This window comes from Bos indicus, chromosome 8 (assembly GCF_029378745.1).
Source record: "Bos indicus isolate NIAB-ARS_2022 breed Sahiwal x Tharparkar chromosome 8, NIAB-ARS_B.indTharparkar_mat_pri_1.0, whole genome shotgun sequence".
Taxonomy (NCBI): domain Eukaryota; kingdom Metazoa; phylum Chordata; class Mammalia; order Artiodactyla; family Bovidae; genus Bos; species Bos indicus.
The window spans coordinates 82,351,402-82,423,490 of record NC_091767.1 but is presented as its reverse complement, the minus strand read 5'-3'; the positions used below and the strand labels follow the sequence as shown (position 1 = coordinate 82,423,490).

Genomic DNA, 72,089 nt, shown 5'->3' with positions numbered 1-72,089 from the left:
CGTCTGTGGCTCCAGTGGATTTTCTTCATTGAAACTGGCTCAAGGAAGAATCAAGAACCTAGCAAACTTGTGAACCTGTTGTACATGCTCTTCAAAGATTAGAATCATGAAATATTCTCATGAAATATCAATACACTTACTGATAAATTATTATTTCAAAATGGGACAAATTGATTCTACTTTGGAACATCATCTTTCTAAAACTTATTTCAGAATGCTGATATTTATTTTTTGCCAAAAGGAAAAATTAACAAAAGAGCTAAAAGAAAAAGCTAACATTTATTGAACATTTCCATATGCCAGGAGCTATACTAAGCAGCTTTATATAAATTATCTCATCATATCCTCATAGCAATCTCATGAGTTAGATACCATTATCACCCTCAGTTTGCAGATGAGAAGTGATAATATTAGAGGAATAATAAACCAGTGCATTTATAGCTCCAAAAGCAGGGGCCACACCTGGTGGGCTGAGAGTATACAGTCTCTTCCACAGTGTAGGGAAGACCACTTTGCATTGCCCTAGGGAAGTAAAGCAATGGCACCCCACTCCAGTACTCTTGCCTGGAAAATCCCATGGAAGGAGGAGCCTGGTAGGCTGCAGTCCATGGGGTTGCTGAGGGTCGGACAAGACTGAGCGACTTCCCTTTCACTTTTCACTTTCCTGCGTTGGAGAAGGAAATGGCAACCCACTCCAGTGTTCTTGCCTGGAGAATCCCAGGGGCGGGGGAGCCTGGTGGGCTGACGTCTACGGGGTCGCACAGAGTCGGACACGACTGAAGTGACTTAGCGGTAGCAGGGAAGTAAAGCCACAGGAAGAGCCCACCAGAATGAAAGCCTGGAACTTACCATCTTTGCATGGGAAGAGGTTATGGTTGTCTCTGGCCATTAGTGAGAAAGTGAGCCATACCGACTGCCACTGAGAGCCATGTGACAGGGTCTGAGGGTGTGGAACAGCTTCTAGATGAGGAGCAGAGAAAGGGAAAATAACCGTTACTTTGTGAGTACCATGTACCAGAAGTCCAGTCCACCTTTCCTCTCATGATGTAAGATTATGCATTTTCTTATTGCTCCAAGCAGTATGAATTACAGTTCTGTGTTGTTACTTGAAGCTCTATAATCCTAACTGATGCAGTAACACTGCCTCAGAGACTGCAAGCCAGGCATCCTAGCCAGGGGCCAGATGGAAGACGAGGCTGAAGTTCAGAAGAGTCTGGATCACCAGCGAAAGTCGAGAAGAGACCCAGTCAAGGTGGCCCATGGGGTTTCAACCCAGGCAGGAGAACAAGCTATAGGTTAGCCCACAGAACTCCAGGATGGCAGCCTGAGGAGCTCGAGGGCCAGACGACACAGCCTGATGCAGGTGGCAGCACCAGAATCGCAGGGCAGCTCCCGACCTGACACTCCTCCCCTCAGCCACAAGGTCGCAGCCACTGCTACCTCCATCCTCACACACCCAGTACCTCCTGTGGAAGAGCAAGGTGGGAAGAGGAAATATGAAAGACTAAATTACCCACTCACCTCGGAAGAGACTGTTCACATGAGAAGCCCCAAGTCTGGCCTGGGTGCTGCCTCTCTCTGCTATGGGGACCCATGGTAGGCATCACTGACTGACCATCCCACTTCCTCCTCCTGAGCCCAGACAAGGCCTCAGAAGCCTTCTCAACACAGTGCTCCATAAAACCACTACCAATTGATCTGGGATGGAAAATGAACGGGCGACTATTTACGAACAGAAATTTGATGAGCATCAGCAATCAAGGGTCTTACATCCGTTTCTTATCAGAAGGTTTCTTCTGGAGGAAAGATTGCAAAAGTCCTTCCGAAGGACACCGGTGCTTCTCCAATGCAGAGAGAAAAGTCTCTGGACTAAAAGCTTTGGTTAAAGAACCTGGGATTTCATACTGACTCTTTGTATTCCAGCCATGAGCAGACCTTTTCTTTCACCTTCCTCTGGCCTTATCCCTAGTCATCTGAAAGCACACAGGGTAAGCTCTTCTTCAGGGCTTTTCAACTGGTTCCAGAACCATACGTAACACTGCTGTTTTTAAAACACCTCACTGCAGCCAAAAGTTTAGCCTCTGGTGTGGGCTTTCCTTGACTTTCAGTGTGGTTGAACATCTGACAACCATTTGGGGGAATAAGTGAAGGGATTAGAACAAGAAACACAACCTTTAGTTGATTTTTCTGCTGATCCATTGGAAATTCATTTAGGCCCACACAAGCTTGCCGATTCTTCCTTTAATATTAAAAATACAATTTCTGCAGAAGCCAGTTCCCATCTGAGATGTCAGAGATGGCTGTCAACACAGGATTCCGAAAGGGGAGTCCTCTCTCACCCTTGCCTCCTCCTGGCCATCTTTTAAAATTATCCCAGCGTTCCTGAGAATGTGCCAAAGGGATGGCCTCAGCCGATGATGTCATTTGTTCACCAGGCGCTGTGGCACAGCATGGAAAGCCACCTTGCAGCTGTAATCCGCCTCCAGGTAGTCCAAGGATGGCAGACTGGGCCAGCCCAGGGGCCCCAACTGTCTACACTGTGGGCATTCCAAGACAGTTGGTCTCTTCCACCCCACTCCCTCCCCTTACCTCCTCTGATGAAAGCTGCAGAACTTCAGCAAACCAAACTGTGGAGCAGCTGAGCAAATTAAACATGAACATCTTTATAAACCTCTTGGTCCCATAACTCTGAAAGCTGCACACGAACCTAGTACAAGCTCTGGGGGATTTTCCCTACCAAAGAGGCCTGTCCTCGAAGAGAGGCAATGCCAGACGAGTTTAGAGCAGCTACCACAAACAGGCAGGCCTGAGGCAGAAGCCCAGCTCTGTCGCTTCTCACCTGTGTCCTCGGACAGGCTTCTCAATCTTATGGATTCTCAGTTTCCACATCTCTAAGAAGCAGGGCAGTAAAACCCTAAAATCCTCGGGTTTTTAGGATAACAGAAAAAATGAGGGGAACGAATCTCTTTTCACGGTGCTTTGCGTCCCTCTTCTCCCCGCTCTGCATGTAAAGACGGCAGAGAACGCCGGATCATTTCGCTGTTGCTGCTTTCTGGATCGGAAGCAGGGGTTGCCGTGGGGTGAAGAGACTGTGTTTGTAGGAAAACGGGCAACAGAACTTCAACCTCTGGAGCCGGCTGAAGGCACAGCTGATACACCACGCCGGCTTCCTAAGCCCGCAGCCTCAGCCAGCAGTGACTGTCAGCTTTCCCCGGAGCCGCCCTGGAGGAGAGGCACCCCCACCTCACCCGCCCCCGGGAGCCCAGCCTGGCAGCTGAGCCCGCTTGGCCGTGAGGCAGCCAGGGAAACCTAAAACCGGGTGTGCTATCGAGTTCTGCTGTGGGATTTTCACACAGGCCGGGTAACTACCGACATGGGAGCGGGCTGAACCGGAGACCCCCGCAGCTCTAAGGCTCGGGTCACATTACGCCTCCCCAGCCCTACACGAAGCCCCAGCGTGGTGAGCCCAGCACCGTTCCAAAGGCCCTGGCCAAGGGCCCCTGGCTCTCACCGAAGGGCAATGGGGAGGACAAGGGAAGGAACACTTGAAAATATAAAGTAAAAGAATCAGTTGATCCCTAAGTGGATTTTCAGTGCTGCTGTCATCTTATGTAAGGCACACACAGTTACAACCTTGGGAATGAATGGCAAGGTAGGTGGGTGGCAACTGCCCTGCCTCCAGTGTGTGGTGTGATGCCCGGGGCCTGAGCTCAGGCATGCTAAGTGCTCAGAGCTGCAGGCGGAGGGGAGAGGTGATGGAGACCAGATGGTATAGCTGATACACAAAGGGCTGAATTAGTAGGGGAGTGGGGTCTGGGACCCGCTGTCTGCTTCTCTCTCCTGCTCCCTTCCTGCACGCATTTCCTGGAGTGTGCTCCATGGAGTATAAACTGCTGGTGAGCGGTGGAAAGAGCTGTTCTACAAACCAGACCCTGTGGTCAAATGGCTGCACAGTTATTCTTCCTCTTGGGATAAACAGAGCACCTTCACGGAAAAAAAGAGGAAGGGCTATTTAGAAGCTACTAGTGATCAATGCAAAGAAATAGAGGAAAACAACAGAATGGGAAAGACTAGAGATCTCTTCAAGAAAATTAGAGATACCAAGGGAACATTTCATGCAAAGATGGGCTCGATAAAGGACAGAAATGGTATAGACCTAACAGAAGCAGAAGAGATTAAGAAGAGGTGGCAAGAATACACAGAAGAACTGTACAAAAAAGATCTTTATAACCCAGATAATCACGATGGTGTGATCACTGACCTAGAGCCAGACATCCTGGAATGTGAAATCCAGTGGGCCTTAGAAAGCATCACTACGAACAAAACTAGTGGAGGTGATGGAATTCCAGTTGAGCTATTCCAAATCCTGAAAGATGATGCTGTGAAAGTGCTGCACTCAATATGCCAGCAAATTTGGAAAACTCAGCAGTGGCCACAGGACTGGAAAAGGTCAGTTTTTATTCCAATCCCAAAGAACGGCAATGCCAAAGAATGCTCAAACTACTGAACAATTGCACTCATCTCAGTCGGACACAACTGAGCGACTTCACTTTCACTTTTCACTTTGATGCACTGGAGAAGGAAATGGCAACCCACTCCAGTGTTCTTGCCTGGAGAATACCAGGGACGGGGGAGCCTGGTGGGCTACCAGATGTCTATGGGGTTGCACGGAGTCGGACACGACTGAAGCGACTTAGCAGCAGCAGCACATGCTAGTAAAGTAATGCTCAAAATTCTCCAAGCAGGCTTCAGCAATACGTGAACCGTGAACTTCCTGATGTTCAAGCTGGTTTTAGAAAAGGCAGAGGAACCAGAGATCAAATTGCCAACATCCACTGGATCATGGAAAAAGCAAGAGAGTTCCAGGAAAACATCTATTTCTGCTTTATTGACTATGCCAAAGCCTTTGACTGTGTGGATCACAATAAACTGTGGAAAATTCTTCAAGAGATGGGAATACCAGACCGCCTGACCTGCCTCTTGAGAAACCTATATGCAGGTCAGGAAGCAACAGTTAGAACCGGACATGGAACAACAGACTAGTTCCAAATAGGAAAAGGAGTACGTCAAAGCTGTATATTGTCACCCTGTTTATTTAACTTATATGCAGAGTACATCATGAGAAATGCTGGACTGGAAGAAACAAGCTGGAATCAAGATTGCTGGGAGAAATATCAATAACCTCAGGTATGCAGATGACACCACCCTTGTGGCAGAAAGTGAAGAGGAACTAAAAAGCCTCTCGATGAAAATGAAAGTGGAGAGTGAAAAAGTTGGCTTAAAGTTCAACATTCAGAAAACGAAGATCATGGCATCTGGTCCCATCACTTCATGGCAAATAGATGGGGAAACAGTGGAAACAGTGTCAGACTTTATTTTGGGGGGCTCTAAAATCACTGCAGATAGTGACTGCAGCCATGAAATTAAAAGATGCTTACTCCTTGGAAAGAAAGTTATGACCAACCTAGATAGCATATTGAAAAGCAGAAACATTACTTTGCCAACAAAGGTCCGTCTAGTCAAGGCTATGGTTTTTCCTGTGGTCATGTATGGATGTGAGAGTTGGACTGTGAAGAAGGCTGAGCGCCAAATAATTGATGCTTTTGAACTGTGCTGCTGGAGAAGACTCTTGCGAGTCCCTTGGACTGCAAGGAGATCCAACCAGTCCATTCTGAAGGAGATCAGCCCTGGGATTTCTTTGGAGGGAATGATGCTGAAGCTGAAACTCCAGTACTTTGGCCACCTCATGCGAAGAGCTGACTCATTTGAAAAGACTCTGATGCTGGGAGGGATTGAGGGCAGGAGGAGAAGGGGACGCCAGAGGATGAGATGGCTGGATGGCATCACTGACTCGATGGACTTCAGTCTGAGTGAACTCCGGGAATTTGTGATGGACAGGGAGGCCTGGCATGCTGCGATTCATGGGGTCGCAAAGAGTAGGACACGACTGAGCGACTGAACTGAACTGAACTGAATGAAGTCTGCCACACACTGGGAAATGCTGGAGTAAACAAAAGGAAAAGGTGGCTTCTGTAAGCTGCATTCCATTCCCAACCAGGAGAGGCTCAAACCATGAGGACAGTTGTTGACACTAGCAAGTATGTTGGTGGGCAGCTCTGGGTTAAGCTTGGTTGCTCTTCAGTAACAGGCACTAGATTGGCATCTCCTGTCTGTATTCTCAGGGCCCTCCTCTCATGGTCCCAAGATGGCGGTCATGGCTCCAGGAGTCATATTCTGGCACACGACTTCACGCACAAGCAGAAAGCAAGGAAATGTCAAAAAAGAAAGCACATTCTCCCTGTGTTTCTTTTTATTTCCAGAGTCACCAAACGAAGTTTCATTGATCAGAAGAACTGAGTCACATGTGCATACCTGGCAAAAAGATCACAGGTCCTGTAGTTGTCATATAAATATGATGATTCATTCCCTGGGGTTGGGCCATTATCTTTTGAACAAAATCACAGTTCTAATGACAAAAAAAGAAAAAAAGGAGGATTAGCTAATTGGACGCTACTTATGGGGTCCACCATAAGAGATTTCCTTACTCTAGGACTTCTGAAAGCTTTTATATGTAAATATGCAAAGTTTATCTCCTGAGGCAGAGTAAATATGCAGCTTTCCAAACTTATCTGACCACAAAACTTCTTTGTCACCAATCATCTCAAGAGACTTGGGTTCTATGGAACACACTTTGGGAAACACTGTCCAGTGTATCCCCTCAGCATTTCCTTTCTTAATTTGCATGACATCACTTTTAGACTAGACAGAAACCTTGTCCTCAGCCTTGAGTAAATACAATTTTCATAAATTTCTGTCTTCCTGATGTTTTTTTTAAGTCGCTCCCTGTCCAAGTCAAACCTGGATTCACAATGACAATTTTTCTGTCTCTGCCAAAAGCCTTGCATGTAGACATTTATCCTGAAATGTTTTCAGTCCCCACAAAACTCTTCAAAGTTAAAAAGAAAAAAAGTAAGGTGAAGCCCTGAAACCTAAATTCCAGCAGCTGTTTTAAAATGTTCTAACAGTTCCATCCACCTGTGATTACCATGTATGTTCCACGTGTCTCTCTTTTCTCTCTAATTAGCTGTTTAAGTTTCCTTTCCTCAAGAAGCCTGATCATGGTGTACATTCAAGAGTAGTGGCTAAAAGCTCTATATCAGGCTTAGAGGAAATTTTCAGCTGTATTGAATTTGCAAAATTTTCTCACCTTTTGCACAATGGTTGTGAACTATTACAGCTTCCTTCCACCTACCAAGTAGTGCCCAGAAACAGTGTTAAGCATTTCTCCTGCATTAGTTCCATTCTTACACTGAGCTGTGAGCCAGGTATTACTATCAGCCTTGATTTTACAGGTGAGAACACCGAATTGGGGGAGCTAATGCCAAAGTCTGCCTGACTCCAGAGCCTATACTAATCTTAAAGTCTACTGGCTTCCTATAAAGATGATCTGCCAGTTGTTGGGAGAAATTCAGGCTGAAACCTTTTCTATTCAAAAGTGAACCCGTGCTTGCCAGCTTCCTTCATGAAGTTGTAACCACATGACTGCTAAAATTTGTGCATTGCTATATAGAACATCTTCTTTTTTTTTTTAATGGTTGGACTTAGTACAAATTGAAAAAAGTATAACCAAGCTCTCCTTGGAGAGATTTGATGTCTGTGTATACATGTGTGCGGGGGCTTCCCTAGTGGCTCAGCGGTAAAGAATATGCCTGCAATGCAAGAGTTGCAGGAGATGCGGGTTCAATCCCTGGGTCAGGAAGATCCCCTGGAGGATTGTGGCAACCCACTCCAGTATTCTTGCCTGGAGAATCCCATGGACAGAGGAACCTGGCAGTCTGCATTCCATAGGCTCCCAAAGAGTCGGACACAACTGGAGTGACTTAGTACACATGCACGTGTGTTAAGGGAGTAAGGTATAATCACATTTTTCCCTTATTAGGTAAAATCAGCTTAAACTTACGTTAAAGGTAATTGTTAAAACTTCTCTCAAAGGGAAGTTTGTGTGATATTTGCAAAGCAGCAGAGCACCAATTCTACCTAGTAATAAAATATTAAAAATATATAAAATCAACATTTCCTTGCATCTCCTATATGGGAGACACAGTGCTATGTGCTTTACATATTTTTTTTCAAGTTCTTATAATCATCTTGAGAAGTGTGCCTTATTGCTCCAGTTTAATAATTTAAAAACCAGGGTTTCAGGAGATTAGTTAACAAGGTAAAGTCACAAAGCTAGATTTGGTGGCAACTGTGGAGTTGAGAAGGGCTTCCCAGGTGACTTAGTGGGTAAAGAATCCACTTGCAATGCAGGAAACACAGGAGACGTGGGTTCAATTCCAGGGGCAGGAAGCTCCCCTGGAGGAGAGCATGACAACCCACTCAGTATTCTTTCCTGGAGAATCCTATGGACAGAGGAGCCTGGCGGGCTACACTCCACAGGTTCACAAAGAGTTGGCTATGACTGAAGTGACTGAGCATGCATGCATGCATATGGAGTTGAGAAATAGAGGATGATTAGGGGCAACGGAGTCTAACCCTAACCTGCTCCTGCCAGGAGTGGTGGCCTCCATGGGGCACTGGCCAGCAGCTAGACAGTGATGCTGTGGCCCCCTCAGCTTGTGTGAAGACTGAGCAAGATCAGCCTGGCCTTTAACACTCCTACACATTCAGGACAAAGTGCTTGAGTGCATCACTTGGGTTCTTGGTTCCCCACCTGCACAGAAGGGCAGTCATTGCTGCTTGTTTGGTCAGCTGAACAAGGTGCTTGCCTCTGAATTAACAGCACATAAATCACCGTGAGCTCCTTGAAGAAAGGTGCTTTTCCACCCAAAGCATTGTTTGACTACTACTCTTCTTGCTTTTATTATATAGCCTGTATTACACAAATATTGTCTGAAATGTCTGTTTGAATTGGATTATCCCTTTCAGTGGGTCATTGGAAGTGCCCATTGTCTTGGTTTCTGGAGGAGCTCCATCTGTGCCACAGAATCTCTTTAAAAAAAAAAAAAGCCCAAAAGTAAATTCAACTCGACTTGGTGAAATAAAAGAGAAAGAACGGCTCTTTCATATGATCATGCTTAGACCTGGCTGCTTTTACAATGTTTTAAGGGATTTTCTTTCTTTCTTCTTTTTTTCCTCCTCCGAGACTACCTTCTTTGTTTAGGGATCCCTATTTGTCCTCCTGCCTTTTCTACAGTGTCACTTATTGCTTTGCGAGAGACTTACTGAATGTGAGGACACAAAAGGACAATGAGCTTGTTACCCGAGGCAAGAAGCCACCTGCATGCATTTAAAGGGGCTCCTTCTCATATATCTCACTGGTTGGTACCAAAGGCATTAACAGAAGGGCCACAACCCAGCTCTCTTACTCTGGGTGGATGAGGGAGGGGTTATCTCCTTGGGGCTCCCAAACAGATGAGTTCTCAAGGAACCGGGGGAAAATTAACTGGAATTATTATCGTGTGTGTTAGTCACTCAGTTGGGTCTGACTCTTTGACACCCCGTGGACTGTAGCCTCAGACTCCTCGTCCATGGAGCTCTCCAGGCAAGAATATTGGAGTGGGTAGCCATTCCCTTTTCCAGGGATCTTCCTGACCCAGGGATCGAACCTGGGTCTCCTGCATTGTAGGCAGATTCTTTATTGTCTTAGCCAGAAAGGAAACTCACAATTATGATGATGATGATGATGATTAATTCTGTCTTTTTTTTTTTTTTTTTACTTCAAAGAGACAGCAGGGGAATGGATCCATCCTGATTCACATTAAGTTTTCCTGATTATAAAATTTTTAGGCAGAAAGAGGACTTTGCCACTTAGGCTGGACAGAGGGCAGAAATGTGGAGTAAGCTTGCCGGAGGGCACTCACCACTTTTACCCACTATAATCCAGAAAGTCAAAACAACATGAACAAGTTAAGATGTTTTGTTCCCAATGGGTTGAATTAGCTAAGGAGATTGCAGGACGTTTTGTTTTGCAGCTGAACAATTGGCTTTGTTTGACCCTTTCATTCCTTATTATCTATCTTCTTCACTCCTTGCCAAATTCTACAGAAATGAAGAAGTAGGCAGAGAACATTGCACAAAGGCCTCACACTAAATATATTCATAACTGATGCATTCAAAGGCCGAATATAAAGGAAACATTAGCAGGGCAAGTGAGTCTCAACAGAATGAAAAGCCCATCTGGGCAGTGACATGTTATCCGCATCATATAACAGAGAGTAGGAAGAAGCAATAGACGATTGTTGACATGGAATAAATAAATGAGCTATTTATGCGTCCATCTGAGAAGAAAGACACACTGAGAGAAAGTCTGTGCAGTTTACTTACTTGCTTCAGATTTTGCCAAGCATGAAACACACCTGCAAGGTCAAATCGTGTGGGGCTTGTGCGGTGGGTCGGGGCAGGTGGTAATGGTAAGCCTCTCAGTGTAAATCACACAGGGGAGAGGGCTTCCAGCACAGGCCCTCCTGGCCCCCGTCCAAGGTGCCTCGTTACTGAATTACCAAAATGGCTCCTGATCAGGCAGCCTCTTCTAAAAGGTCAGCTGTGGTGCAACCTCAAGGATGGTGTAACAGCAAGGCCCTATTACTGCTTTCGTTTGGAAGCTAAGTTGCTTCCCAAATGACTGGTGTTTAGGATGAATCACTGACCAGAGCCATATGGTATCTGGCTCACAGTAGGCCTTTAATATTTATTGAATGAATGAATGAGTGACCACAACCTCAACTGTGACCTACATGAGATTTAATCTCATGTTCTCACTTATGCTGATTGTTCTAGAAAGTATATATCTTAGAAATTAAACTGTCTTCTTTCATCATTCTCTAAGATATAATATAACTGCTATATGCAAATTGGCACAAAATAAAAAAAGAAGAAAAAGTGGGAGACAGACTTAGGGGGAGGATATTTTTTCAAGTCGTTGAACAAAATACTGGGTTCAATTCCCCAGGGTAGGGAGGTGCTTGGGGAGCCCACCCCAGTAGTAAGTCTAGTGAGCTGGTCCATGAGGGACCAGGGCTATCTCTTATTTATAATCAGATCAGACCAGAGCCTATGGCAAGAGGCCCAAGCAGGCAATTCAAACCCGAGACACCAGAAGCCATATATTAAGACAAAGCCACAGACCTAGAGAAAAACAGAAAGTAAGGAAATGACAGATGGGGGAAGAAAGGGGTTGGGGGTAAGGGGCAATAAATTACAATATAAAGAATTAGAGGAGTTCTGTATAAAACTTGTGGAATTGAGTGGAGGGATGGGAGAAATGAAATTCTCAAGTCAGACATACTTTGAATTTCAAAAATAGTTTAAAAAAAAAATGGTCTTTTTTATTGCCTAACCCTACTTTCCCCAACATTTTGTTATAAAAGATTTCAAATATAGAGAGAAATTGAAATGTATATGGTGAACACACCTACTACCTAGATTTTACAATGATCATTCTGCTGTATTCGCTTTATCACACATCAATCTATCTACCCATTCCTCTCTCCTTTCATCAATCCATTCTATTTTTATTTTTATTTCCAGAATTTTAAAATGGAAATATAGCTTTTTTGGTTAAATGCTCATGATTTTTGTTGTTACTTATATCAAGGTAAGCGTAGATGTGCCAGCTAAATGTCCCATAGTGTATTAACATATTCCCTTTTCTCATTGTAATAGAAATTTAAAATATGTATATGAAAATTTAACACAAAGATTATGTTTCCTAATTTCCTTTGCAGCTAGGAGCAACTATGTGGCTAAGTTCTGATCAATAAAATATAAAACAAACTGTCATGTGACAGTTTCCAGGACCTCTAAGAGGTAGTCTCTGCACCCATTGTGCCCTCTCTTTCGTCGTTACTTACATTTCACTGCCTGGACCATGAGTCTAAGGACTACATCTGGGGATGGCATTATGGAGCCATGAGCTGGATGAAGTCTATGGTCCTGAAGACTCCATGGAGCAGAACCACATTAGCATAAACCTTGTTGTCATTTACACTCTGTCACTTGAAAGTAAACCTAATTCTAATAAACATGACAAAACTTAAAAATCAAACAAGACAGAAAGGCTTATAATGAAAAGCAAGTGATACATCCTAACGCTTCCTCAGCCCCAGCTGAGCTCCCCAGAAGTACACTTTTAAGTGGTAACTTCTAGAATTATGAATAATCTTTCTATTTTTCTTTCTCTATTTATCCATTTAGACTCCGTCTATTGACTTCAGCTCACTTGAGGCCCTCTTCCACTTCTTCCTTCTTCCAGTCAACAAAGGTACATTGTTATTTCGGGTTTTTTTATTATTTGTATTTTTAAATACAATTATTTCTTTTTTCCGTCAATTAAAGATGAAATCTCTTGTCTCCCTGCTTTGTAAGATGAAGTCATCAGCCCACCTACCTCCAAGTCTTTCCACTTCTTTCTTGTCCCTCTATCATCTCAATCTCTATTATTTGTTATGTTTCCATTGTCAACATCAATTTCAAGTGCCATGTACATGCTTTGATAGACAGGTTCACTTTTGAGTGAGAGGAGCCTGCCTTTTTTCTTTTGTATCCTGAAATGTCAGAATGTAGACAGCTTTGCTCTTGGGCACCAAATCCTACCTTTGGTGCCCTAATTTGATTAGAGCCCTATAGACTTCAATCTACAATTCACACAGCATATCGTACTTATGTGTTTACAGGTCTATCATATCCAGCCCTTTATCCTCACCAACAGACAAGGTCTGGCAAGGGTCTGGCACTTGGAGCTACAGTAAACTACCAGAGTTTTCAGAGTGACAAGACCAGAATCCAGGTGATTTCACATCCATTGCTCCTGGCGATTTTTTGAAAAGTCAGTGCCTGTGGATCAATATGACAGGCCCACATTCTCCTAGAATACCAGAAGCTATACTGCTTCTTGGCAGATACAAGTGAAGTTTGCAGAGACGCATTTAGCATGTTTCTCTTTCTCCAAGTCTCAGAGGCTCTAGCAACCCTCTGGGTACCCTGGGCACACCATCCATGTCTGAGTTGAGGGACCACGTTTCTAAGCTGAGAGCACAGAATACCCACCACGGATGCCTGTTTGGTGGCTTGTAGACAGAAGCTTTTAAAGTCATGCGATGATGCTCTGAATGTGCTATTTGGTTCAGTACATGACTTCTCCACAGAGAAACAGATGAAAATGTAAGAACATGTGTTCACATGCATTTAGCTTGAAAGAATGGCAGCACTGTCATAGGTTATCTTTGGCACAAAAATCCAAGCCACAAGAAGTATATGTTTATAAGGATCACTTTTAGCTTGGTGCTATTGTGCTGTGAAAAATGAGGATGGAGACAAGGACTTTAAAATTAAAATCATATACACTGATATGCCTTTCCTACATTGTTCAATACAAGTTCAAATCTGTCTGACTTCTTAGACTGAGTTTTCAGCAGCTCAATTGAACCTCTCAGGATCATAAATTTGGAGAAGATCATGAAAGGGATCACATCCATCCTTCTCATCCCAGGTAAGAGAGCATCTGAACCACTTCAAAAAGTCCTTAGTCTAATCCTACCTCTTTCCTTGTTGATGCCATTATATGCAACCACTACCATAGGCAGCAGTGATTAGTGGATAGAGCTCATATAAGAAAGTAGAAACTTGAGTGAAAAGTCTTGAAGTGACTCCATAATGAACAAGCAAATAACTCAAGTAGCAGAGAAAAATCCCAAACAGAATCAGGCTGTCCCAGAAAAGCCATTTAAGTGATGATGGGCAAGTCTCAAATCATCCTTTCTTCTGGAATTCCACGTGGTCAGTGTGCCCATCATATGGCAGCTGCCTGCACTAAAGCTCCACCTTCTCCCACGCTGCCTTCTTTACAACCACACAGTCCACAGGGTCCTCAGTGGTCAGTGGTTCAGTTGCCCACCGCCCCCACCCTCCCTGCCAGCAGCCACTGCTTCTGCCTTCTTATGACCTACTCTCCCTTATTTGGCAAAAATATTCATCTGCTTTGTGGTTTACTATATTGTTATCCTCTCCTTCTTGTAGTAATAGAACCCTCACATATTAGCTGGTCACATGGCGACCTAGCATTAGGACTACATTTTCCAGTCTCCCTTGCTATTTGTGATCACATGACTAAGTTACGCTAGGGATATGTGTAATTTCCAGGTCATATTCTTAAAGGCAGTGGCTTTGCCTTCCCTTTTCTTTCTCCTGCTAGCTGGAATGCAAAGCCATCATCATGTCAGGGAGCCAAATGGACCAGATTAACACCCTAGGCGAAGGCAGAGTAACAAGAGGGAGGGAGCCTGGCTCCCTGAAGCCATCAGGTCACCCCTGCAGTTCTGGATTGCCTACCCAGTCCTTGAGTAAGAGAGAAATAAGCTTCTGTCTTGGTTTAGGCTCTATATTTGCATCTATTTGCTATTGCTATCTATCCTTATCCGAATGCAGCACTGTTCCCGGTCATTTGTACCATGTTTGCAACCTACCCCAAATGCCAAAACTCTGCTCCCAAGAGGCCCTCCTCCAGGACCCTCCACCAAATCTTAGCGTCCCCTTTTGCGCACTGTATTTGAAGTTCTCAGTGCTAGAGTACTGGTAGTGTTTGGTCAGGCTGGTAGCTCTTCATTAAACTGAACCAAAAGTTATGCTTGGTCTCATAGAAAGTTTTCAGCAAATGTTTGTCGAATGAGTGCATGACCAATAGAAAGTTCTACCACTCAAAGCAAAAGAACCAGTTAATGGAAGCTTTCTCCTTCAGATTCTTTAAAATAATCACCATCATCATCACACATTCATTTAATCAATGTGCTATATAATGTACTAGTTGGCAATTTGATGCACTTTTAATCTCACAAGAACTCTGTAAGCCATGTATTATAATAATAATAGCATTATTATTGTTGTTATTGTTATTCCCATTTTACATGAGGAAACTGGGCTCAGAGAAGCTAAATAACTTGCTTTAGACAAGTTAAGTGGCAGAGCCAAACTCAAAGAAGCTACCTCAGTCCTGCCCAAATGCCACAGGCATCCTTAACCATTGAGCTAAAGATGATGGTTTAAGACAAAGAAACATGTAAGTGTAGAAGGAGTTCCTGGAGCTTTTATTGTTCATATCTGCAGCAAGCAGAAGTCCCCCCAAAACCTGAGCCCTTGAGAAAGCTACAGGGGCACGTGGCACAGATCATGGAGCAGACCACCATTTGCCATCAGAGAATGACCCATGATTCTGGATATCTTGGCTTCCAGAAACTCTTAATACTTCTTTCAAGTTATTTATTTTTTAAAAAATACTTATTATTTATTTGGTTGTGTCAGGTCTTAGTGTGGCAGGCAGGATCTTCATTGTGTCATGTGGGATCTTTCGTTGCAGCAGATGGACTCTCTAGCTGTGCATGTGGTCTCCAGAGTGTGCGGGCTTCAGTAGTTGTAGTAATGGGGTTAGCTGCTCTATGGCATGTGGGATCTAAGTTCCCTGACCAGGGATCAAACCTGCGACCCTTGCATTGTAAGGAGAATTCTTAACCACTGGACCACCAGGGGAGTCCCTTTCAAGTTATTTTTTCAAGCACAATAGCTCACATTTGTGTAGCACTTTATGGTGAATAAATGCTTTTATAAGCATTAGCTCAGATGATTCATAAAATCATTTTGTAAGTTGAAAAAGTGAAAATGTTAGTTGCTTGGTCATATCTGACTCTTTGTGACCCATGGTTTGGAACCCACCAGGCTCCTCTGTCCATGGAATTCTCCAGGCAAGAATACTAGAGTAAGTAGCCATTCCATTCTCCAGGGGATCTTCCTGACCCAGGGATTGAAGCCGGGTCTCCTGAACTGCAGGCAGGTTCTTTATCATCTGGGCCATCATATCATTCATCAAATCATTTTTTAAGGTAACTGAAACTATTCTTCTTCCTATTCTCCAGAAGAGGAAACTGAGACCCAGAAAGATTGTGACTGTGCTGGTAAGTGGCTGAATACATCTGAACACAGGATTTTTGCTTCCTTCATGTCTCATGCTCTTCCTAATTGCCATGTCACATCCCTTCCATTCATCGGCCACCCCTCTCCTGAAGCACACCACGCAGAAATGACGATAGACTAGCCTTTACAGAGGGAAAAACAAATAATGCTCGGTTTTAAAATATTATTTTGAAATGTTATTTTTTCAGAGGCATCCATCCAGTCCTGTTAAACTAGGAAAGGTTGTAGAAAACACAAGCGTTTAGTGGTTTGAATTCACTGAGGTTGGGGTAAATGCCATCAATGGCTTTTCCTTAGGTGGCCCACCTGTGTACACTTTTTAGGTAGTTTCAGGAGTTGGCCCAAGTCATCTGAAAAACCATCTTGAGCTCTGAGCAATCTACAGCTCGCCCTTCTCCTCAGACAACAAGGTAGGTGACTGAGATCAAGGTAAGGAAAACCAGCGGAGTAGGCGGGCTGCGTGTGGTGACGCCAGTGGGGGCATGAGCTGGGCGCCACAGGGTGCTGCCTTCCGCGAGTGCCAAACGCACATAAAACACCCTCTTTTATTTCTCAGTATTTGGAAGGTCGGATCCAGAACCCATTCACCTGGGTGCTGAACTTTTTAGTGGAAAATTTACCAGATGCAAACAGGGTGTTTTTGTACTGGGTGTTTTCCCTGGACCACGGGCTGGTGGGAATGTGGGGAGGATGACAAATCTGTAAACAAAAGGCTTTGTGGCCTGGGCCTGCTGGAGAAGTCAAGCGGGGCCAATGCTCAGGATGACTGAGATGCTTGTGGTGACAAGCAAGTCTGCTGGGAACAGAGAGAGCCCAGCAGCTCACAGGGACCTGGGGGAAGGGGAGTGAGCGGAGGCTTAGCCCCATGGGGAGACAGCGGTGGTGAGAGGTGTGGGGCTGTTCTCAGAGCAGCGGCTCAGCATGGCTGACCTGCTGTCTGCACCCACTGGGAAACATGGAAACGTGACAGCCTAAGCCTGCCAAACAGCCCTCGTAAAATCAGAGTCCTGTTACAGAGAAAGGAAAGGGGCAAGACAGAACAGGAAGACCAGGGTGGACAGTGCTTCGCTTCTCCCCTCGCCTTCCTTGTGACTGAGGGGGTCTGTCGCCGCCTTTCGGCCATTGCAAAGCACCACCCCCACCCGGCTCCCCTCTCAACCCCCCACTGCCTTCCAGGCCGCAGATGCCCCAGGATTGCTCAGCCCGTCGACCCTCCATGCAAGCAGCAGCAGCCACCTCTTCTGTTCGCCTAGGGCTGTTGGAGAAGCAGAGGATGCGGCAGACACCTTCCAAAACTATGTTTCCGAAAGGAAACAGGTTTAAAAGAGGCCTTTAAGAAGGGGTGGGGGGGGGGGGGTCCCTCACCTGCCTTCCTTGAGCAGGAACAGACTGAGAAATCCAGGCTGCTCACTGCTCTTTCTCTCTTCAGAGGTGTTTTCCCCTGGCTGTCTGCACAGAGGGAGGTTTGGAAAGCCTTCAGGATAAGCAACAGTGGGAACACTGCGCTTTCACCCAGAGGAGGCCACACACGGAGACTGCACAGAGAAACACACATACACACGCACCACACACACACACAAATGGGCGCAGACAAAAAGAAATCTCCATTCCGTTCATCTTTCAACATGAAGCAAGCGCATGGCAAACATTGCAAAATCTGGGCTTGGCAGGCGGGGGCCTGGGGTTTTTAGGTGGATATTAGAGCAGTGGGTAGACATTAACCCTTCATGTGCCACTCATTCTATTCTTCACCCTAGAATGAAGAAACTGGGTTTTAAGAAAGCCTCAAAAACAAGTAGAAGTGATGGTGGACAGCGTAGGCAATTAAAGGAGAAAATCAGGACACAAACTGAACCTCTGAATAATATTAAAATAAATTCAAAATAACCTTTTAAAAGCTGGCAATTGCAATACTGGTAATCTAATATTTACCCCAACTTTAATAAATGTTTAGAACTACAAGGAAATACATTCAAATATTGTTCCGGGATTAGCAAGCTCTGGGCTTCTCAAACTTGAATAAGCACAGAACCCACTGGGGGAGGGGAATCTGGTAAGAATGCCGATTCTGACTCAGGAGGTCTGGAGTAGGGCATTGCTGACAAGAACCCAGGTGATGATACAGCGGCTAGCAAGGATATACACGGAGTTTTTTTTTTTTTTTCTTCTTTATACCTGCTGGTGTTTCTTAATCTGTAATAAACATATTACTGACTTAGATAATCATGAAAATATTTTCTTTTTGAAGATAAAGCATTTGTAGATTAAGTTCATTCAGTGCTTAATCTGACGAGATCCTGGGAGATGAGACTTCTTACCAGGAAAGCAATTCAGAGCTTTGATTCTCAGCCTCAAGTGGGGGTGGGGGGTGGTGGGGTCGTAGGGGATTCCCCAGGAAGCTTTACAAAGCATGTGCCCCCTGGGGACTTGTCGGAATGGGAGTGGGGCTGGGTAATTGGAGAGCTTCTGGACCACACACCACGCAGCTCCCCAGGGCAGAGAACCGCCAATGCAGCCTTCTGCGGCGACTTTGCACTTTACTGTCATTCACAGAGGCCTGCATGGGGCTTTGGCTGCCATGGCCTGCTGGGGCAGAGTAGAAAGGTACTGTATTTTATGCTAGCAATGCTTATCGAGAGTAAACAGACTTTTTCACTGCTCATACTTTGTGCTAAAGCAACCACCTCATCCCTCACTTTTATATATCTGACTGAGAAACAAAGAATTGGTGATGACCTTGTCACTATCTTAAAGACACTGGGCAGACTGAGGCAAACAGGACCCTTGGACTTTGGGTTTTAGAGGTTACAAAGTGGTGCAGTTGCAAACACAACTGGCATTTTGGTGAGTCCTCTCAGTGGGATAAAAGGAACATCACTGCCCAAAGTGTACCTCTTCTGTGGAATCACAGAGAATTTATTATTCAAACTCCTGCCGTAGATGCAATATGAATTTCAGTTCAGTCACTCAGTCATGTCCAACTCTTTGCTACTCCATGGACTGCACCATGGCAGGCTTCCCTGTCCATCACCAACTTCTGGAGCTTACTCAAACTCATGTCCATTGAGCCAGTGATGCCATCCAACCATCTCATCCTCTGATCCCCTTCTTCTCCTGCCCTCAATCTTTCCCAGCATCAAGGTCTTTTCCAGTGAGTCAGCTCTTCGCATCAGGTGGCCAAAGTACTGGAGTTTCAGCTTCAGCATCAGTCCTTCCAATGAATATTCAGGACTGATCTCCTTTAGGATCAACTGGTTGGACCTCCTTGCAGTCCAAGGGACTCTCAAGAGTCTTCTCCAACACCACAGTTCAAAAGCATCGATTCTTTGGTGCTCAGCTTTCTTTATAGTCCAACTCTCACATCCATACAAGACTACTGGAAAAACCATAGCTTTGACTAGATGGACCTTTGTTGGCAAAGGAATGTCTCTGCTTTTTAACATGCTGTCTAGGTTGGTCAGAGCTCTTCTTCCAAGGAGCAAACATCTTTTAATTTCATGGCTGCAGTCACAGTCTGTGGTGATTTTGGAGCCCAAGAAAATAAAGTGTGTCAGTGTTTCCATTGTTTCCCCATCTATTTGCCATGAAATGATGGGAGCGGATGCCATGATCTTACTTTTTGAATGTTGAGTTTTAAGCCAGCTTTTTCCCTCTCCTTTTCCACCTTAATCAAGAGGCTCTTTAGTTCCTCTTTGCTTTCAGCCGTAAGGCTGATATCATCTGCATATCTGAGGTTATTAATATTTCTCCTGGCAAACTTGATTCCAGCTTGTGCTTCATCCAGCCTAGCACTTCGCATGATGTACTCTGCATAGAAGTTAAATGAGCAGGGTGACAATATATAGCCTTGACATACTCTTTTTCCGATTTTGAACCAGTCCGTTGTTCCATGTTCTCACTTATTCATCCGTTTTCAACTCCATTTCGAACCTCCTGACCCCAGGCAGACCCAATACCCACCAAACCCACTGAGACTTGGGGAGGGGATGTTTCCACACAGGGGATATGGAATAGGAAGTATATGTCAAACTGAGAAGTAAGGCCCTGGAGTGGGCCAGTGTTTACTGCTCTGGAGCGTTTGCTGAGAGGACAGCTTCTTACAAGCTTTCAGATAAATGGTGATAATGGAGATTCTAAATAAAGAATATTCAAACAGCCCTGCTCCAGCCTTGTCTATGCAAATTAAACTACATTGCAAAGAAGATACAACTGTGTTTTCCTTCTGAGATCCGAATAAGGCAATTCCACAGTTGACAGGTCTGGCGTCCATTCATAATGGGACATACAGAGACAGTGCATGGTGTCATGTCTGTGGTCTACAAACTAACGCGATTCCGAATGCATCCAGGTGAAAAGTAAGATGGGCTAATATACACCTCCTTCGCCCCTCCTCCTTTGTGTATTTGACATATTTTATTATGTATTCTCTTTAAAACTCTCCTTTTCAGTTTTGGCATTCAACCATCCTGGCCATTTTGAAACTCTGTTAAACACTTGCCTCCCTCCCTCCTCCCTGCTTCTCTCCTTCCCTCCCTTTCTCCCTCCCTCCATCCCTCTCTCCCTCCCTCCCTCCTCCCTCTCTCCCTCCTTCCCTCCTCCCTCCCCCCTCCCTCCCTCCTTTCCTTTTTCCTCCCTTCCTCTCTCCTTTACTTCCTTTTTCCACTATGATGCCAGCAATGCTTTTTGCAAAGCAGTGTTACAAAACTCATCAGAGGGAGGCAGGTGGCGGGCATGATGCATTCCCCACAGCCTGTGTGATTCTCACCAAACTGAATCCCTTGAAGGCTGGGTGTCCGAAGACTGTGTGGCCTCCACCACAAGATGAAGGCTTCTGGCCTTTTTGGGCAGAACGCTGCTGACACCTCCTACTTCGATCCTTCTTGAGGTACCCATGTTTCTCTAAAATTATTTCCCCTCTTTTCCTTATAGCTGATTTTTGAAAAAATCTTTTATTTCTACTTGGAATCTCAAACATGTTGATAATGTCTCCTTCAGCTATTCTTTTTAAAGAAACTTTTACTGTTTTTTTCTTTAATTATGTGTTTGTGTACACATTTTTCTCTCTTTGGAGCACAGTCACTGCGTTAATTTACCAGGGCTGCCATAGCAGAGTACCACAGACTGGGTGGCTTAAGCAACAGGAATTTGTTTCGCACGGGTCTGGAGGCTAGAAGTCTGAGATCAAGGTGTCAGCAGGACTGGGTTCTTCTAAGGCCGCCTTCCTTGCCTTGGGGGTGACTGTCTCATCCTGTGTCCTCTCAAGGTCTTCCCTCTACATGAATGTCTGTGTCCAAAATTCCTCTTCTTATAAGGACAGCAGTCATACTGGATTGGGGCCCACCCTATGACCTCATTTTAACTTAATCACCTCTCAAAAGGCCTCATCTCCAAATATAGGCACATTCTGTGGTCCTGGGGTTTGGACGCCAACATGTGAATTTGAGGGGAGGGGACACATGTCAACCCGTAACAGTCTTAAAACACAGATAAGCAAAAAGAAGATTAAAAAGGCTCATGTAATCTCATAATTTTCAGTCTTCCAGTGGCTTCTGGCTGTGTCTAGTGTAAATTCCAACCTCCTTACTTCAGCTGGACTTGCTACCTGCTCTGCCCTCATCTTCTCACCACCTCATTCCCCCCACATTGGCTTTGTTGTACAGCCTGGGCCTGTCCTTCTCAGGGCCTTTACATGTGCCATTCCCAGGGGTGTGCATGGCCAGTGCCTTCTGATCATGGACTTAGCTCAAAGACAGACCACAGAGGCCTTCAGTGATCCCTGCCTGACATCATGCTCTGCTCAGGCCCTCTAGAGCAAAGCTTCTCAGTCTCAGCTCTGTTGACCTCCCCGGGGGTTAATTCTCTGTTGAGTATTAGCTATTATTATTTTCTCTCATCATCCTGATGTTTTCCTATGTATGTGTTTGTTAATTAGTCTGTGAATATCACAAGGCAGGTGCCTAGAAGCCTCAGTAACCGCACGAGATGGTTGGATGGCATCATCGATTCAACGGACAGAAGTTTGAGCAAACTCCAGGAGATGGTGAAGGACAGAGAAGCCTGGCATGATGCACTTTGTGAGGCTGCAAAGAGTAGGACATGACAGTGGCTGAACAACAACAATAACCATATGTTGACTGAAGAGGTGGCCCCACTAGAATAGAAGGCTGCTGCCTCTTGTGTTCAAGGAGGTACACTTCCAGTGCAGGTGGCACACAGCACCTGGCACATAGTAGGTGTTCAGTAAATATGTGTTGACTTGTTGAATGTGTTGAATGAATGAAGAGAATATTTACTGCAAACTGGCCCATGAGGTATGCGTTGCCTCAACCTACTTTTCCTTATTGATTGCCCTTCCTGCCATTCTTTTCTTTTTTTCCCATAAACTTTTGAGGAAATCAGAGAACAGACCTGATCATCTTTCCTTCTCTGATGTGACTTCTGCATCCAGGTGGTCTTTAAGATCTCTGACCCCTCGAGGTCCCAAGTCTGCCCTGACCTCCCCTCTCTCCAGCCCCACCCCTTTTCTCCTCCCATCTCAGTCCACACCCAGAGGCAGTGACCATCTTACCAGCTTCCTGAAATGAGCCATGGCCTTCTGCTTCCATGGCTCATAGGTGAGCGTGTGGTCACACAACCCTACTGACAGTGGACTCGCAACCACCCAGAGAAGTGCAGAGGATATTCCGGCCCCACATGTCATGACTGTTGTTTCATGGAACATACCAAATACCTGTTTTGTGAGCATCTCAGCCAACCACACAGCAAAGGAAGGTTCACAATATCCCTAAGTGATATCCTGGTCTAGATCTGTCATCACACCCCTCTCTGTGCCAGGAGGGGTGAGCAGGCTGTGTTTAGTGGGTAAGAGACCGAACACACTGGTGCTTGCTGGGCACCAGGCTCAGATCCCAATGCTGATTGCCTCCTGGACTCTTCCAACCCCACTCCCCAGGGTAGGCTGCTAGGCTAGCACCCCACTTCTCAGATGAGGAAACTGAAACATAGAGAAGTGAAGTAACTTGCTCCAGGTGTAGGAGGGCTATCTTGTCCCAGTTTGCTTGGGACCTGCCTGGTTTCAGCACCGACTGTGCCATTATCCCAGTGAACCTCTTGGTCGCCGGCAAACCAGCACAGTCGGTTTACCCAATCCAGATCATCCCACTAATAAGCAGCAGAATTGGGATTCGATCCTGGTCAATGGACTCCAAAGTCCACACTCTCAACTGCTATGTAAAGCAATGAACAGAAACCAAGGACAACTCAACTCATCAGTTAATCACATTCTGGGAGATACTCTGAAATGAATCTTCTTTTCATAATGACGAAAACAGAATGGGTTGACACCAAAACCATAGGGATCGTAGGGAAAATAAAGCTATTTCCTCTTTATCTAAAGTTACCCAGTTTATGCCTCAACCCCTTCCCGCTCTTGTCATTGGCCATAGATCTAGTCACTCATTTTATTACCTTGATCCAGAAGATGTCTCCATTTCCAAAAGGATGAATCAACTATCTCACATGTTAATACCAGGTGAACATAAAATGTACTTTACATTCAGTTTCCGCACCACACTGTATACTTGGCAAAGGCTGACGAAAACTGCTTCTTAAGTATTTCCTCCAACCAACAGGATTATTTCCTGTAGCTCATGATATGGCTTAGAATAATAAAATAGGAACTTGGAGGTCAGCTTTTGGGTTGAGCTTCAATGTCTTTAAAGGGAGGGGAAAAAAAGCACTACAGCTTAGCTTGATTATTGTTATTTGCCTTTTGCTCAGCACGTATTAAGCTCTTCACAAATACGCAGCCACATTCCCTGGCTTACTGGCTTTTTCTTTAAGAGTGGCATTCTTGGCCTCTCTCTGACCCCAAAAAAAGTCTTGGCTAAAATCTGCTCAGGGGTCTTCAGCTGCTTGGCATTCTCTCTTTGGCCAACTGGTCTCCATAAATCTGATTCTCAAACAGCCCATGAAAATGGGAGAGGCATGTGTCCCCCTCAGTTTTGAATGTTACAGGGTTTGGTCCTTGCCTTGAACCATCAGGGGACATCGATGATGTTTGACACAATAAGAAACCTAGGCGGTTAACAAAGAACCATCCTCCTTGAGATTTAACCAAGCTGTAGAACAAGTTTTCATAGTTTATAATGCGTAAGCATCATCTGGGGGCTCTATTATGATTTTCCTCTCCCACCTGAAGATTCTGATGCAGGGGAGCCAATATGGACCCAGGCAGCTTCGGTTTTCACAAGCTCCTTGGATGATCCTGACGGGCTTTGCAATCATACTGTGAAAAGCTCTGCTCTGAGATATCAGTTCAGGTTCCTCTCATGTGTGCTTCCATGAAATTTCCCATTCAAGAAAAAATGAAAATCTAAAATGTAAAGTATTTGCCCTGTTTTCTTGTTGTCATATGTTTTGTTTAATCCCCCAGTCCTGGGTGTTTGAGCAGGCATGTCATCACACCACATTCATCTGCTTCTGTGTGGCCCACTCATTTTCATGGCCGTTTAGTATTCCAGAATAGGACCATACTACAGTTATTAATAACATCCAGGTTGGTTCCAGCTTTGGGTGACTATGAACAATGCTGCTATGGACATTGTTATACACATGAGCTTCCTTTGAAAGGTCTAAAAAGCAGAAGCCCATCTTTGCAAAGGCCATCTTGAGTGAAGGCAAGTGTCAAAAATGGACTGGTTAGAGACTCTGCTGGGGCAAAGAGACCAGCAGTACAGAGTAGAGGGCTCTCTACAAGGAGATGAACATGTCTAAGTTATTACTTTTCAAATTTAAATGAATTCAAATAAAATACAAATAATTTACATAAGACTAGATTTAAGATCAAGAAATATCTGAGCTGGAAAATTCTAGGTAATCAATGCTCTAATTTCAGAGATGAGGTCCTTTGAAATGACTTGCCCTTGGGCAAGAAGAACTCTGAAAGAAAAAAAATGGACTAAGTTATTTCATCAGGAAGTATTATTTCTAAGAGGTTGGCAACACTGTGAATAGGCTATGGAGGTCCAAACTGTTGCTAACAGTTGTTATGTGTTTTCCACTTTTGCAATTTAGCATCCCTGGATTTGAAATGAGAAGCAAAAATTGGGGTTTTCGCTTTCCCAAATATTGTGTCTGAGCCCTGATGGCTCAGTCACATCAGCTGTATCAGTGATGGAAAGAGTTGTCAGCTACATAGCCAGACCAGAGGCTGAAGCTGAATCTAAAGTGGGCCCCAAGATGCAGGTGACCACATGCCATGTCCCCACTAATCAGGTGCACTCACTTAAGCTCAGTTCTATGGGCACATGATACATAGAGCCTAAGAACCACACAATCCCCTTATAGGGGGGAGGTGGGGACAATCATTCAGCGACATTCTAGTTTACTGAGGCATCCCTTTCTTCACACATCTGACATGCATCCAACAGGCACTGGGTTCTATTAAGCAGGTGTACAAGATGCAGATGACAGGGTCCTGTCCCCAAGTAGCTATTAGGCCACTGGGGAGGTGAGCAGGAGATGACTGAAAACCCGACGTGTGATAAAGGTGAGGTGCATATAAAAGGATAAAACTATGTGCAATGCTCTCCTTCGAGGCAGTCAAGCCTCAGCTGTCCACAAGGCTCCCAGCTGCCTGACCCCTAGTATCAATGCAAAGATGCCAAGAGGTGGGTTACCACCAGAGGGCAGTGTGGGGATGTTGGCCTGCACATGCTCAGTTTTTTGGTTTTGCTACCATTCCTGGATTGAGGATTGCAAAGCAGATTTCAGCATCAAAATCAATTATTAATTTTTCTTTGTCTAAGGAAAAGTGAATATTGCTTCTGCAATGGGCTCCTGTAGCTTAATATTAATGTATAGGCTGAAAAATAAAATGAAGCCCTGCAACTATCTCCCTGGGTTGCAAAATTTGTATTATCCAAACCAACATTTTTTCTTGTTTTTTTCTTGTCCTTTTTTTCTTCCTGGCCCACAAAGGCATAAAGCCTTGTCTGTAACAATCATATTAAAAGTATAATGATTTTGATTTAAAAATTAAATAAAAAATGAAATAAAAAAGTAATGTCTTTCCGTATCTCTACAGTTTAACTTAATTTGCTTTAGATCTCTGTGGACATACTGATTTTTATGACTGGGTTCATGGAATTATACGATCCTTAATACAGAAACAATGTTTTCACCAAGCCACCCATGGGCCACTTTTCCTAGGGTTTCTCCCTAATGTGCAGAAATCCCTTGGGTAAAATAGCAATGCTACTTGACAGAAAATGGTAATTCTCCAGGAAATTAATGAAGACTATCCATTTCCTGCCTGCCAGTGGGTTATGGAAGAAGTAACTTGTAGTCAGCAGCAAAGATATATTGTAGCATACTCTCATACACTGTTTACTCTGATTTAAATTAAAGAAGGCAGAAAGAGTTGGGGCAAACTGATTGTGCAGTAGAGGATCCCAGCTAAATACTCCAGGTGAAAGTTGAAAAAAAAAAAAAAAAATGCATGGTCTCTGCCAAAACACCCTGGAGAGAAATTCCTTTAAGAACTCAAATTTGGCAAAAACTTCAACGCAGTAAAAATCACCATAGCTAGGTTTCTGATTTCATTTTCCCCTGAAACTATATGGGAGGTAGCCTGACTCTGGCATGACTTTAAGAGTAGAAGTGGTAAATACTAATCTTAAATTTTTACTTCTAATTACTGTGAGACCTTGCACAATCTATGTACTTTCCTTCCCTAAATATAAAATGATATTTTAGCATGGATATGGATGAATTTGGCCTGAGAGCTAGCTACATGGAAGAGATGCATGTAAGTTTTACTTTTAGAAAATTATAAAATTTTGTCAAAGAATTCTATTAACAACATCTTCTAGATAAATGCTCTGTAATAAAGATAAGGAATACACTTATATTGTTTCCTTTGCCTTTCAGAAATTTCCATCACTTTGCCAAAAAGGAAATATAATTTCTAACTCAGCAAATAACTATAATTGATTTGCTGTCTCTAAACTGGATGCTTTTAACAGAAAGAGGACAGGATTATTTGTTCTTGTTTTTGTTTTATTTTTTCAAAATAGCAGACTAATAAAAATTTGATATTTATTTGTAAGGAATGTGGTAACAGAAAGAAGGATAAATATTTAATACATATAAAAAAACTAACCCTTGCGCTCACGGTATTGCATTAGTTGTAGAGAAACAGAAGTTTCACCTGAAAGAATTCCTACATTAAGAAGTCAAGGGAGTCATGAGTGAGAATGGGGGAGAGTGTGGCCATTACCATCAGCCAGACCTGAGTCTGAATCCCAGTCCAGCCACTTGCAAGCTATGTGATCTTGGATAAATATCTTAACTTCTCTGAACTTAGTTTCTGACTATAGCAATAGTTATAATCCCACTTTGGTAGGGCTGTGAGCTGACGAGAGCATGTCTTCAGCTAATAATTTAGTACATAGTTGTTGCACAATATAACGTCTACTGTCCTGGGATGGCACTGCTGACCTTGGAGTGATGAAAAAAATCAAGTTAGGATCTAAAGAAGCCAAGGCACCCTTTCCAACCCCAGTCCTGTATTTCCAACTACCCGTGGGGTGTTTCTGCTTGGATGCTTTGCCTCCAGATTCAAAATGTAGGAAACAAAGCTCTCTTTCAGTCTTCAGGACATGCCAGTTTCTGTGGAAGGTATTTCACCCTCTTCATGACTCAGGCAGGGACTCACCCCCAGCAGGGTCTTGCTGATTCTCCCCTTGAGTCTCGTGGGCTCTTTCCCCGGGCCCTTTCTATTCTGGTGGCCTGATGCTGGGCTGGCGCTCTCTCCCTCTCAGCGTTTCACCTTTTCACCCGACCCACACACCTCATATCGCTGCTTTCCAGCCCTTCCTGTGCCAGTGTTCCCAGGAAAACTCACCTCTGCCTTCACAACGTGGCCCTGACCTGCTTCTCTAATGCCAACCTGCGAGGCTCCTTTCTGTTCCTTTGGGGCCGATTGAAGGATAGTGCAGTGCCTGCCGCTGACCCTGGCATTCCCTCCCTGGGTCCTCGCCCAAACCCAACCGCCATGGAGGCTAGTGGATGGCCAGACCTCCTCCTTAGATTCTCCCTGCTCTCCTTTTCCCTCGGACACTGCTGCCAGTTCTCTACGGTCTCGGACTGTTGACGATCTCATTGGTGAGAGGTCTTCTCTCCAACCCAATTATGGATTCCATGATGATAGAATTATGGATTCCAGATGATAGTTTTGAGTCAGACTTCTGTAGCTTCCAGCAGCACCTTCAGCCATACGCATTCTTTGTGGCAGATTAAGACAGGGATGTGGAGAAGGTGAGGTCCCCAGCCCCCCAAGAGCTGAGGGGTCTGGAACCTAGCTCTTCAGGCACCCACCTGGCACCCTTCATGAAATACGCACAGCATGAGTCATCCACAGGCCCTGCACAAGTGGCTCAGAGCCTCTGGAAGCTGCTCATATGCACACTCTGGTCTGTGCACGACTTTGGCTTCCCTGGGAAGACAAAAGCAGAAACTGGGCTTGGGCAGCAAGCTCTGCCCACTCTCCCATTCCTCGGGTGAAAAAACAGGGTGTCATTTTTTTATTTAAATGTCCAGGGCCCTTCTTCCCTGTTCCTCATGCCATTTTCATATCCAGAACTCCCCCTTCAGTCTTTAATCCGAGAGCCACCAAGGCATCAACCCAAAGCACGGCTCAGCTGTGATTGAATTGCATCAGCGAAACACTTCTTTTGTGCTTAGCCCAACCTACGCAATCCAGGAGCTATAATTGCCTCAGACAGTCAGATGTCCATTTATATGTAGCATTCCCATCCTCAGGTTCTTTTAGTAGAAACAAAATAAAACCTAACCCAAACTAATGAAGCGTATAAAAGCTCAGTTCTTAAACAACTCTGTCCACCCTTTTCAACCCCAAACTGAGATTTGAGATTTCAAAGCACATGAGATACTTTAGGGAGTTCTAGCTTTGGGATTTCCTTTTCACCCCCAAACAGGATTAAGGAAAAAGATCTGGTGCCTAGGAAGGCTGAAAATATCCAGAGCTGTTGTCATTAACTGCAGCCTGGAATGAGACCACAGACACTGCTCGGCAACAGGCACCCTCCGTGCAAACAGCCATTTGGACATCCTGTAACTTGAAACATGTCCTTTCAAGAAGTTGAGAGGGGTGCAAATGACAGTCAGCTATACAAATAATTTGCCCCCCAAATGTTTATCAACTCCCTGCCATGGCCACTTCCATTTATAGCTTATAAAGGGTTATTAGCTGGCTCCTTCACATCTGATAACACAGCCCAGAACAGGTGGCGAGAACGGTGGGTGATTAGAGGGCCTCCCTGGGAGGTGCTGTGTGCTTGCCTGTGGGTGGTCTTCCTGCCGGAGTCCAGTGCCCACACGAGAAGACATTGTAGAAAGCCTCCAATTTAGGAGATAACAGTCTGTGTTGTCTGTTTGTGTAAAGTGCTGTCCAAATACAGCTGGCTTTGCTTTTTGGCCAGCAAACATTGCTAAGGAGGGTTGAAAGTTCAGCATCATCAGCCCCCCAAACACAATCCCTTCCCTCTTTTAGTCTTGGGCAAACAGTCCAGAGTGCTCATGTTCTGTGAATTCCTTAGGAGGTTTGATTTGCTCTGAAAACGTGGCTCAGCTGAGGCGATGCTCACACCGTGCCCAGGGCATAGAAACCAAGAGGGACACCCAGCCAGCAGGAGGACATGCTCTTAGTGCCTTGCTTAAAAAAAAAAAAAAAAAAAAAAAGCTTTGCAAGTCCACACAATTTTTCTCAAAGACAGTGCCTCGTGCAATGGACTACGGAGTCCTGTGCCCCTGGTTCTCTTGGTATTTCTCAAGCACAGAAGGCAGGAAAGATAGATGTCACACCTGGTTTCTCAGCCTCAGCACAATTGACATCTGCAGCTGGATATTTCTGTTGTGGGGGGCTATCCTGTGTCTTTTAGGATATTTAACAGCATCCCTGACCTCTACCCATGAGATGCCAGTAACAATTTCAACTTCAGTGGTAACAAACAGAACTGCCACCTGATGTGGCTTGGGAGCAAAACCATTCCCAGTGAAGACCCACCGTGTTCAAGTTCATAATAAATGTAAAAAGACTGAAGAGCCAAGCATGAACTACCATAATAGCACAGGAGAGCTTTAGCAATACTAATGCAGTGTCAAATAGACCCTCAGAAATATTTATTAATAAAGCTACCAAGTTTTGATTAGATTTTCTCATCAAGAAAAATGGTAATCAGTGAGTAAGCCAGAAACCAGGCAATTCTTGATAATACATTTGAAAAACAAAACAAAACTAACTTCACACTCCAAAATTCAAAAAGGAGCTATGATAATGATGTGATTAGTTAAAATAGTGAAGATAATCACTAACATTTTTGAGGATTTTTCTTTGGGACAGAAAAACTGTGTTAAAATATTTTATCATGCCAGTTTTCACAAATGGAGGATCTCAGCCTGAACAAGAAAGACTGTTTCCCAAAGAACTTTCCAGAATGTTCTCCGACTACAAATCCTTTCTCATTCCCTGATTCCAAAAATGAGTTGAAGAGTTGGAAAGTATTTGGATAATGGGATTTTTAGAATAGGCTTTTGGAAGTCCTAAACTCAAAACAGCAATAATGAAAATAGTAACAGCTACCATTTAGTGATCCCACTCCAGTGTTCTTGCCTGGAGAATCCCAGGGACCGGGGAGCCTGGTAGGCTGCCATCTACAGGGTCACACAGAGTCGGACACGACTGAAGCGACTCAGCAGTAGGAGGCAGGTGCTGTGTTAAGCATGTTGCACGCATTCCCTCTTGATTGTCCTGAAGGAGGCAGAACACTTTCCATGCACAAGGAAACTGAGAGGTTAAAGGACTTGCTGGGGGTTCCACAGTAGAGCCAGTTTTCAACCCAGCCTTTTTGATGTGGCTGCTTCTGCTCCTATTGCCAAGTGCCAAAATGCTGCTGCAGCCTTCTGCAGCTGACAGGCTGGTGAGGCTGTGATCATCTCAGCCCAAGGCGACCTGTGGTCTCTCTGACTCCACACCCCTCCCCCCACAGTTCCCATGGCTGTCTCCTGCCTTGTCCTCATTGTCCAACATTCCCCGCCTCGTTTTTCTTTTTCATGACTTGCGTCACCAGGTAGGCCAATAAGGAGTCCCCCACCTTGTCATCCATGTCATTGGCCTGATATTCATTGGGCCCCCATACTGTTTGCCTGGAATTCTCCTTAGGGACAGCTGACTTAGCCCACGTGTGAGCAGCACGTGGCTTGTGGCCCGACCTTGGTAGTGGCCTGGCCCATCTCTGTGTAAGGTCTGGGCTGTCCATCCCAAGGCAGGCTGACAGATTCTCTGCATACCCTCTTTGGGGAGATCCTGACCAAGCCGGATTCCGGGCCTCTGCTTGGAACCTCCCACTCAGGATCTTGCAACCATCCTTGGCCACCCAGGTCACTCGTGGGCAGCTCTGCTTGTCAGGACATTCTTTCCTTAGGTTTGTCTGTAGATCTGCTTCCCTGAAGCTCCACCCTGGTTCAAGTTTTGCCATTCAGAATGCTCCCACTTTCTTCTTCCCAAGACGGCCTTTCCCACAGGTGTGAGGGAGCAGGCAAGGAGGGAAGCACAGGGGTTTTGCAAACTTACCTAAACTGAATACAGTTCTCACCCACCCACATCGTGAACTGGGGTGAGCTCTTAAACCCCATGAGAGTTCTTATCTGTAGAATCATTGTCAGAGTTACAAATTGTGTGTGTGAAATACCCAGCATGATCATTCTCAACCTGTCTTTATTTGCAGCACATCTGGGAAGACCGTAATATTTTTGGCACATCCAAAAGGAGTAACAGGTTGGCAGCATTTTTAAAAAGGACATAATTTGGAAAGCTGGAAAAATAACTTTTCATAATTAATATATTCTTCCCTTGACCACCCACCCTATCGTGTTGGCATCTGAGTAGAGCTGCTCACTAGCCTGATAGCATTGTCTTATACACTCATCCTCTCAATGGGTGTCAGTAAACACGGTGCTTTCCTTGGCACAGCTTCACCCTGCACCTCATCCTGTAACGCACATGGTCAGTGTCCCCCATGCTCCCCTTAACTGACCAACCCTTTTAGCTTAGCATCCTGACCTCTGGACATTATGATAGCTGTACACACAAAATCTCAGTTGTAGATAGAACACGTTTGTACACGTTGATCAGAATTTGGCAAGGTTTTCCACAGTGTGGTAAGAGAAACTGCCTGTCTGTGGGAGGTACTCAAAAATGGCAATTATTACTATTATGGTTATCTTTAGAGGCTATTTTCAGGTTTTTCTTCTTTAAAAGGTCTTTAAACTTCTTTTTGTTGACATGATCTTGGAGTCATTCCATCACGATCACCAACCCCACTAGGGTTCAGTGTGGACTGGTTAGCACTGGATATTGAGGTTTTCCTAACATTTCATTCCTCCGTGAAACAAACACGTACCCAGTGCCCCAGAAAGACAAAGATGAATCAAACCTAGCTGCTCACTGCAAAAATCTGCAATTTCCTCAGATGCACTGTAGATTTTGCAACTGTAGCTCTGAGTTCCTTAAAAGTAATATTTTTAATCCTCATTGCGTAAATAAGTGGCCTTGAATTCAACATAATTATGATAAGCAAATATAGGCCTTACAAGCCCTTGAGGGTTTAAGACCAAGCTTTGTGATTTACTAGATTGTGTAACCTTGGGCTTGTCATTTAACTTCTGGGGTCCCAAATGTCCCTCTTCCAAGTAGGCAATAATGCTTATGCTGCCCACTTGAAAGGTTTCATTGAGAAACAAAATAGCTGATTACCTAAATACATTTCTTTTATTATAAAATGAGAGGTTTTAAGTAGACTCTCGCAGTCCTTTTCAGTTCTAACTTACTAAATGAATCGGTTCTGCAGTTTGAAGCTGAGGCATGAAGGAACAAGCTGTGTGCATTTGGCAGCTGTTTGTGACTACCAAGGATTAGAGATTTTTTTTCCAAATGGGGAGAAATGATAAGTGGTAGCATATCACGGGTGGGATGGTGGGAGTGGTCCAGTCCAGCACACAATGGGATAGATTGTTTGAGAGAAGTTAAAAACAACCAGGAAACCCACCACAGATCTGGTCCGCTTTTTATTTTCACCATGTGCTAGCATTCCAAACATCACCAGTGATAAAATACTCCTCCTGGGATAGTGGGGAGAGGGAGGAACTTGAAGGTCTTTCTAAGCAATTGCTGTGAATTCCATTGAACTTTAATAATATAGATGAAAGCTTCAAATCAGCACATTTTTAGCACTTATCCTTTGATAACATTATATTGTACATGAGGTCGCTTTGGAGCACTCCCAGTTACACAGCAGACCTCCAACACATGTGGGCTCAGCCTTCAGCTTTCCTTCATGTTCCTTTGGGCAGGATCCTGTCCAGAGGACCCCACGTTTGTGGCCCCCACATTATTCCATATTCCTGCATATAAGCAGCAGATCTGGAGCAAACAGTGGTAGCCCCGTGATTATAAAGATGAAGAGCCAGACTTGTACTTTAACTACATTACTCCAGGGGATCCCTTGGAGTTTTTGTGTTTCAAAGTTAAAATTCCTTGTGCAAACTGTGAGGAGTAATGTCTTCATTAACTGTAGATTTTACTTCATACAGGAAATAGTTTACTGAATATGAATCGTACCTTGAAACTGAAATCGATTTTTTAAAAAATAATTGTTTTAGAACAAAAGGATAAATTAAGAAAACCTGGATTATGAATGATTATGACTGTAGAAAATGATATTAGTGTGCAGAGGAGATTATTCAATAACTGGGCCTGCTCCTAGAGTCAAAGACACCACTGATGGTGAGACGATGTTTATTTCTCTTGATTGCCATGACTAAGTTCACACCTGGAAGAACAGATCACGGGAAATGGCCAGTGTGCTCCTTCAGGTCTCGGATGATTCTGAACCCCAGTGGAGTTAACTGGCCGAATTGAACATTTCCATGCTGTTCCTACTGAGACATTCAACAGTGCATGTACTCATTTCCAATCAAAGGATAACAGAAGATGGGGATCAGTTCATTCATTCATTCACTTGTTCACTCATTCATTCACTTGTTCACTCATTTAACATATGAAGTGTCTCCATATCAGATACTTTTCTGAAGTTGGGGGGGGCATAAAATCTCTAGCCTCATAGAACTTCCATTCTAGTTTTGGGGGGAGTGGTGCAGGAAATCAGACAATTAAGAAACAGGAAAAATACCCAGTAGGTCAAGAGGTGACAAGTGCCATGGGGACAAGCATAACAAGAAAGGGGACAAGGATGCCACCTGGAATAGGAGTTGGTGTGCTTGTTTAATGGGCTTTCCTGATGGCTCAGTGGGTAAAGAATCTTCTTGCAAAGCAGGAGACACCAGAAACACAGGTTTGATCCCTAGGTCGGGAAGATCCTCTGGAGGAAGGCATGGCAACCCACTCTGGTATTCTTACCTGGAGAGTCCCGTGGACAGAGGAGCCTTGTGCGTTACAGTCCATGGGGTTGCAAAGAGTTGGTCACGACTGAAGCGAGTTAGCATGCATGTGCTTGTTTAAATACAGTGGCTGGGACAGGGGCAGGGGTGACACCTGGGCAGAGGCTCAAGGGAGTGGAGGTGGGGATGCATGAGATCTTTGGGAAAGGGAATTCAGAGGCCAACCTGAAAGTGCTCAACTCTGAGGTCGGAGCATTCTCAGGGTGCCTGAGAAATGAGAGGGTGTCCGCATGGGTGGAGAGAAGTGACAGGTGGGGAAGAGGCAAGGAAGGGTGCTGGGGAAGGAGTAGGGTCTGATGGCCTTGTGCCAGTGACAGGCTTCTCTTTTTGAGCTTAGGGAGGTGAGAAGGACAAAGAAGGCTGGTTACTGAGGAAGGACGTAGTTACATGATTAGATTATAGCAGGTCAACCAACCTGTGGGCCAAATCTGGTCCTGTAATTGTGATTGGAACTGTATGACTGGTAAATCCTAAAATATCTGTTATCTGGCTTTTTACGGAATAAAGTTTGCCAATGCCTGGCTTAGACCACAGAGGGCTGAGGGGGCAAGTAGGGAGGCCAGCAGGAGGCTCTTGCAATGATCCAGGTAGAGATGATGGTGACTTCAACCAGAGTTCAGCAGAGACAGTGATGAGAAGTGGTTGGACTGCTGATGTATTTTGATGGTGGAGGCTGCAGGACTCATTGATAAATCCCACAGAGTGTGTGAAGGAAAGAAAGAGTCTTGGGAGATGACTAAGCTTGTGCTATGAGCATTGAATAAATTGCTCTTTACTGAGATGGGGAAGCTCGGGGAGGGGAGGTAGGGAGCAGAGATTTTTGTAGGGGAAGAGGCAAGAGTTCAGGAGGTCATGTCAGAGTCCTGCCTTGGTGGTGACAATGGGTGTTTCCTTCATGTTTACCTAATTCAGCTCTGTTAGTTGCAAGGATCTAAAACTAGCTATAATTATGAAATCTTCCTGCACACTCACATGGAACTGAAAGTCACCTGTATGTTTGATAGACCAAGAAATTTAGGTTAACCTAAGAGACATCACTGGAGAAGGCAATGGCACCCCACTCCAGTACTCTTGCCTGGAAAATCCCATGGACGGAGGAGCCTGGTAGGCTGCAGTCCATGGGGTCGCTTAGAGTCGGACACGACTGAGTGACTTCACTTTCTCTTTTCACTTTCATGCATCGGAGAAGGAACTGGCAACCCACTCCAGTGTTCTTGCCTGGAGAATCCCAGGGACAGCGGAGTCTGATGGGCTGCCGTCTATGGGGTCGCACAGAGTCGGACACGACTGAAGCGACTTAGCAGCAGCAGCTAAGAGACATCACATGGGTTGCAGTACACAAAGAGCACTTTCTTGCAGCTGAGAAAGCTCACAGGCAGAGCCACAGGTGCCCTGGGTGCAGTGGAGAAACAGTGTGAAGGGAATGTGAGTTACCAGTGAGACACCAAGAGCATCAGGTCACCTAAAAGCCTGAAATGAGCACCTCTTGGGGTACCTCTAGCCTTTGGGAAGGTTTGGTTCATCCAAGGGCCAGTTCCAACCTACAGCCAAGGAGATTTTTGAGAAAAACCAGAAGGAATTTTCAAAGAAAAAAACCCAAAGGAATTGTTGCCATATTTGGCCTTTATAGACTCAATTCAAGATCATTTTGTAACTAGAGCTAAAACGGTTTTATCCTAAATTGCTACAAGCATTTTCAATTTATATAGCTTCAACATCTGTTTCATTAGAAACAACATGTATTTTATTTTCATGGCTAATGAAAGGGGACGCATCACTTCTTTTGCTGTGGACAATGGCAAAAACCTTCTAGGATATGGACCCAAAGGTAGAATGACTACTATTTGTGCTAATAGCAATATAAGGATTAAAAGGCAGCCTAGTGGATAGAGCTGAATGACTATAAGAGGATTTAGCTGGCAAAAAATACCTGTTGATGTAAAAGCAACTTTCATGGGTAGCAAGTCTGACATTTGACTTTAATTTGTAGATGTCTGAAACACTGAACAAATTCCATGAATTCACACTTCCTTATCATTCTAGATACTGCTCAAATTCATCTATAGTTAGCTATAAGGGAAAAAAACAGTCTACATAGAAGGTTTGAACAAATAAATGTGAACTTCAGCATCATATTAGTTGTTAGGAAACACACACACACAAACTCGCGCACACACACACACAGAAGTTCATTCACAGAACTGTGATACTGTGATTTATACTAAGAAATATATATTTGATCTTTGTCCCATTCCTGGCTCACAGTTCCTAAAACTCTTAGAATTTCCTAAGAGATCGAGCAGTTGGAGCATCTTTTGCTTCAATATTTGAACTTCTGTCCTCAGTTCCTGAAGTTGCTTCAAACTAGTAATGGTGAAAGGGGTGTCCAGTTACTCATAGACACCTCTCAACCACATCCAAGTTTGTTGATGAGGTGACTTCTGCAAAGGGCCTGGGTAACCTAAGGATGGGGTCTGGCTGCCAGGGGAGGCAACAATCATTAGAGGATTTCTACCTCCAGGGTGGTGAGAGGGGCTAGAGGTTAAATTCAGCCACCAGTAACCAATGCTTTAATCAATCATACCTCCATTAAAAAAAAACCCAAATTCAAAGAACTTCTGGGTTGGTGAACACATAGAAATTCTGGAGAGTGGTACCCGAGAGAGGGCAAGGAAGTTTTGTATCCTTTCCCACATCTTTATGCACCTCTTGCATCTGACTGTTCCTGAGTTATAGCTGCCTATCAGATCAGATCAGATCAGATCAGTCACTCAGTCGTGTCTGATTCTTTGCGACCCCATGAATCGCAGCACGCCAGGCCTCCCTGTCCATCACCATCTCCCGGAGTTCACTCAGACTCATGTCCATCGAGTCAGTGATGCCATCTAGCCATCTCATCCTCTGCCGTCCCCTTCTCCTCCTGCCCCCAATCCCTCCCAGCATCAGAGTCTTTTCCAATGAGTCAACTCTTTGCATGAGGTGGCCAAAGTACTGGAGTTTCAGCTTTAGCATCATTCCTTCCAAAGAAATCCCAGGGCTGATCTCCTTCAGAGTAGACTGGTTGGATCTCCTTGCAGTCCAAGGGACTCTCAAGAGTCTTCTCCAATACCACAGTTCAAAAGCATCAATTCTTCAGTGCTCAGCCTTCTTCACAGTCCAACTCTCACATCCATACATGACCACAGGAAAAACTGTAGCCTTGACTAGACGAACCTTTGTTGGCAAAGTAATGTCTCTGCTTTTGAATATGCTATCTAGGTTGGTCATAACTTTCCTTCCAAGGAGTAAGCGTCTTTTAATTTCATGGCTGCAGTCACCATCTGCAGTGATTTTGGAGTCCAGAAAAATAAAGTCTGACACTGTTTCCACTGTTTCCCCATCTATTTCCCATGAAGTGATGGGACTGGATGCCATGATCTTAGTTTTCTGAATGTTGAGCTTTAAGCCAACTTTTTCACTCTCCACTTTCACCTTCATCAAGAGGCTTTTTAGTTCCTCTTCACTAGCTGCCTATAATATACCAATAATCTAGTTAATATTTTCCTGAGTTCTGTGAGCTGCTCTAGCAAATTAATGAAACCCAAGAAGAGGGTCATGGGAACCTCTGACCTTTATAGCCAGTCAGTCAGAAGCACAGATGACTGCCTAGCCTTGGGATTAGTATCTGAAGGGGATGGGGTCTGGCTGGTGGGACTGAGCCCTTAACCTGTGTAATCTGATGTTCTCTCCAGGTAGAGTGTGTCAGAATGGAATTAAATTGTAGGACACCCAGCTAATATTGAAGAATTGCTTGGTGTAGGGTAAAACCACACACATTTGGAATATAGAAGTCTTCAGAGTATTATGTATAGTATAAAGGAAAACAGTAGAGCTTTTCCTTTACAAGAACCAAATGGCTCTGAATGCCACATATGATGCCAATTTCAGTTCCTTATTAATTGAGACGAGATAATGTGGGGGAAATCTCTGGAGTGTTTGAGGTTCAACTAATGTCACCCACTCACCTTGAAAGCTGGAGCATCCTGGGAGTGGCTGGAGATCCAAGACCAGCACCATTCTCCAGGTCCCCTCACTTTACATGTAGGAGGTTGTGTGGGAAAAGGCGGAGTGCAGGGAAGGGCACTGGATGGGCACAGCTGGCCCACAAGGCATGTCCAGGGAGCTAATACTGGTCAGAGCCCTGACGGGTATCCCACTGCCTTGTTTCTATCAAGAGTGGTGATTTTTGTGGGGAGGAGGGGTGGACTGCTGCTACTCAGGCACAATTAAAGGGGCTCCAGCAGAACCGAGAGGCTGCAAAGGTGGGCAGCTGCTGGCTGTAGGGCAGGCCAGGAGTCCTGTGCCAGTGCTTGTCTGAGGACTAGAGAGCTGAGACATGAGGCCACAGTAGACTTTGTCCCACAGAAGCTGTGGGATAGAGCGGGGAGGAGATGCCTGTGCTGACAAGGCAGCTCCTGAAGGCTTGAGTCAGGGAAGTTTGGAGGAGCTGCTTGGAGCAAGCAAGTAGAGGCGTTTTGCAGCAGTTGTAATGGTTGAGGTGATTGTTCTACCACATACTCAACTTCCAAAGCCTCACAAGAAAAAATCCTGCAAGGATACACGTCTCAAATCCTGTCCTCACATGTCAGGTCCAAGTCGGCACCCAGTGTCAGCAGGACAGATTTTGCTATCACCCACTGGCCACAAGCCAGTTTTCCTGACCTGCTTGGTCCACTCCTTCTACCAAAGCAAGACCATCCCTTCAAAGGGATGTTAGCTTCATGAAGGCTGGGCATCTTTTTTTTCAGTATTTATTGGCTTTCCAGATATTGGTGAATTGTCTGCTTACCATTTTTTGTCAATTTCCTGGTGACATGCTTGTTTCTTTATGTTAACTTGTAAAGGGTTTTTTTTTTTTTTAGAAGTTAGCAAGAAGAAACACTGATCTGTCATAACTGTTGCAAATATTCTTTTAGCTTTTCATTTCTAAACATTTCTGTAGCATTTTATGACATGCAGAATTTCGTATTTTTATGAAGTGGTAGCCAATGTCTTTAGTGTTACTATTTGTATGGGACCAGTTGAACATCCACCTGTATTTTTCTAGTTCATTTAGGTTTTTATTTTACAAATTTACCTCTTCAAACCATCTGGAATGTATTTTGGTGTGAGGTAGAAAATTAAACAGTTTTCCACGGGTAGTTAGCTAGTACTTGTTGTTGCTGTTCAGTGGCTCAGTTGTGTCTGACTCTTTGTGACCCCATGGACTGTAGCACACCAGGCTTCCCTGTCCTTCATCATCTCCCAGAGTTTGCTCAAACTCATGTCCATTGAGTCGGTGATACCATCCAACCATCTCATCCTCTGTCGTCCCCTTCTCCTCCTGCCTTCAATCTTTCCCAGCATCAGGGTCTTTTCCAATGAGTCAGCTCTTCGCATCAGGTGGCCCAAGTATTGGCACTTCAGCTTCAGCAGCGTCAGCCGTCAATTACTGAATAATCCATCCTTGCTGATTTGTCAACAAGGTAGAGAATTTTATTTCCCCAAATGCCCATGAATTTTTCACTGATGTGAGAAAAAGTCTCCAATTCCAAAGAATTGCAATGTGTTTTGTCCATGGGGAGCAAGGGATGATAAGAAAGTGTAGAAACTCTAGGTCTAGGATGGGGGGCAGGTCAGAAGTCCTAGTGACCACGGATGTGGTCCATTATGGTACAGGGTAGAAGGGAAGAGAGACGCTGAAGGAGAGATCATGGACGCAATGAGGAATCTGTGTGGCTGACAGAAAGGAGAGATATTTGGTAGCTACTATGAGCATTGAACTTTGGGAAGGAGAAATACTTCTAGAGAAGATCTTTGGGAAGTTTTCTAAAGATGAAGCTCTTTAAGAAAATCTGTAGTAAAATTTGTATCATTCTGCAAAATTTATTAAATGTACAGCATGGGATATATATTTGCATAACCTTTGGGATGGTACTTCATTTGTAGATACATTATTTATATATTATTTTTCTTAGGGTGTATCAAATTCTTAAATTTTCTAGAATCTCATTCTGAGGTTTATATTCTGTTCTATCTTCGTACTGGTTCTTACCACTTGGAAATATACAGAAATTCTCATCATTTTTTCAGTTTCTCTAGTCCAACCTGTGAAGAGAATATGTCCATCGTGAATGATAAATAATCTAGCATATGATAGAATCTAACCCCTAGAAAAATGATGAAACTCATAGCTGGAAAAGAATAGCTGGTTTGCCAGGTAAGAGAAGAGGAACTCTTTCTTCCTTGTTACCATGTTTGTCTGAATAGAACAGGAGTCGCTGTTGTGACAGAGCTGCCTGGCTGTCAGCTGAATCAGGCCTCCTATAAGCATCTAGGGGTGGGACACAGGGTTTCTGCGAGCAAGGGGCAGAGTACTGAACACTGAAAAGCAAAGGAATGACAATGGGGTGGCAATACAGACACAAATCTCAGGAAAATCACCTGGGGCTGAAATTTGTGACAAGGAAGGAAAAGTTGTATTTTTTTATTACCATCAGTATAAGACTCAAAGAAGGACCCTTCGTATGGACTTAGAATATTTGAATCTGGTGATTCCCTATTATTCCTTTTATTTTAGACTCTCATTTTGCACAGGACTTTTATTAGGCAATCTTTGAAAATATTCAAAGTCGATTTAACTGAATTTAAGGAAAAATATTACAGTAGTAAATGTTTAAAAAGTTCAATAAAATTGCAACAAGCACTCTTTTTATGCTAATGAATATTAAAAGCATCTTCATATTTTTTGTGAGACAGGAGGCATATGTTATTTTATTGTATAGATAGTCAATGATTTACTGAACACACCCTCTAATTACCAACAATTGATTTTTTCTAATGTTTGTTATTTCAAACAGAGTTGGATTAAACACTTTTGTTTATAAGTTAAATCATATGAATCATATGCTTTAAAACTATTATTGGCTCCCTGTTGCCCTTGGGATGATACATCCTCTTAAATATGGCATATGAAGCTCTTTACAACCCAGCCGTAGGGCTTCCCAGGTGGTGAAGTGGTAAAGAATCTGGCCAAAGCAGGAGCTGAAGAAGATGGGGCTTCGGTCCCTGGGTCAGGAAGATCCCCTAGAGAAGGAAATGGCAACCCAGTCCAGTGTTCTTGCCTGGGAAATCCCATCAGCAGAGGAGTCTGGTGGGCTACAGTCCGTGGTGTTGCAAACAGTTAGACACAACTGAGTGACTGAGCATGCATGCACGCAGTCTACTTTGGAGTCCCCTCTAAAGCCAGCTCCATGCCCCCAGGTCCTCAAGACAGTTCAAGCATCTCCTCCTTTGTAAAACCTTTCCCCTCTTTCCCCAGATCAAGTGACACTTCCTTGCTCTGAGAAATGACAGCATTTTATTCCCATGTCTACGAAAACAAGTATCATAATGATTTCTTAGGACAGCTGTCTTTTGCCGTAGAGTTGAGGGTCTGAGGTTGTGTTTTCTTTCCTATGGTATATCCAGCCTAGTGCCTGCCTCCTGCTGGAGTTTCTGACACAGAAAACTGTTGCTCAAGAAATGTGGAGAGAATGTTTGATTATTTGGTAGAATTTTGTCGAATCACTGATACTTTTAAGTTTAAATTATTTCTTGGGCTTGAAATGATGGGATGTCATGCACCTTTCAAAAAGTCAGTAGACAGAAAGGAAGATATTACAAAAATCCTCTGGAGCGTTCTCTGCCCTGGGACTGCAGTAATAATCCCCTCACAGCTGCCATTTCCAAGATCTCCTAGCCATGGCTTGGTGGGTCTAGAACTGGAGCTATGAAAGGGTGTGCCAGAGGGAAAGGAAAGAACAGAAGTCTTTCTATGAGATCAGTCCCAGGTTCACCCCTGAACAGTTTCCTAGATAGCAGAATCCAAAGTCTAGGCTCTCTAGGTAATGGCTAGGCTCTCTAGAATGGCTCTCTAGGTAATCCCTTTCTGAGCCCTGGAATGTCACTTGGAAGAAGGATTACCTGGTGGGAGGAGAGCAGCACTTGGGAGCACTGAATTAGCAATGTAAATGTTTTTAAGAAATTGGAAACATGGATAGGCAAGGACCTTCAAGTCTAACAGAGCACCTGGTCAACCAAAGCACAAGGCCAAGCCTTCAAAAATGTGGCTGTGAATTGAAGAATTTGCCTCTCAATAACCTGAGTTCAATGACTTCAGAACTTTAAGGTGATCCATAATAAGAAATGTATTTTAACATTGTAACCCAACACAAGCGTATACAAGTAGGCATGACTAAACAACACTCTCATATTTGTTTTAATGTATGCAGCATATTTTGATATTTTAAATTCTATTTCACTGTTTTTTGTTTGTTTAATGCTAGTCATGAGCCATTGCATTGATTTTAGGACCTGCAGTATGAAAATCACTGCCCAAGGATAGCTGAAGAAAGGAAGTGAAATGAAGTGTTAAGTCGTTCAGTTGTGTCTGATTCTTTGCAACCCCACAAACTATAGCCCTCCAGGCTTTTCTGTCCATGGCATTCTCCAGGCAAGAATACTAAAGTGGATTGCCATTCCCTTCTCCAGAGGATCTTTCCGACCCAGGGATCGAACCCGGGTCTCCTGCATTACAGGCAGACTCTTTACCATTTGAGCTACAGGGAAGAAAGGAGAGTATCGTAATTTCTTTAGGACAGGAATGCTCAGATGCCCAAAGTGAGGTTCTTACCCAGGAGGATTGTCATGTGTGCTATCACCATTCATCTTAAGTAGGGGATGAAGGCTTGGAGTCCTCAATTTTGTTAGGGAAACACCAGCCATCACCTGTTAAGTATTAATTGTGTGTTGGGAAGAGACAAAGAGATTAAAAGGGAAAGAGCGAGCATGCAAGTGTGTGCTTGAGAAATAGAAAGGCTATTCAAAATGTGTCTTTGCCCTTGGGCAATCATGTGTGGAATGGCTAATGCTGCAGGAAGAAGGCGTAAAAGACACAGCGGAATGTTCAAAGAGAATTTTGAAAAAAAAAAGTACTCATACTTACCTTTTGGGGAACCACACAAAATCAGAGTCTACTAAGTGAATTAATCTGGAGATCGAAGCTCATTCTTGGCCTAGAGAAGCGAAAGGCTTATAGGTAAGGGCTAAGCAGACAGCACAAACTTTTTAATAATATGAAGTTCACAAATATTTTTTCTCCCACTCTTGGGAAAGTAGAAGGAAATAAATTAGAGGCGCATGCCAGGACCTTCAACCTTCCTGCCTCCCACCAACTTCTAGAACAACTAAACATCAAGCCTCCCTTAGTGGTTTCCTCTTTGTGTGAACGTGCATGAGTGATGGGAAAGAGATATACTTGAGGCCAGTACATTTTTAACTCCCTGGGAGGTATTTTTTATCTAAACATGCCTTCATTTGGGCCTTCAAAGATGAAATAATGAAGCGACTTTCACTGAGTGCCATATCTTATTCTATCATCGACTTTTTATAGACTTGAACACTTACATCAATTAACACCTTTTAACTCAGGACAAACTCCTCCTCTGGGAACAGTTCTATCCTAAAGAAAATGCAGATATGGGAGTTGCGCTGTCGTTCTGGGCTTAAATGCTATTCTCCACTCAAAACAGCAACCATAGAATTTGCTGTGGGGAGAGAATATGCCACTCCCAGGCGCACGTGCGAAAAAAAAAATTTTTTTTTTCTTTTTTTTTACATTAAGGGTTATTTCTTTTTGAAACCCCCATTCTACCACGCGGCAGAAGTTTAACCTTAATAAATTCAGAATAAATCCCTTTGAGCATTTTCTGTCTCCCATTTCTCTCCTAGATTGCACCTTATGTTCTGGACGCCTGACATTTGCCACGGTGGTCATATCCTGCCATCCCCTGAGGTGTGGACATGCCCTCCTGTCCCTGGCCCACGGGCCTCACTGCCAGCCCTACCACATGCCTTCAGCTGAACGATGAGTCCTTGGAGGTCTGTTGTGTCCCTCTCTCTCCCACATCTGTTCCTTTTTGGTGTTATGGGAATATTCAACTACTCCACTGAAGTGGAAATTCTCATGGGATCCCAGGAAAACATACTTGAAGCTCCAGGATGTGGTATGCTAACAGCCTGATTTCCTTGAAAATATGTGAAATGTAATAAGCAAGGAATACACTACTTTCTTAGGCACCACGTCAGTGCGGTTACCTCAGGACAACAAGGGCCTTAGGACAAGGAAATCACTGTGCTGAGTGTCTTCTCCCGCCCCTCCTGACCCCTTCCACCTTCTCCCCATGCTCTGTGTGCCCTGGGAGACTCCACAGAATCTTCATGTGGGCCTCTCTGCCCTCTGGCTCCAGCGTGGTGCAGCCGGAGCGAGGCCCTGGCAGTAGATCAAAGAGCAGGCAGAGGAGGGAGGTGGGTGTTGAGTTTCCTGGCTCCTTTCCTTCTGAGTCACAGGTGAGCAGAGACTGTATTCCTTTCCCCAAAGCCATGGGGCTGTTGGGTGGCCATCTCCTGCAGACACAGACACAGTGATGGCACAGCTGTCTCTGGGCTCCAGTGACCACTCCCTACCCTGCCCTTTAGGGCTAGAGATGGTCATGGCCCCCCAATGCATCATCATCTTTTGTTGGCTTCTCTATACCCTGCCCACTCACTGCTTTGTAAATAGTTCCTTCACTGAACTCTCTCTACTTATCCTGCCTGCCTTTGCCATCTGTTTTCTGCTGGGACCTGACTGAATCAGTTAGTTTTTCAGATATTAACCAGTAGGAACACCCTCTGCCTCTAGTTATAGGGTAAGATTTCTTGGATCTGGAGTGAGTCGGTTATATGTGCAACAGAGAGACTGTTCACAGTCTACGGTATTTTACCCACCTCATCCATCACTGTGGCTTCCATTTTTGTAGCTTTTTCAAAAGGGACCACCTTGCCCTCAGTCCTTGATGAAGAGGCAGCCTTAGGTGGCCATGTCTTTCCCTGTGTGTCTTTGCCCTGCCCACTACCCTCTTGTCCCCATCTGTCTCCCCAAAGCTCAAAGTCCTCATACCTGGGCCAAGGACAGTAAGTTTATAGGTTGGCCAGCAACCTGTGCCATCTTATTTGAAAAGATGAACGAGACTTATCAGTGCCCTCCTTCCAAAAAAAAGTGAGTCAAAAAAAGCTATAGGAATAAAATGATTGGTAGCTGTGCTTGAAGTGGAGAAGTAAACAGAGAGTCATCAGACAGAATCAAGTTGACAGGTAAAGGAGGCCACCAGGGGTCCTGCCAAGTGAGGGTTATAAGGAAAGTTTGGGGTGTGATAAACAGATGCTAGAAGGGAGAGGGAAGCTACGCATACTAGAAGAAGATGATGCTCATGGGGGAAGTTGGAGGGAACAGTGATTGCATCGATCCAGGCAAGAGCAGGACCCTTGAGAACAGAGCCTTCTGAGAGTCCCAGAATGTTTTTTTAGAAGAAACAGGGGTGGTCCTCTGGACTGCATCTCATGAAGCCTGCGTTTGCCTTGTAAGAGTATTGTTTTTACCTAGAGGTTATGCGTCTTTAAGGGAGTTTGAGAGGAGCTTATGGGCTTTCTGGTGGGCCTTGGGGATGGTCCCTGAGAACCTCCAATTCTTCATGCTCCCACAGCTTTGGATCCTGTCTGAACATCTATCTTCGTCCCAGGGTTCCTGGGAGATTGCCGAGCAGGGTCGTTAAGAGCAAGGTCTCTGGAGCCAGCCAGTCTGGTTTCTATCCCAAATTTGCCACTTATTAGCTACATGGCCTCTGGGCAAACGGCTAACTTCTCTGTCTCTGTTTTCTCATCTGTAAAATGAGGATAATAATTGTACCCCTCTCACAAGGTCATTGCCAGTGTTAAATGAGTTAATAGGTAGAACAGTAGTCGACACATGGTGTTTCCTAAAATTGTTATTCATGTTTCTTTCACAACCGACCAGACTCCCTTTGCTCATCAGATGGCACTGTGTGTGTGGTGGTGGCAATGGGTGGCGGTGGAACAAAGAGGCTCCAGCATCGGCCCTCCAGGTTCATACCTCCTTTACCGGCTACATGACTCTGAAACTTGCCACATTTTCAGTTTACCCACCTGTGAAATTGGAGTAATAATCCTAATACCCACCTTGAAAAGTTGTTGCAGGGGCCCATTGTACACGCATAGGCAGGACTGAGCAGTGTCTGATCACAGTTAACACCGAGGAAAACTGAAGTGTTATTACTACTCAGGTTAGTGTATTGGAGAAGGCTATGGGACCCCACTCCAGTACCCTTGCCTGGAAAATCCCACAGACGGAGGAGCCTGGTGGGCCGCAGTCCATGGGGTCTCGAAGAGTCGGACACGACTGAGAGACTTCCTTTTCACTTTTCACTTTCATGCATTGGAGAAGGAAATGGCAACCCACTCCAGTGTTCTTGCCTGGAGAATCCCAGGGACGGGGGAGCCTGGTGGGCTGCTGTCTATGGGGTCGCACAGAGTCGGACATGACTGAAGTGACTTAGCAATAACAGTGTCTGTGAACTTCTTTCCGAATGCAGTTTATCTAAAACAGGACTTTTTCATTGACCTAGAGCTCTGTGCTCTAGGTAAAGCTCTGCACTCTAGGTGAAATACTCTAGGGCTTCCCTGGTGGCACAGGTGGTAAGGAATCTGCCTGCAATGCAGAAGACCCTGGTTCAATCCCTGAGTCGGGAGACTGAACTGGAGATTCCCTGGAGAAGGGAATGGCAACCTACTCCAGTATTCTTGCCTGGAGAATTCCATGGATAGAGAAGCCTAGCAGACTATAGTCCACAGGGTTGCAAAGAGTCAGACACAACTGAATGACTAACACTTTTCTTTCTGTACTCTAAGATGTATCTTCATCTTTGCACTGGTTCTAATGGTGAGCTTACACTTATACCTATGCTCCAAAATTCAGAAAACTTATCTAAGAAGTCATTGATTTCAATTTCTAGAAATTTTCAAACTCTAAAGCAAAGGAATATATTGATTGGAACCTAGAGTTGAATACATGTATTCTTGGCCAGCTTATTGAACATCTGTTGGCCTTGATCTAGGAACTAGTATCATAAAGATAAGATCTTACCCCTGACCATAAGGAACATATAGTTTAGGGAGAGAAATGGGCATGTGAGCAGTAGGTCCCCTACAGTGTGATGCTTCCTCTGGAAGAGAAACTCTCAGAGGGGCAGTGATACTTCAGAGGAAAGAGCAATTAACTCTGCCCACAGACAGAGGTGGGAGCAGCCCCAGGCTTTAATATATCACATTTGAATTGGGTCTTGAAGGATGCATGGGAACTCAGCAGGGAGAATAAGAGAGTGGAAAGGTAGGTAACGGACTACAGGAGAAGGAATAATGTGTTCCCAGACCTGAAGCTGTTTAGAAAGAGGTAGGGGGAGAGACGGAATTGAGAGGGAGTGGAGATGAAGTTGGGTCAGAGCCAGATGGGGAAGAGCCTCGTACGCACTGCAAAGAAATTTGGACTCCATTTGCAAGCATTGGAGTTGGGGAGGGTGGGTGTCAGCTTTTAAGGAAAACATGGCCACTTTCTTGTTTCACTCTGGCAGTGACTGGAGCAGGAGAGGAAGGAAAGGAAAGTAGGTATATATAGTTACCACAATATATACAGTGGAACTGTATATATATGGAACAGTTAGAACTGGACATGGAACAACAGACTGGTTCCAAATAGGAAAAGGAGTACGTCAAGGCTGTATATTGTCACCCTGCTTATTTAACTTCTATGCAGAGTACATCATGAGAAATGCTGGGCTAGAAGAAGCACAAGCTGGAATCAAGATTGCCAGGAGAAATATCAATAACCTCAGATATGCAGATGATACCACCCTTATGGCAGAAAGTGAAGAGGAACTAAAAAGCCTCTTGATGAAGGTGAAAGAGGAGAGTGAAAAAGTTGACTTAAAACTCAACATTCAGAAAACGAAGATCATGGCATCTGGTCCCATCACTTCATGGGAAATAGATGGGGAAACAGTGGAAACAGTGTTAGACTTTATTTTTGGGGGCTCCAAAATCACTGCAGATGATGATGGCAGATATGAAATTAAAAGATGCTTACTCCTTGGCAGGAAAGTTATGACCAACCTAGATAGCATACTCAAAAGCAGAGACATTACTTTGCCAACAAAGGTCCATCTAGTCAAGGCTATGGTTTTTCCAGTGGTCATGTGTGGATGTGAGAGTTGGACTGTGAAGAATGCTGAGCACTGAAGAATTGATGCTTTTGAACTGTGGTGTTGGAGAAGACTCTTGAGAGTCCCTTGGACTGCAAGGAGATCCAACCAGTCCATTCTGAAGATCAGCCCTGGGATTTCTTTGGAAGGAATGATGCTAAAGCTGAAACTCTAGTACTTTGGCCACCTCATGCAAAGAGTTGACTCATTGGAAAAGACTCTGATGCTGGGAGGGATTGGGGCAGGAGGAGAAGGGGATGACAGAGGATGAGATGGCTGGATGGCATCATTGACTCGATGGACATGAGTCTGAGTGAACTCCGGGAGTTGGTGATGGACAGGGAGGTCTGGCGTGCTGCGATTCATGGGGTCGCAAAGAGTAGGACGAGACTGAGTGACTGAACTGAACTAAACTGAACTGATGGTTACCACATGCTCAGTCGTGTCCAATTCTTTGTGACCCTTTGGACTGTAGCCAGCCAGGCTCCTCTGTCCATGGGATTCTCCAGGCAAGACTACTGGAGTGGGTTGCCATTTCCTCTTCCAGGGGACTGACCCAGGGATCAAACCCATGTCTCCTTTGACTCCTGCATTGCAGGTGGATTCTTTACCACTGAGCCATTGGGGAAGTAAAGCAGGTAAGGTGTGCAAAAAGACCCAGTCCCAGCACACCTGAAGTACATATGTAGAGAAGCACAGAACTTTTAAAAGGCATGTTTGGAAGCCAATCAAATGTGAACTCTGTGTCTCTCGTGACTAAGAATCCTCTTTGGACAGGTAGAGTTAAGGGAAGTGTTTGCAGGAGGAAGAGAGAGAAGGGTGGGTTGAAGCCTTCATTCCACAGCTTTCTTGGGTCAGAATCACCATTACCACTTGTGATTTCCAAGCACCCTGCAAGTTCGAAGACACCCACCACAACAGCAGTAAGACAAACTCTTGGGTCTCCTTTCTCAACTTCAGGCTTTTGGCTACTGGACGTGAATCTTTTTTTACTGTCCCTGTTAAGACCATTTCTTATGACTTGATGGGTGAGCTGAGGTCTGGACAGCCATGGCGGCAGGGCAGGGGAGCTCTGGGGCAGAAAGGAAAGCCATGAGAAGGCAGGTCTGCTGGGCTTCCACAAAGTCAGAAGAAGCATGGAGTGGCATGTTTGTTGGTAGAAGGTGGTCTCAGCCAGGTTCTGTTCCCTCTGCTTGGGTTCATGAGGAACCCTGCAAAAGGGACCTGCACTTAGCATCAAGTGACTCTGGTCGGTGAACACAATCAAATTCCAGAGGAAGGGGTGACATCCCTCGGGCCCCTGCCCGGGTACAGAATTTGACTGGATTTCCACCATAAGAGGGGCTCCCAGGTGCTACCTACAGGAACTTGGACTTGCTCACTCTTTTTTTCCTTTATTCTTCAAATACACTATAGGAAACACCACACGATTTTTTTAGGGAAAAAAAAAAAAACATGAACCATACTTTACTTTTGTGATGAGCTCTTTATAAAATCAGATACTAGCAGCTCTTATTGCCCTGGCAGTCTAATTTCAAGATACCTGGAGGCCCTTAGGACTTTTTTTTTTCTTTTTCATGCATCTATACACCAGTTATCCATCTAAGACATACCAGGTCACTTTGTAATTCCTGAGTTGCAGACAGCCTTTTCAAATTGGAAACAGCGTACAACCAGCAAAAATGGACCCCACATTCAGCTTTGGACCTCTCCCCGAGGTCCCACATCGGTACCACACACACACATCTGCATCCCCATATTACAGCTGCATCAACAGAGGCTCGCGGTTAAGGGATGGCCCAGGATCGCCCAGTGAGGCCCCGTCTGAGCCAAGAATAAGATCTGGGCCTCATGACTCTCGCTCTATTCCCTTAATGCTCTCTGCCCTTATAAGGTGATTAAATGGTTCTTTTTTCTCCTGAAAAAGCGAGTTGGGGGGGAGTGGTGGGAAGTGGGGAGGGGGAGAGTAAAAGGGGCAAAATTAATTTGAATGCAACTATTTTGCCCAAGTCTCAGAACACTGTAGTTCTTTTATTCGTTTGGAAGAAGTGGGTATACAGAACAGCTTTGTTTTTCAATTCATTAACTTCCACAGAAAAAGGCCATCCTTTCTGTTTATACTAAAGGAACTGGATGTCGGAGCCATCGCCATGTGTGTGGTGTAAATAAGAAAGGCCACCAATGGAGATCCGCCCCTTTCATGATGAGAAAATAAAAGTTAGTTACTTGAGTTCCAGGGGAAGTTTCTTACTTACCAGATGTCAGCCTTTATTTTTTGTTTCCAAGAAGTAGGTAAAATAACTGTGGTTTTAAAATTCATTCCCTTTAATTTTTTAGAGCCCCGGTGACTTCTAAAGCACGTCTATAGACATAAATGCTTTAATGGAAGAGGAAGGCATCCAGAAAATGCACCGTAGATGAGAGACATCCAGGGAACAAAGTACTCCTGGTGATCATGGGATAATTACATTCTTCAGCCTTGAGCGCCGAGCTGGGTGTCAGTAATTCCTCTACCAAGAAAATCAGGCCCCCAAGGAGTTCTGATAATGCTGTTGCAACATTTCGATGATAAAGGAATGTGATATTTTTGTATGTCTGTTGCAAGAAGATAAATCTAGTTGTGCACATTGACCGGGGGTGACGAGAGGATATTGATAACAAATCTGGACTCTTCACGTGTTCCATCTGTACCATTTGCTTCAGTTCACGTGTTTTAGCACTTTTGCCCCAAACTGCAATTCTTGACCAGGCTCACAGTGAATGTGGTGGGGTTGCTCATTTCGTAGGTCCAGACTCCGAAAACAAAACTCTCAACTACACTGTGTTTAGTATTCATCTCCAGTTATCCTTGCACGATTAAAATATAAAGCAAAGGAAACATTTTATTCATGTCAGTGCTGACCTTTGAATTTGTGCTTTGCTCCATCAGTGTTGTTTGATTTACAAGGAAGTGACAGTTTGTTTCTGTCTTAAGCTTATAATTTTAACCCAAGTCCAGGAATGACCTCAAAACACAGGCCAACTTCTTGCGATCAGTGGTTGGTCAGGGACTCAGAGAAAAAGCTTCATTTCCAAACAGTAACACAGGCAGCTTTGATGGGCCTAACCTTACAGACTGGAATAAATCCATCAGTCACCTGAGCACCAAGATAGCACACCACCTAGATGGGTGTGAACCTAAGGAATGAATCTCCTCCCTTCATGTCTTAACAATTCTACTCCCTACCCTGTCATTTCCAGTCTTGCCCTGGGGGCTCTAAGCCAACCAGATGCTGATCAAGTGACATGGACTCTTGTTAAGGTGCGTGTGTATGTGTGTTTGTTAGCCACTCAGTCGTGTCCGACTCTTTGTGACCCCACGAACTGTAGCCTGCCAGGTTCCTCTGTCCATGGAATTCTCCAGGCAAGAATACTGGAGTGGATTGCCATCCCTTTCGTCAGAGGATCTTCCCGACCCAGGGATCAAACTCTGGTCTCCTGCATCACAGGCAGATTTTTTACCATTTGAGCTACAGGAAAGACTTTTTAAGGTGGTTAAGGGACAAATGCTAGAAAAACCTGCTGGGGAAGCCCATCTTATTGTTTTGTGATTCTTCACTTTGATCCCAGACAGGAAGACTGAAGCCTCATTAGCAGCCAGCACCCCTTGTTCCCTAAGGACTGAGGCTTTGACAGTTAATAACGCCCCCAAGAACAGAGTCTCTTGGCCAATGGTGCTCAGCATTAACCATCGTACCCAGAAAGCCCATCCCCCACAGCCAGTCCTTACAAGACCCCTCTGTTCTACCTCTACTGTCTGTCCCCATCCACTGTCTGCCTCCTGCTCTGGGAACCTCCTCTCCCTCCCACCCTACAGCCAGCCAACCCCATGCAGCAGGCAGCCAGAAGGACCCTTCTGAAACATAAATCAGATGGAGCCAGCCCTCCAATTAGAATCTTTGAATGACTTCCTGTTGAGCCTAAAACAAAATTTTCAACATGACTTCTAAAGCGCCTGATATTCTGAGTCCTCCCCAGCTTCCCAGCTCAGCCACAGGCCTCTCTCCCTTGACTACTCGCCAGGTCTACAATGCTGACCTGTATTCAGCTGCTGGACCATGGCAGAGCCCAGCTCTCCAGGATGCCTGGATTTGCATACACTGTGCTCTCTGCTAGGAAGGCTCTTCCTACTATTTCTATGCTTGGATGACACCTACCCATCAATCAAGTTCCAGCTGAGAGTCCCTTTTCAAGAGTAGTATTTTTTAAACACTCCCTGCTCTCTCAAACAGATTTTTATTGACTCCAGTAGTTTTTTGTCTCTTTCATAGTACTTCTCACAGCTAATCACTTATACTTTTGAATCATTATGAAATTAATACCTGTCTCTCCCTAAGGGTCCCCTGGAGAAAGAAATGGCACCCCACTCCAATATTCTTGTCTCGAAAATCCCATGGACAAAGGAGCCTGGTGGGCTACAGTCCATGGGGTTATAAAGAGTCAGGCACAACTGAGTGACTGAGCACACTCTCTATGGGTAGATGCTTCTCAATATCTATCATCCTCTAATTAAAAAAAAGAACCCCAACTTTCATCCGGGCTCTTTGTTATTGTCGTTGTCTAGTCACTAAGTTGTGTCTGACTCTTTCGTGATCTCATGGACTGTAGCCCACCAGGCTCCTCTATCTACATTGTTACCCACCTAAATAGTCTACGTTTCCCACTCTCTGCTATAGCTAGATGTGGGTGGGTAACTAAGTTCTGGCCAATGACATATACCCTTCTCCTTCTATCTTCCTTTTTGCTGATCAAAATGCAGATGTAATGACTGAAGCTTGGATAGCAACCTTGGACCATGACCAGGCTTAGAAAGTTGCAACAGAAAGAAAGGAGCCTGGGTCCCTGAGGATACCAAAAGGACTTCCATACCAGCTGGACTTGTCAAATTTCAATCTCCTTTAATTTGATAGAAATAAACTTCCATTTTGTTTTAGCTATTTTTCTTGTTATGGATCTGTATTGAATGAATATTTACAGAAAAATGAATGCAGCTTACTTTAAAGATGAGAAGAGTGAGTCCATCTCATATCTTCTCTGGGGAAAGGAGGGGGAGTACAGGCAAGGCGCAGGTCTTCAGTTCTGTGTCTTTCACGTGGCATGAATTTTGAATCTGTTTATCATCTTTTCATAGTTTCACATATCTTTGTAATGGTTTCTCTTCTTTGATTTTCTCTTCAATCTTTTCAAAGATTGAAGGCAGGAGAAGGGGACGACAGAGGATGAGATGGTTGGATGGCATCACTGACTCAATGGACATGAATTTGAGTAAACTCTGGGAGTTGGTGATGGACAGGGAGGCCTGGTGTGCTGCAGTCCATGGGGTCGCAGACTCGGACATGACTGAGCGACTGAACTGAACCCTGCTTGCAAATTAGGTCACAAAATTTCAAGAGCCAGCTTTTTAAAATTCACAGGAATTAAGATTCTCACATCTGTGTTATATGCACTGCTGCTGCTAAGTCTCTTCAGTCGTGTCCAACTCTGTGCGACCCCATAGACGGCTCCCCCATCCCTGGGATTCTCCAGGCAAGAACACTGGAGTGGCTTGCCATTTCCTTCTCCAATGCATGAAAGTGAAAAGAGAAAGTGAAGTTGCTCAGTCATGTCCGACTCCTAGTGACCCCATGGACTGCAGCCCACCAGGCCCCTCGGTCCATGTGATTTTCCAGGCAAGAGTACTGGAGTGGGTTACCATTGCCTTCTCCATGTTATATGTGAGTATGCTTCAAATATAGCTTCACCACACGAAGAAGTGAATTTGCAAACAGAACACCTCATGTGTGATGTGCCCTGTAGATCACGCATCTCGATAAGATCCTCACAACCCAGTGAGGAGACTGGAGTCCATACGCTCATGTTGGCTCAGAAACAAATGCTTAAGGTAAATCTGAAGTCAGTATAACAGAGTGCCACACACAGGCTTCTTAAATTAATTTCTGAAACCAAAAAAAAAAAGATCTAATGTTCTAGATGTTTACGTACATCACCGGTTAGCAAACTGTGACCTGTATGACCTGTGGACCAAACCCAGGCAGCTCCCTATATGGGGAAAGAAATTTTTTTGGAACATAGTCACACCCACTCGCTCATGTATTAGCTGTGGCTTCTTTCCGACTTTAATACAAAGAACTTCAGCAGAGACCACGTGGCCCACAAAGCCAAAAATATTGCTACCTGGCCTGTCACAGGAAAACTTTGCTGATCTCTAGTTTATGCGATAGGGACACATCTTTCTCAGCCACTTTTTAAAAGTGCTCTAATTGTGAAAAACTAGAATGTTCTCTAGGAAGTCCGCCTCATTTTCCCAAATGAGCTTCTGAGGTCCTACCAGTCTGTCGTTGGCACTTTTGGATTTTTGAGCTCTGCTCTGTGGGGGCCTCCACTTTTGCGGTTTGTGGTGCCTCTCTAGCACCTCTGTGCAAAGACACAGGCAAGTTGATTTCAGCATTTCTGAGGCTGGGTGCTCACCATCCACATTCCACCGTGAGGGGCTTCTCCCCATGTCTCCTTAGGACCGTGTCACTCCTTCCCACCAGCTCCCCATGAAGGTGGAAGTTCTTTGCTGAGGCGTGGTGGCTCAGTGGTAAAGAATCTGCCCGAAATGCAGGAGTACTGAGTTCAAGTCCTAGACCGGGAAGATCCCCTGGAGGAAATGGCAACCCACTCCAGGATTCCTGCCTGGAGAATCCCAAGGACAGAGTAGCCTGGTGGGCCAGAGTCCATGGGACACGACTGAGTGACTGACACTTTCACTTTCAAGTTGCGTGAACCCCCTGAGGGTGTCCTTGGGACAGAGTCCCTCTGCAGCCACAAGGCTCCTCTCTTCCCTGTGGGGACCCCAAGTGCCAGCACCCCAGACCGGGGGAGGTTCCTATGGACCCTCTTCTTTCCCATGGTCTTCCATCTCCCCATTCTCAACACACATTTCCTGTGACCTCTTCCCGCAGCTGGTGTCCTCCTTCCTGTTCCCTCTTCAGGGAAGTGGGGTGAGTTCTGGCCCCAGCGCCTGAGGCTGGGGTGTGGGGTGGGGAGAGTTCCAATGCAGCTTGCAACCATTCATTTCCTAAAGTGTCTGAATCAGACACACCTCATCACCATGAAGTTTAATTTCCTTTTAAGTGTCTCCACCCTGCACACCATTACAAATTATTAATAAGATACTTGTATTTCTCTCCTCAGCGCATCTTTCAAGTAGCACCTTCATATCCTAAGGAAATATTTTCTCCTTCCTGTCCTGAGATACACCCCTAAGTGTCCCCACAGTAACTGGAAACCAGAGGAAGCTTTACGTCTCCCAGGTCCCTCCTGCCACAGGGACCTACCCTCTTCTTTAAGGTGGCTTGAGTTTGTCCTTCCGCAGAAACTACTCTTTGTCTTCTGTTGGATGAAGAGGCTGCTGTATGAACTGAAAGGGTAGCACTGGTACCCCTGAAAGTTTCCATTTGGCGCATTTCTGGGAAAGGTTTGCAGTGAGCCTTCCCAGGTTTCAGGGGAGAACAGCCTTATTATACCTCCTTCTTCTGAAGTCCACTCTTCACAGGTTTTTTTTTTTTCCCAGTCATTAGCCAGTCCCCTTGACCTCAACAGATGCCCCTGGCAGAAATGCAGAAGCCAAGTTTATAGACCAGTTGGCATTTAAAGACTCTGGGATTACTACTGAGCATGAAGGAAAATAACAACAGTAATAAAGCAGATGACATGTGTTAATTGCTTACCATGTCCAGCTTTACGTATATTCCATCACTTGGCCTGCAAAACAATTTGATGGTGTAGGAGCTAGTATCATCTCTACTTTACAGAAGCATTGAAATTAAACAGTCTTCCAAGATTGACTCAAATATGAGCAATCTGACTGTAGATTTCATGTGTAACCCCTTGCACTGTTCTTGCCATCAGAGTCCCCTAACCACCTCCTGCTGCCAGCAAATAGTTGAGCATCTTTCCCAAATAGTTCTTTAGTAGCATACTTCAAAAGCTTTTGACCTGGAAGTTCTATCCCTTGGAACTTTCCCAAACCAAATAATGAAATGTAAGGGCAAATATGTCTGTATAGCAATGTTTGTAAATATTTTTATTAGTCTGAAAAGTTAGGAACAACCTGGATATCCAACAATAGAGACTTAATTAAATAAATTGTGGAATATTTATGATATATTACAGCAAAACCATTAGCAGTTTTAGAGTAAAAAATAGTTATGTAAAAGGGATAATATTTACATCACGAAGTGAAAGCATCAGATTATAAAACAGTATTCCATAATCATAGGAGAATGTGCATGTAAATATTTTTAAAATCCCTGGAATATCTCCAAAAATTGTTAATAGTGGTTATCCCTGAGTGATGGTATTTTAGTACTATTTTTTAAAATAAAGTTCTGTGTTTTCCAAGTTTTCTGAATTATAATTGGAAAAAAAATCTACAACTTTTTTTTATCTTTGTCTACATAAAGATCCATTTACAAATTTCTCACACCAAAAGAGATTTGTTGTATCACTCACTTTTACTCCCTTTGAGTTACTGAATTGAGTGGAAGATGAAACTCTGGATTCTATGTAGGCAATTGTCTTTTTTTCTCAGCTCTGAAAAAAAACAAAATAGGTTTCTTATTGGTTAAAATAAATTTGTAGTTGGGACTGAAGAATATATTGGGGCTTCCCAGAAGGTGCTAGTGGTAAAGAACCTGCCTGCCAATGCAGGAGACACAGGAGACACGGGTTCAATCCCTGGGTAGGGAAGATCCCCTGAAGAAGGGCATGGCAACCCACTCCAGTATTCTTGCCTAGAGAATCCCATGGACAGAGGAGCCTGACAGGATACAGTCCACAGAGTTTCAAAGAGTTGGGCATGACTAAAGAGACTTAGCACGCACGCACTGAAAGAATAAAATCAAATAGCCTTTAACGCCAAAGACATGTGATGTACCCATCTACTCTGGTCTAGCAGAACCAGAATCAGACTAGTTTAACTCATTTATATAAAATGTAACATACACAAAAGAGAAAATTTTCAGGAGAAATAAGCATTTGACTGTTTGCTGTGCTTCTGTTTCTTTAATGAGTATTTCACAAATAGATATTAATGCCACCAAGCTAGATTTTGTTAGGAAAAGCTATAACAAATATTTGGGAAGATGTCCTTCAAGATGATTGAGCTCAAACTACCGCTGGCAGAAAAGGGAAGAGGAGGTGGAGGGAATCAAGTGGGTAAGGAGCAGGGAGAAGAAGGAAGAAGAGAGAGGAGGAGAGGGAGGAGGAGAGGATGAGAAGAACTATGGACCCAGCCTGGATGAGACATAATCTCCATTTCCTTCAAGAGAGCTGGATTAAGGTGATGTTCCATCTTGAGTGTGAGGTTTTCCCAACAACCTGTACTCTAGCCCCAACAGCATGGACATCACCTGGGAAATGACGGCAATAGAGAAATCTCAGCCCCCACCCCCACCCCATCCCAACCTGGATCAAAATCTGCACAAAATCCCCAGGTTATCCACAGGCCAATTAAAGTTAGAGAAGCACTCACCTGCATCTTGTCCAAAGCCCATGGCTGTTCTGGAATTACTTAGAAAAGATTGACTATCTCCCATCTCTCTTTAGTGACCCCTAGTGGTAAACCCAAAAGACCAACATAACGGGATGACTGAACTTATTTCCACTGAGAACCAACAGCTGTCCAACCCTCCACCAATTGATCTATCTCAAGTACTTGGAAGATTAGAACTCTAGCTGGCCTTCCTGATTTAGAAGATCTGATGTAGTCCAATACAAACTGGGAGGGTGATATTTTTCTGCATATCACTGCTGTTGGAATTCAAAAACAACATTTTTGAATGAGATTATTCTCTGAGTATTTGAAAAACACTGACAACTCACTTTTGGTCTCTTAACTGGAGACACATTCAGAAAATTCATTTCTCACTTTATGTTACATCTTTTTAAAATATAATTGTGTTTCTTTATTTTGGCTGTGCGAGGTTTCATTGCTGCACAGGCTTTCCTCTGGTGTGGCAAGCGGAGGAGGGGGACTACTATCTATTGTGCACAGCCTTCTCATTGCAGTGGCTTCTCTTGTTATGGAGCACAGGCTTTAAGGGGCTTCAGTAGTTGTGGCTCCTGGGATCTAGAGCATGGACTCAAGAGTTGTGGCACATGGGTCTAGTTGCTCCGAGGCATGTGGGATCATCCCGGATTAGGGATCAAACCTTTATCTTCTGCGCTGGCAGGCAGATTCTTTACCACTGACCCACCAGGGAAGCCCTGACAGTTACATCTTATGAATTGCCATTTGAACTAGCCCTCAGCGAAATCTTTATTCAAAAAAAAAGTGTCCCTTTCCAGGCAGATCAACGTTCAATTAGTAACTCAAATTTATGTAGTGGTTTGAGTTTTAAGAGGAAAATGGAGAAGTTCAGGGTTTCATAGAGGTGAAAGAACTACCCTAGACATCATCTGGAATTTTCCCAAAGTGTATTTCATCTGCAGAATATTAATAGAAATTATGGGGAAAAGGGTTCCAGAATGAAATTAGTGTAGGAAACTGGATTGAGCAAAGGTGGAAAGAGTGCTTTACTGTAGGAGTTCTCTGAGTTTTTGTTGAATTAAAATGCCTTGTAGATATCTAAAGCAAATTTCTAGTAGAACACATGTACTTTTTCTCTTAATCTTATGGAAATCTACTCTGTGGGGCCTCAGAGTTGTTAAGAATTTCATCCTTAGTCACCATACTTACAAAAGTGCCCAGGCTTTCTGATTCTCAATCCATTTCTCTTTCCCATTATTATGAATTCTGATCTTATCCATCAATCCATCTACCATTTTGTGCTCTATACATAAATGCAGACCTGTGAAGGGGAAAAAAAGGCAAGAATAAAAGGAAAACAAAAGGAGACGAAAAAGAGGAGACAGTGAAACGAAAACTTTGTATCAAATTGGAAGTAGGAGCTTAGAAGTAAATCAACCAAATGGAGACCAGCATTTCTTGAAAGATGCTTTCCTTCTCAAGGAAGGAGTCACTGTGAATTGGTCATGATGAGGGTTCACATCAGACCACTAGGGCACGGTTCAAGTAGTCCAAATCCCTCCCCCAGACTGACGAACACGAAACATCCATTTCCTCTTTTTACAGGGAGGCTACAGACACAGCCATACGTGTCGCTGCTTGGTCCTTCAGTACTTTTGGCCTGTCTTTAGTGGTGGGGTCTGCATTCTTCAAAGTAAGTCTGTCTGTCATAAGTACTCTCTGAGAGAATCTTAGACATTAAAAGTGTCATGTCATCTGGCATTTTATGCCTTTTATTTGAATTCATTACCACAAGATGATTTCAGACTTGCCCACTGTATGTTGGCCTGTTTCACTGTCAGCTGCATGTCCGTGAATCCCCTTCCTTATGTGGTTCCAAGTTAGAGCTGATTGAAAATGACACTCAACAAGACTTGGGGAAGATAAAAACGAAAGGTCCTGAAGGTCATCGTAGAGTGCGGGGGTGAGAAGTGCCTCCCCACTGTGTATTCATCTGTCCTTCCCAATGGCCAGCCCTTCTGCTCAATGGCGACACTGGGCCTGCCACTAAATGCACTGCTGTGGAGACACAGAAGTGGTAGCCTCGACGAGCCAGTGTCCGTCCCTCTGTCTCCCGCCCAATGTTAGAGCTGGGTGACTGTCCCTTCAAGATTTCCTGCGAACTCTGACTCATACACCAAAACCAGGGCTTTTCACCAAATCTTCAGCTCCCGTTTTCAGATCCTTCCTTCCCCCATTTCTGCCCGCAATCTCTATATGAAATTCTTCATTCCACAATATTGATCATGGTTCAGCTTCTCTGAGCCCTGACTGATACACTTCTGAACTCTGGTTCTTTGTTCTGCTAGATTTTGATGTCTCCTATTAGGATGTCCTAATGTCAGATTCTGGTTGCACCTTATTCTGTTTTTCTTTCACAGACCAGATGGTGTTTCTGCTCATCCTTCACTTTCGCATTGGACATCCTATTCTGGAAGTGGCATCTTTGGATAATGCTTTCTACCACAAAATTTACTCTGTTTATCACCTTCATACAGTGTTTGACAAAGGTCTCTAGTCAAAAAGAAAGCTAGTAATTGAATGTTATATTGATGTTACTAAAGAATTGAAAGGCATTTTAAAGGCTTTGCTTTCTGTGACTGAGAGCTTAAATCAGGGGTTTGTACTAGACAGAAATAGAGATGTAAAATGTGGTTCAAAGAGCAGTGATCTTTCTAGCTAGGACTATGAGAATAATTAATTATAGGCTGCAGTTTAGCTTGCTTCAGGTGCTAATTTTTAGCTCTTAATAATATGTGATGTTATGAACACTTCTTTCAATCTTGGTGCAATAACAGGATACTCGTTTCTAAACATCGTTTTGGGGATGATAATGTGGTCATAAAATCCTTGGGAATAACCAAGTGCTCTGAGTTCATTGCAGTTAATGCCCTGTAATACAATGTTTTTAAAAGCAGAGGGGATTACAGGATGTTCTGTTAGTGCAGTACTTCTGGGCAGGTCTTGTTGATTTCCTATTGACTAAACTATTTATAGCTCTGCAGGGATAAGTTTCACTTGTAGAAAACTGATCGCAATGAGAAATGATTCTAATTTGAAAATAAAACAAACTATTCCTTCTCATTACAACACAATTTTATCCGACAGAGATGGATTTGGTTTCCATCTGATGGAAAAGATAGCCCCAAACACCCGCAGACATTGCAGCTTATTACTCTGTAGAATATTAAACAGTTTTGCATCTACTAGCAAGTTATTTCAGCATCCCTTTCATTGTCTGACTATATAAATTTGTTCTTTAAAATCTCCACTGAACCAGACTTAACATTTTACTGGTCCCCTCATCAATAAATGAGTTATACACTTTTTCTTGTGTATATAATTTATATTTCTATGAGTCATGTTTTAAGCTTTTTTGAAAAGTATGGTATATCAACAGCCAAAGAGATAGTCATTTACTCATTTATATTTCCTTTATGGCATGTATATCATGTTACTATAAACCAAGTTTGAGGTTCCAACTCATTTAAAAATAATTTCAAAGGGCAGCTACTTAGTTTTAACCTCTCTTTTGCATTCATTCTAAAACACAGAAATGTCTTACTACCTAGTCTGTCTTACTGCCTAGTCAATATCCGAAGCACTATAACACGTACCTGGAGAGATAAGACACCCACCTGAGGCGGACTGTGCCATCAGTCTTGGCTCACCTCTCACCACACTGATGAGAACATGTAGAAACTCCTGGAGTTTGACATTTTTATATCTCTTGGCCCTTCCTTTAGGATAAAATAGTAAGAAGAGGACCCATGTCTCCCACATTGCAGGGTGGATTCTTTACCAGCTGAGCCACAAGGGAAGCCCAAGAATATTGGAGTGGGTAGCTTATCCCTTCTTCAGCGGATCTTCTCCCCCCAGGAATCAAACCAGGGTCTCCTGCATTGCAAGCAGATTCTTTACCAACTGAGCTATGAAGGAAGCCAAAGTAGACCAAAGCCTTAAAGAGTATTAGTATTTATCAAAACCAAATAAACTAAATAAACAAATCAAGCAGACAAGCAGCCAATGGAACTGAAACCATGGGGATTCACTCATCAGTTGCTCTTGAAATCTACCCCTGTGATGGCCCTTATCACCCAGTTCTTTACCAGACTCACCTGAGGCTGGGCACCTTTCACTCCTCCCTGGAGGCTGAGGAACTTGTCCCATAGTGCCCTCTGTGCCGGTTTCCTCACGCTCTCTGCCCCTCCCTCCTTCCACATCCTGTCCTTCTGGATCTTTGAAGAAGGTGACATGCTTTTTCTCTACTACCTGGAAAAATTCTGTGTGTGCCTGTGTACACACACATATACATCATACCCTCCATGATTTCCTGTTCATCCTTCAGTTCAGACAGCATTTCTCAAGAAAGCTTTTGTAGCCACTCCAGACCAGAACAGACTGTCCTGTTTTACACTCTCACAGACTCTGTGCTTTTCCTTCCAAGCTCTTGTATGTGATTATGTCTGTCTCTCTCATTGTCAATAAAATCCGGGATCATTGTATCACCAGCCCTGGCAAAATGCCTGGTACATAGAAGGTGTTCTTGAATGAATTAATAAGAGCTCAATGCCTATTTGTTACATGGATGAATAGATGGCTGTTTGGTCTGTTATAGTCCCTAAAAGCAAAAGAAGCTGTTAAAATAGTGTGACTCTGACTTACTGTTAATGTCTGAATAAAAGAGGCCATTCAGATTTTGGACTGAGTTTGACAACATACTGTGTTGAGTTGTGGGGAGTCATTCCTCTACATTTCCAGAGGGAACTGGTAAAGCTCTTTGGAGGACAATTTGGCAAAAGCTTTAAAGATTGTAAAATTCACATACCTTTGGACCCCATAATTCAACTCTCAGAGCTATATTCTCTCTATATGTCTGCACATTCATGAAATATCTATGTTCAGTGTGACTTAGTTCACCATCTTACTTAATAAAGAACTACTGAAATGATGTAAATGTCCAATGATAAGAAACTGATTAATAAAGCAATGAATATTGCAAGCCATGGAATACACTGCAGCCATTAAAAAGATTGAGGTGGGTTTGTATATATTGATAAGGAATGATCTCAAAGATTATCATATCATTAAGTGAAAAAATTTCCGCTATGTCTGTGTCTATTCATTTATGCATAGGTTGTTTCTGAAAGTAGTGGTTGTTTTGGGAGGGGGAGATGTGTGTCTGAAGGGCAGGGGTAGGAAGAAGACTTATGCTTCATTAAATACACGTTTTTAAACTTTTAACTTTGTGCCATTATCATGCATTAGCTATTCCAGAAATAAAGAAATGCAAGTCTAAAAGGTGTTTAAAAAGTTCGTGGAGTTTTTTGTGTAGCAAATGAAAACAAATTAATAGGAGTTAAATCTGGGCTAAGTTTTGTTGATATTTCTTTGATTCTTTAAGCATAAATTTTCACATATGTATGATCAGTGTATCGCTCACTTTAGTTATTTCTTCTCTCCTAGTTCCTCCAAACCTATCAGTCTTTCAAATGTCCCCCAAGCCTTATCTAATTTGGAAACAGGGGATCCCTTATTTGGGAGGCCCCAAAACAGGACCTCATCTGGATGAATGTTGAGGCTCTTGACATAAAATCTCACCACCCTCGTGAAACGCGCCCAGCACATCTCAGCCTACTGTATTGACTTTGGCAATACTTGTTGGCCTTGTCATGCCAATAACATTATTGCGACTAAATTGAACAAGCATGTGGCTATGTCCTCCAAATGTTTTCTGATACAGTTAAATGGAAAACTGTAGATTACATTTATTTATTTTGTGATAAACCCTTTGTTTATGTTGCTGGTGATCCAGAAAAAGTGGTCTCTTGCAACACGCCATGACCTAAACAACGACAAGTTGAATTACTATTTCATTTACTGTAGGAGACATTCCACCATGTGTTTCACAGAAATGACTTTTGACACAACATAAGAAATGATAAATTACACCCAACAAAAACAAAAGAGAAACTTGGAGTTTTACAGCAGATGATTGTAAAGAAAACATTTATTTGCATGTCTGTCTCCCACATTTTCAAAAAACAATGTACTTGAAACAAAAAAAGACCCACAAATAGTAAAAACACTTCATTTTCCTCTTATAATTGGAAACATTTGGAGAAAGCACTTTGTCTTCTCAAACTGCATATTTATGGCTTAATTTTACATGGGGAACGTTACTATACCTTTTCCTCGCATTTCATTGTTATTTCAGTTTTAACAAATGACTAATATCATATTATTGAAGCAAATGAAGCAAGTAGAATAGCATTTCGAGATATGCACACACCAGTGCATTCCAAGGCCTTCTACTGAAGTATTAGCTTAGTTTGCAAGTTCATATAAAAGAAGAAAGCAGGGCTGGAAATGCTTTTCACACCCCAATCAGTAATAATAGCCAATGTGTAGCCAAATTGCACAAGGATGAAGCTCACACAAAATCATCATAAAAAGCGAGATCAGTATGAAAATACTCATAGGACTTCAGGACATCAAAGAATAACTCTCTCTAATTGGTTTTAAACAGGCTTATGATGTCTACATCCTCCCTTTCTTTTGAATTATTTTTCAGTTATTTAAAACTGCTTTGAGAGAAACTACATGTATGTCACCTAGCAATGAGACAGATACTTTTATTGTTAAAAAGCAGCACTGATTTCTGTTTTTCAGAAATAATGACTTTAGAATTATATTAGCTTTTTGGAAGCTAAGACCATTATTTTTAACAATTTCCAGGATTAAATCTATTTATATTGACTAACTTCAAGCTGCAGATGAATTAATTCAATAATCCAGGGACATAATTTCCAGCTCAATTATCCCAGTAGGCTCACTGAGAAGCAGTGTTTTTTTTTTTTTTCAAATCAGTTGATCCAGGATAGTTATAATGAGGGTTTATATGGTTCTAATGGGTGACTATTTATTTCTGTTCTTAAATTTTTAAAAACTACCTTTGCCATATTTTAGGGCATCATACATCGAGAGCTCAGCTAAGCAGTTATTCCCATGCTGTATTTGGCCCAAAGTTATTTCTTGAGCAAAATTCTGACTCTGTGTAGGTCTCACCCTTATTCGCATATGAAGTGGTATCCTTGATTTGACTCTTTATTTTCATATGTTGTACTAATTTCATCAACTGCTTCTCTATTTTTTAAAGTACACAGACTATCTCTTCCCAAAGTAAAAGGTTTCAACACCAAGAACTAGAAAACTGCACCATATTTAGTATTTATTATTAATATACAATTGCTATTATGTTATTGTTTACTTAAGAATCTGTAGGTAGACTGTCTCAAGTTTGCACTCAGAGTTCAGTGTCAGCTAAGACCCAGGCACTCTGTCTCTTTTCTCAAGACTGTCCTCAACCAGTTGGCTTTTCAGTGTCACACTTTTAGCCTCATGGTAGCTGCCACTGCACCAGACATCACACCTATATTCAAAACAGGAACAAGGGAGAAGAGGGTTTTAGAGAAAGAGACAGGCAAGAGAAGGAAGTTAGGAATAGGCATTGCATTAGCCAAACAGTGAGTGACTACCTCAACAGTTAGCCAATTGCCAGAATGTCCTGGCCTCATTTGAGGACTGCCTCAGGGTGTCTGTTCCTAATATCCTATATAGTTTCTAAGAGAGCCAAGCAGTCTCTCCAATCCTCTAGAAATTCTGAGATCTATCCTTGAAACTTGGAAAAGGCAATGGCACCCCACTCCAGCACCCTTGCCTGGAAAATCCCATGGGTGGAGGAGCCTGGAAGGCTTCAGTCCATGGGGTCGCGAAGAATCGGACACGACTGAGTGACTTCCCTTTCACTTTTCACTTTCATGTATTGGAGAAGGAAATGGCAACCCACTCCAGTGTTCTTGCCTGGAGAATCCCAGGGACGGGGGAGCCTGGTGGGCTGCCGTCCATGGGGTCGCACAGAGTCGGACACGACTGAAGCAACTTAGCAGCAGCAGTAGCAGCATCCTTGAAACTTGCTACATCACTGGAAGCATTTTTGCCATTTGCAGAATCACTGTCACTTAGTTGAACATTAGTGCTGCAGCTTAAACATTTATGGAATCGCTTACACAGCAGGACCCAAGCCCATGAAACCCATTATTGGGCTTTGCTGTAAAAATGTTCTTAAAAAGAGTTTACATGCATTGCTCCCTACTCTCAAAAGTAACCCCTAACATTTTTTATTTGTTGTTTTTAGATTTCCATGCTGGGATTGATTCACTTGCTCTAGGGAAATTGGGATGTTGTCCTCTTCCGGTAAGAGAAATAATGTAAAGCATGCTCCCTTCCACTTAGTTTTGGGTACCAGGAGGCACTGATCCACCTTTGATGCATGGCTGTCATGGGGCATGATACCAGAGACACCTATTGTCATCTTGTTCTCTCTAATCTGGTTTCCATTTTGTTATTGCTTTGTTGACTGTGTTCTGCTGTAACTCACCTCAAATTTTCTGTGGAAAAAGAGGCAATCAGTAAATATGGAAGAGAAAAGTAATGTGTTTCTATTTCAACACATTTAATCAAAGCCAAGTCAAAGGCTAACATCATCCTAACGGCGCATCAAAGAGGCGATTGTGGAGAATGGTTTGTCTGAAACACAGTACATTTTTTCTTACCACATAGGACATTCCCAGGTTAAATGGATCCTAAACAACCAGATATTTGAGGTTATTGATATTTCTCCCGGCAATCTTGATTCCAGCTTGTGCTTCTTCCAGCCCAGCGTTTCTCATGATGTACTCTGCATAGAAGTTAAATAAGCAGGGTGACAATATACAGCTTTGACGTACTCCTTTTCCTATTTGGAACCAGTCTGTTGTTCCATGTCCAGTTCTAACTGTTGCTTCCTGACCTGCATACAGGTTTCTGAAGAGGCAGGTCAGGTGGTCTGGTATTCCCATCTCTTTCAGAATTTTCCACAGTTCATTGTGATCTGCACAGTCAAAGGTTTTGGCATAGTCAATAAAGCAGAAATAGATGTTTTTCTGGAAATTTCTTGCCTTTTCCATGATCCAGTGGATGTTAGCAATTTGATCTCTGGTTCCTTTGCCTTTTCTAAAACCAGCTTGAACATCAGGAAGTTCATGGTTCACGTATTGCTGAAGCCTGGCTTGGAGAATTTTGAGCATTACTTTACTAGCGTGTGAGATGAGTGCAATTGTGCAGTAGTTTGAGCATTCTTTGGCGAGTTGACTCATTGGAAAAGACTCTGATGCTGGGAGGTATTGGGGGCAGGAGGAGAAGGGGACGACAGAGGATGAGATGGCTGGATGGCATCACCAACTTGATGGATGTGAGTTTGAGTGAACTCTGGGAGATGGCGATAGACAGGGAGGCCTGGCGTGCTGCGATTCATGGGGTTGCAAAGAGTTGGACACGACTGAGCGACTGAAATGAACTGAACTGAACTGAAATGAAACAACCAGAGATTGAGCTCTGAAGTTCCTAAGTATTTTGTATACTGTTTATATCTGTTTTTACTTTTATGTATGTCATTTCCCCAATTTTTCTCTTCACAAACTTTGTGCTTGAAAATCACCCAAACATCAATACATTCACCTTCACTTTTACAGAGTCTGTGTCTGTGGCAGGACTGGCTAGCTGCCCATCAAATATACATCCTCCTCTTCAATATGAACAGAATCTTGACTTTATTGGGGGTACCAAGGTGCTCATCTAAAAAATGTATATTTCCCAATCTCCTTTTCAGCTCAGAATGAGCATGTGACCTAACGCTGACCAACGGGATTAGCTGGAGTTTGTTAAAAGGGGTCCTTTAGGAAAGCCCCTTAAATGAGGACAGAGTCAGATGATTCGAAAAGAAGATCTTGAGACAGGACTTGGGGGTGGGAGATTTTCTCTGGCAGTGATTACAGGAAACAGAAATGGAGGGGAGAGTGAGACGAGCAAAGGTGAAAAGGATAAGAGGAGGCAGTAACAAGCCCGTTACGGTGGAGTCCTGAGTGCACTGAGGGCCCTCTAGGGAGCTGTCTAGAACCTGCCTCATGATGGTCTCACTGGAGAACAAGCAGGTTGGGCCTTCTGTTCCCTATTGGCTGGAATCATCCTGGGGCTGTTAACGCCTGTGTGCTGACTTGTTGTTCTGTGTACAGTTGACGGTCTTCTGTGACTCCAGCAAAGCAAAGAGATGCTACATGTGTGATGCTCTTCATCGTGCCTAGAACTGTGTGTGAGGCTGGCTGAAATGAGGAGCCTGAGGGAGTGTCGCTGGAGCATCCTAGCGTCTACCAGAGCCAGCTCATGCACATGTTCACTCCACGTTTCCTCCTTCCTTCTGCCCAGTGTGAAACATGACAGCTGGAACTCTGGTAGCCATGTGCATGAAGGAGGGCCATCCTAAGAAGGCCTGAATGGAGAGCTAGCAGTCATATGCTTTTAGCTCCATGTCACCATGGAGCTAATAAAGCCTTGGATCATAAAACTTCCTAGCCTGTTACCTGAGAGTATAACCCCTCACATTATTTAAGCCTCAGTCATTAGGTTTCTCTTTCGAGTTGAACTCAACCCTGACTGATCCATATCCCTAACACAAGCTACACTCACCAAAATCTGCTATGAAGTGAAGTGAAAGTCACTCAATTGTGTCTGACACTTTGAAACCCCATGGACTATAGCCCACCAGGCTCCTCTGTCCATGGAATTCTCCAGAATACTGGAAGTGGGTAGCCATTCCCTTCTCCCGGGGATACTCCCAACCCAGGTATTGAAGCCATATTGCAGGTTGATTCTTTACCGTCTGAGCCACCACGGAAGCAGAATCAGCTGTATGGATATTGTTAATAGGCCATTGTTTCATTGTGACCATGAAATGTTCCTAAAAAAGCTTCCCAGCTGTTACCAGGGTCCAGAGGGTCCTGTTGCCATGGTCTCCAGAAGTCTGTGCCATGTCCCTCTACCAGGCTCCTCTGTCCCTGGAATTCTCCTGGCAAGAATACTGGAGTGGGTAGACGTTCCCTTCTCCAGGGGATCTTCCTAACCCTGGAATCGAACACAGGCAGGTCTCCTGCACTGCAGGCAGATTCTTTACCATCTGAGCCACCAGGGAAGCCCACAGATTGTCTACTCCCTTGTTTTTTTAAAGTTTATACCTGAATTTCTTCATAAGTGTAAAGAGTTGTGAAAGAATGTAATTTCTGGCATAATAAAAATGTCAATATTTGTGACGGTGGCGATGACTCACCACCAAGACCCTCCTCTGAGGAAAGACTTGTTGCCTCTCAGCTGCCTGCTGCTGGAATGCTGCCAGCCCCTGGCTGTAGCCCTCTCAGATCTGCCTCAGTTGCAGACCTGCCTCGCCCTAGGTCATGCCATTTCTTAGGCAGCCCACATCCTACAGGCCAGGGGCGGGTGACTCTGACAGACCCTTCTACTGGCAGAGCTCCCATAGGGTTGCCAAATCCTCCATGGGCTGCATCAGTCTGCCACTCCTGCTTCTCCCCTCTTCTTTCCACAGGAGTGCTTCCAGAGGCACCCCCAGTGAACATTCTGCACCCCAGGCCTCATGTCACAATCCCCTTCCCAGAGACCCAACCTATAATTTCAGAGTAAAATGATTTTCATATTCCTCTGTGGCAAAGATATAAATCTAAATTTATTTTAAACATTCCATGGTACCATAAGGTTTCAAGCAATTAAAAATGTATTCTGGATTGAGGTGCCATTTCATTGTTATTAGAACTGGTTAAAAGTATTATTCATACTGATTTTGATCATTTTTAAAAAGAAAAAGATCATTTTAATGGAATAAATCTCTTACTGTGATTAAAGGCTATTTTATGATCCCTAGAATGAAGGATCAACATCAGAGGATACTAATCCCTGGTGGCTCAGTGGTCAAGAATCCCTCTGCCAATGCAGGAGATGTGGGTTCTATCCCTGGGTGAGGAAGGTCCTCTGGAGAAGGAAATGGTAACCCACTCGAGCATTCTTGCCTGGGAAACCCCATGGACAAAGGAGCTTGGTGGGCTACAGTCCATGGGGTCGCAGAGTCGGACACAACTTAGTGACTGAACAACAACAACAAACAACAATATTTGAATTATGACCTTGTTAGGCACTCTGGAAATTTTTCATATCTTGAAGCAGTTCACTTGAGAATATTCAGGAAGGGTAAGGATATTTGTGAAGTGCGAGAAGGCCAATTTTATCAGTAAAAGTAAAGATGAGAAAGGAAACCATCATAACACCTCTTGATCAATTTTAGAAAGAATACAATTGCAAGTTGGTTCTTTGAAAATGTCCAGGTCTGTATCACAAGTCACAGAGCTAGTATGCCCTTCAGAAAATATGTGTACCCAATTTGAAACCTGCTGTCCACTGCACAAAGTTCTACTGTTATTTGTTCTTTGTTTCATTTCCATTCTTGATACAGGGATCATACCAGTCAATTGCAAACCACTTTCCAGGACATATGGCAACAGTCAATCTGTAGACAAGCCAACAGTCAGCCTTACACAGAATGATGAACTGAGCCAATCAGAGGCCCTGTTTTGGATGGATTTGAATTGGTGACATAAGGAAAGCCATGCTGTTAGAAGAGAGCAAGACGTGAGGTCACCCAGAAAGAGAGGAGCCAGGGGGCAGAATCTCAGCCATGTGGGACCCCAGCCACGTAGGAACCACATGAGACAGGAGCAGAGAAACGGGAGAAGCCTCCTGCTTCTGGGGCTGTGAGTGCCTGGCTTCTCAGAGCTCCTAAATCTTTCCCTGTCCATAGTCAAAATGACTATTTTGGCTCTCTACTGCTGTGTAACGAATCACCCCAAAACATCATACAGCAAGTCATTTATTTTGCTTATAAATCTGCAATTTGGGCAGAGTTTGGCAGGAACAATTCATCTTTGCTCTATGACACCTGGGGGCCTCCCGGGGATGACTGGGAGTCCAGATCACAGAGCTAGCACCCAAATTCAGGTCATCCACTCTGACTGAGCTACTCTTTCAATACCCCAGGTTGCTTATTGAAGGAAAGGTGGACATCACCATTCTGAGCAAGTTTCTGGAGTCACATCACTCCCAGAGTCATGTATACCTCACACTTTCTTTTCAAAGGTGAACATGGAGCTCTCCACAGTCTGAAAAATGTAGAATAAGAGCTGCAGTTAAGGTCCACTTGTTTTGCAATTTGACCTGATTGTGTTGATTCAGGGCACAGATGGAGATCAAGTGCTATGGTGACCCAAGGTAGAACCTGGCCAAAAGAGTTCCTGCTTCATCTTGGAAGAATTACTAATGGAGATGCTTAGGGCCCCAGGAAAGAATACAGAAAGATCACAGTGTTCTCTAAAGATGTCTCAATCATCCTTTCAACCAGAGACCTCAGACTAGTGGTCTCCAGAGGAAAATCCCACCTACAGGTATATTTATCTTGTTTGTTTCACACTGTGGTTCCAAAAAACAGTAATTGCAAACTTTTAAAACTTGGGGGACGTTACATTTAAGATGGCTTTCCTGCTCCTCTGAGGAGACTGAAAAGACATGGAATCATGGGCCCACTTGCTCACATGGCGTATGTCAGCAGGTGCTGAGTGTCCGCAAGTCCCTGGCCCTCCTCACCTGGAGCTCCTGCCTGCCTCCCTCAGTCTTCTGAGCTTGACATCCTCCTGGCTCTTCCGCCACGTGAGTGATGGTCGTTGGCTGGAAAGAAGGTGTGTGATAACATTTTACTTTTGCATTTCACACAACGTCTTCCCAGCACCCACCCAGCAATTTTGAGAAGCTTTGTTTCAAGGACTTAAGCTGGCACGATGACAGGGTCGATGCATAAACAGCAAGATGGAGGTTGGCCTGAGAGTCATAAAAAGTCACTGACTCCTCTGCATCAT

The 72,089-nt window shown here is 43.9% G+C and overlaps 3 long non-coding RNA genes across 5 annotated transcripts; 2 read left to right on the top strand and 1 right to left on the bottom strand.

Annotated features, from left to right (window-relative positions):
* Nucleotides 1-12,193: 12,193 nt before the first annotated feature.
* On the top strand, nt 12,194-13,573 carry LOC139184461 (uncharacterized). Its single transcript, XR_011567958.1, has 3 exons — nt 12,194-12,262; nt 12,675-12,787; nt 13,400-13,573. It is a non-coding gene; the product is annotated as an uncharacterized lncRNA (long non-coding RNA).
* Nucleotides 13,574-15,874: 2,301 nt separating this feature from the next.
* LOC139184460 (uncharacterized) lies at nt 15,875-17,281 on the top strand. The gene is made up of 3 exons (XR_011567957.1): nt 15,875-15,941; nt 16,284-16,370; nt 17,137-17,281. It is a non-coding gene; the product is annotated as an uncharacterized lncRNA (long non-coding RNA).
* Nucleotides 17,282-40,233: 22,952 nt separating this feature from the next.
* On the bottom strand, nt 40,234-62,672 carry LOC139184607 (uncharacterized). 3 transcript variants are annotated; one of them, XR_011568154.1, is made up of 7 exons: nt 62,364-62,672; nt 61,884-62,142; nt 59,416-59,527; nt 57,189-57,269; nt 56,405-56,438; nt 43,505-43,574; nt 40,234-40,626 (listed from the first exon to the last, which is right to left on the bottom strand). It is a non-coding gene; the product is annotated as an uncharacterized lncRNA (long non-coding RNA). The 3 variants fall into 3 exon arrangements; XR_011568156.1 differs by lacking the exons at nt 40,234-40,626; nt 43,505-43,574 and adding an exon at nt 52,471-54,625 and having other exon boundaries at nt 62,364-62,671; XR_011568155.1 differs by lacking the exons at nt 40,234-40,626; nt 43,505-43,574; nt 56,405-56,438 and having other exon boundaries at nt 56,734-57,269; nt 62,364-62,669.
* Between the last annotated feature and the right edge of the window lie 9,417 nt (nt 62,673-72,089).